Source organism: Bidens hawaiensis, unplaced genomic scaffold (assembly GCF_021521415.1).
Source record: "Bidens hawaiensis isolate Kalapana, Puna unplaced genomic scaffold, B.hawaiensis_p1.1 tig00010538_1, whole genome shotgun sequence".
In the NCBI taxonomy this organism is placed as follows: domain Eukaryota; kingdom Viridiplantae; phylum Streptophyta; class Magnoliopsida; order Asterales; family Asteraceae; genus Bidens; species Bidens hawaiensis.
The window spans coordinates 714,887-784,341 of NW_027491803.1; the positions used below are offsets into that span (position 1 = coordinate 714,887).

The following is a 69,455-nucleotide window of genomic DNA, read 5'->3' on the forward strand; positions in this document are numbered from 1 at the left end:
CCAAAGCTACTCCTGCTCCTCCTTCATCTCCATCAACATTACCATCTTCATCATCAGAATTTCCATCATCATCACTATCATCATTATCAGCACTTTCCTCCTCTGAGCTTAACTCAGGTACTGGAATTATCTACAAGTCATGGTTTAACAACCATGGCAAGATCTCAAATGGAGCTTCAACATTGAATCTATTTGCAACACCTGGATTCTTAATTCTCTTGTAAGTGTCAGGGTTCTGCAGTAGGTGTGTAATTCCCATAGTGGGTAGATCCTGTAATTCTCTGTTAAAGATTATCTGAAGGAACCTTGGATATTGTAAGAATCTGTCCTTATCTGCCTTCTTCAAGTTTGAAACCAGTCCATCAAAGATCATTTTTGAAAAATTAAAGGGTAGATCATACATAATCCCAACAGTAGCATTTGCTAAATCATGACTCGTCAAAGTCCATGATCCTTTTCTTGGAGCAAACCCATGTACCACATGGTGAATGAGAAATCTGTACATTATTGGAAACATCCCCTTCTGAAATTGTCCATCATGGACTGTTCCCTGATAACCCATAGTCTCTTCAAATATTTTCATCAGGTGTGCTGTATTGAAATCTATATGGTTATGATCATCATCATTCAACTTTAGACATCTTCTTATCATCCTTTCAGTCACATGTATCTCATGGCCAACAACAGAGGCTTTAATTCTTCGGCCATTGATGTCATCTGCCAGTGTTGCAGAATTCCAGAAATCAAGTGAGTGATTTCTGTAGATGACTGGATTTTCAGTTAAGGCAAAACTGACATTTGAACGAGCCATCCATCTAATCATTGGTGCCACCGGCTCATTGTCAGGTGTGACTTGCAGAAGTGCACACATATTATGTTTCTTTTCAAAGAAGTACTTCGGCTGTTCTTCTTCTGCCATATCTGAACATCACAATCAAAACATATTCAAAGTGAAATTAGTCATAAAGTTCAGTACTTTAGATAATTTCAAGGTATAAAATGAAGAAGAAAGAAAAGAGAGAAAATCATCAAGAACCTGTTCTTCGACAAATTTATAACCTAAACACATAAAGAGAGTATTAGTAATCAGATACATAATCAAAGCCCATTATAGTCTAATCGTGGTCGAAAAACACATTAATGTTGCTTACTGAGTCGGAATTAGAGGGCTAATTCAAGTTAGGGTTTGGATTGAAGTAAAATGCGATTAATCGGTTAGGTTTCTTTGAGAGTAAGCAGTTTGCAGTGGAAGGAGAGAGAGGGAAAAATACTGTTGAAAATTTTGCCTAATTCCCTCTTTTATACCTTTTGAAAGTGGGTTTTAAATGCACTTTGTCCTTTTGTGAATTATTAGCTGTCATACAGTAAAATTATCCACTTGATATATTAAAAACAATATTTATCTTTTGAGGTAGTAAAACCTTACTCGGAATTATTCTTTTCAAAGTCTACTCGGTATACATCTACTTACAAAGCTTACCCGGTCAAACTTTGCTTGGAAAATTTTCATTTTTGAATATACAAAGTTTGCCCGAATCATTCTATTTATAAACCTTGCTCGATCAAGCTAATTAATTTAAAGTTAAGACATAATGAAGAAAGCTTACCCGAAATACTAGATTTCTTGAGAAATTAATCACAAGGCAAATAATCAAGTATAAACATCAAATAAACATCCTTACTAGGAATCAATAAAGACACCCATATAGATTTCTCAATTTCAAATTAAAACTTATCTAACATAAACCCTAATAAGAATCATAATCAATTTTATCATACTAAATAACATATTCAATCAAGCATACTTGAAAACATAGTGTGCCCGAGCAACCATTCAAGAGAATAGTGTGCCCGAACACCTTTCTAATGCAAAGTATACCCGAATAACCTTCATATAGTACAAAGTGTGCCCGGAAAAGGATTTCTAGCAGACAGTGTACTCGGAAAGTTAAGTTTTGAAATTACCAAGTATATTGAGGGAACAAAAGTGTACCCGAAATATAAAGTGTGCCCGGAAAACAAAGTTTGCCCGAAAACACTTGTAATTTCAAAGAAATCATAAACACACATATCACAGAGCATGCTCGGAATGAAATTAAAACACATAAACATTAAAGTGTGCTATAGTCTAAAATTTCAAAGAGCTTGCCCGAAAATCCTATGTTAGCACTAAGCTTGCTAGGATAAACACATTCAATCATCAGGTATGCTCTTACCCGAGGGATTTCAACATGCCAAACCATACCTGAAAAATGACAAACTTAAATAGTAATATCTAAGCATGCCCGGAAAGATTAACAAACCTTTCCTAACAACATATTCACACAAATCACAAAGCTTACTTGATGTACTTGACTAAGTTCATAAAGTTTGCTTGGACTCACAATCAGCATATAACATGCACAGCTTGCCCGAAACAAGAATTTCTTGTTAAAAGCTAGCTATAACAACACATAATCATCTCAAGACTTCAAGCTTGCTCGGGAAATGAGTACACAGTGTACTCTACCCGGAAAGTGTAAACACTTCAAAGCATGCCCGAAAATCAAAAAGTTAGTCAAAAATGACTAAGCTTACCCGAAAATCATAAAGTAACATATTCAAACATATTCATTTGTTTTGTGCCCGGAAAGGTTATAAAACATCAAACATTACCCGAACTTACATATTCAGCTAATTAAAGGCAAAATGCAACACTTTTTGACTTAAACCACTTGTCAAAATATATTTTTCATTAAAGATCATAGTTTAAGAGCAAATGGTGCATTTAGAGGTCAAATTTCAGTTATATTTCTCTTCAAAACAGTTTCTTCCATTTTCTGAAAAGATCTCAAGAATGGGATCATATTGACTAAGTAGCTTTCTCAATACTTTATTCTCAGCATTATTATGACAACATAGATAGGTTAACAGCAGGTATAAACTTAACATGAATTTCATTTCTTTGGTGATATTATTAAGGTTCAATTTAAGAATAATGCATTAATGGTCAACACTGTGCTATGATGCCTCATATCTCTTCTCAAAGCTTATTTGGCTTTCCCCAGATCACCCCAATTTGACTCCAACCTCCTGTATTTGGTCAAAAATTGTTTTTGTATGACAGAACTTATTGTATTTTTGTATTTTTTTGAGATTCAAACATATATAGAGGTTGAACGTTGGACTTACAGTTAATAACATGCCTTTCATTCAAGATGAGACAGATTTTGTCAACATCTTTGTAGTTCTTGTTGTAACCCTATTGTTTGATAAATTATTTAAAATACTTATCAACTTTTGGTTGATTTATTCATTCTTCCCCTTGTTTTTGATATTTTCTCAAATTTTCTTAAAGCATGTTCTTTGTCATATTTAAAGATGTTTCATTTTTGGTTGACCAAATAACAACAGGCTCGTGTATGACTGGGTAATCACTTTTCTTCCTATCATTTGGAGAGATTTATCTTGAGACATGCAAATACAACTATGTATCTCCACATAAAGATCAGCATATTCAGTATGTTTATATCACCTAAGATTTTACATCATCATGGGAAAGCAACCATACATGTTAATGACTATACTAAGGTCTTTTTAGCCTATTAATTCCATATGATCAGATAAGTAGTCAATGTACTATCATTTCCCATTAAACACAGTTTAATATTCAATCACCCCAATATCTCTTAATTGTCAGGTTAATGGCTATCCTGTTTGACCAAAAGTGGTCAACAGGACCAAACATACATGTGAATATATGTTCTTTCAAAGTTAGAGCTATTGACATAGTTTTAAGTGAAGGAATAAGAAACAAGTTGTTATTGCCCCAAATGCATTCAGTTTTCAGGTCAATGGTTATCCTTTGAATCTGTAGAGATTTAAGGACCAAACATACACGGGTACATGTCCTTCTAACTGGGCAAATGACATAGTTTTCAGCAAAAACAACTACTTGAGACTTTTCTTTAAAAAAATCCTTCTTTTAAGCTTCTTTTAAAGCTTGAACTGAATAATCTTATCATATCTCAGCACCATTAACAACATGCTCATGTTTTGATCAAAATAAAGTATTTATGCAAAATTCATTAGAAATTTCATTAAATCACTTAATTTTGACATAAAACACATTTTGACATAAACAGTTGCAGTACATAATTAAATTTGAATGACACTCAATATAATCAGGACAAGCAAACATTTAACAACATTCATGTGTAAGCCTATCCTAACAACATCAGATGATCAGATAAAACACATAGTCAAGCATTAAAGCAGTGATGTCAAATAAGCTTACTCTCACAAGTAAATCATAACACAGACACTTATTCTAACATCACAAATGCACATCAACTGATAATCATGCAAACCTATCTATCAGATCAAACATGTCAAATTGTGCATACATACACAGTTAAAGCACATAACAGTTAACATATTCAGTAGCATACTCAAATATCATACTTAAGTAACATAATCAAGCATATTCACTAAACATTCAATATGTGTAATCTCTAACAAAATAATCAGTTATCACAGAGAGACACACAACCAGGCACACATCCTTAATCAGATTTCATCAGAGTTGATCATTCCCAGGGCTTTCAGAAGAAAGTTGAACCTGGTTCTTTCAAGTGGTTTGGTGAAAAGGTCAGCCAAATTGTCACTTGTATCAACTCTTTGCATTTCAATCAAACCTTTTTCACTGCAGTCTCTGATGAAATGATGTCTGATTTCAATGTGCTTAGTTTTGGAATGTTGAACTAGATTCTTAACAGTAAAATATGCAGCAGTATTGTCAATAAGAATAGGGGTGTTCAAGAAATTCAAACCATAGTCCAGCATCTGATTTTGAATCCATAGAACTTGTGCACAGCAGGCAGATGCAGCAACATATTCAGCTTCTGCAGTAGAGATTGAGACTGTAGTCTGCTTTTTGCATTGCCATGACACTAGCCTTCCACCCAAAAATTGACATCCTCCTGAGGTTGACTTTCTGCTCATGTTACAGCCATCATAATCACTGTTTGTATATGCAATCAGATCAAAAGATTGGTTCTTTGGATACCAAATCCCTAGGTCTGGTCTTCCCTTCAAATATCTGAATATTCTTTTAACAGCATTCATGTGGGAGACTTTTGGACTTGATTGGAATCTTGCACACACACATACAGCAAACATGATATCTGGTCTTGTTGCAGTCAGATACATCAGAGATCCAATTTTGGCTCTATATTCATGTTCATCTATAGGCTCCCCTTTTTCATCTGCTATCATCTTTTCTTTGGTGTCCATTGGAGTTGAAGCAGTCTTGTACTCTTGACAGTTGAACTTGTTCAAGATGTCCTGCACATATTTGTTTTGATGAATGAAAATCCCCTCAGCCTTCTGCTGAACTTGCAGTCCTAGAAAGAAGTTCATTTCTCCCATAGAACTCATGCTGTATTTGGACTTCATTACCCCTTCAAACTCCATACACATTTGTTCATTTGTAGAACCAAAGATGATGTCATCCACATACACTTGTAACAGAAGCAAGTCTGATCCCTTTTTTTTGTAGAAGAGTGTCTTGTCAATGGCTCCTCTTTTGAAACCATTTTCAAGAAGATGATTTTACAGCTCATTATACCATGCTCTAGGAGCCTGATGCAATCCATAAAGGGCTTTTTTTTAACTTATACACCCTGTTTGGATACACTGGATCCTCAAAACCTGGAGGTTGAGCAACATACACCTCTTCATCAATCTTTCCATTTAGAAATGCAGACTTAACATCAAGCTGGAACACTCTAATGTTCTTTGAGGCAGCATATGCAAGAAAAATCCTGATAGCTTCAAGTCTTGCAACAGGTGCAAAGACTTCCTCAAAGTCTATTCCTTCTTCTTGAAGACATCCCAGTGCTACAAGTCTAGCTTTATTCTTAATCACCAAACCCCTTTCATCCCTTTTGTTTCTAAAAACCCATTTGGTTCCAATTGCATATTTGTCAAATGGCTTATCAACAAGATCCCACACATTCAGGTCTCTAAATTGTGCCAATTCCTCTTGCATTGCTTCCACCCAACTATTGTCTTTTAATGCTTGTGCTATGTTCTTTGGTTCTATTTGGGACAGAAAACAAGAGTAAAGACAGATGTTTGTAATTTCGGAATGACTTCTTGTAACTCTTTCATGCAAATCACCAATGATGTTTTCAGAAGGATGATTCTTTTCCACATAAGGAGTTTGTACAATCATATCTGTAGAAATGTTTGTGTCAAGATTTGTTTCATTGAGTTCTGGATCTTCAATGATCAAATCAGCTTCTGCATCATGAAACTCTGGTGCTTCATCATTATTTTGTCCTGAAGTAGATGCACCATTGTTTTCTAAGTTCAGTCTTAGAAATAGATCTTGAGATCTTGCAGTGGATGCAGTTTCATTTTCACTTGCATGGTTGCTTGTGTCATCCTCAGGCTGAATTTTATCATTCTGTACATCTGGGTTGTCTTGATTGTGCTTAGCATGATCAAGTTCATCAGTGTTCCATGAGGAATTCTTCACAAAAGAATATTATTTCTCTTTTCTAGCAACCTTCTTCCATAATTCTTCCAAGTCCAATGTTTTCTTCTTCTTTTCTTCAATTACACTGGTCTTGTAGAATGAGTTATCAAAGTCTTCAGGATAAATCTTGAAAGACCTTATTAACTTCTCATGATCAAACAGCCATGCTGTACCATCACTGTATTGAATTGATTCTCATTAAAGATGATGTCAAATGATTCTATAACACTCAAGTGATCTTTCACATAAACTCTGTAGGCTTTTGAGTGTGTAGAATATCCAACAAAGAAGCAATCCAGGGATTTTGTTTGAAACTTGTTCAAATAGTCCCTTGTATTCAAAAGAAAACATTTGCATCCAAAGGGCTTGAAAAACTTGATGTAAGGCTTTCTGTTGTGAAATATTTCATAAGGAGTTTTGTTATGCCTTTTGTTCACAAGTACCATGTTCTGAACATAGCAGGCTGTATTTATGGGTTCAGCCCAAAAAGTGACAGGCAGATTAGCATCTGCTAACATGGTTTTTGCAGCTTCAATTAAAGTTCTGTTTCTTCTTTCTGCTACACCATTTTGCTCAGGAGTTCTAGGAGCTGAAAATTGTTGTTGTATTCCTTTTGCTTCACAGATGTCTTGCATAACTCCATTCTTGAACTCAGTGCCATTGTCACTTCTCATCATCTTGACTGTCTTATTCAAATTGTTCTCAATCATTGTTACACAACCTTTAATCAACTCTTCAGTCTCATCCTTGGTACTTAGGAAATAAACCCAAGTGTATCTTGAATAGTAATCAATGATTACCAGACAATATCTTTTCTTTCCAATACTTGGTACACTCACAGGACCAAAGAGATCCATGTGAAGTAATTCAAGTACTTGATCAATTGAATTGATGAGTTTTGACTTATAAGTAAATTTGTGTTGTTTTCCCTTTTGACATGAATCACAATGATCTTCCAACTTGAATTCTCTTGTAGGTAAGCCTATGACATGCTCACCTTTGACAAGTCTATTCATGTTCTTCAAGTTCACATGACACATTTTCCTATGCCACAATTTTGACTCATTTTCAGTGGCTTTGGAAACAAAACATGCACCTCCTCTTGAAATAGATTCTTTCATATTCAATTCATACAAGTTACCATTTCTTGGTGCCATCATCATAATCATTTCAAGTGGAATTACAAACTCAGGTTTTAAAATGAAACAGTGTGAATCATCAAAACTGACTTTGTAACCCTTATCACACATTTGTGATATACTCAGCAGATTGTACTGAAGACCTTCAACATGAAATACATTATCAAATGAGACTTTCCCATTTGTTAAGATTCTTTTTCCAACAATCTTTCCACCATTCTCATCACTCCCAAAAGCTACTGGACATTCATACTTTTCTTCATAATAGACAAGAGATCTCTTGTCACAAGTCATGTGCCTAGAACAACCACTATCCATATACCATATGTCATTTAGAGGAGTGGACTGTTCCTGCACATACAAAGAAAGTTTGATTAGTTGAGTGATGAAGTGCAAGCCTTATCAACTTGTAGCTCATCAGATTCAGTTTCAGACACAGCTTGGGAAGTGAGTGTTGTTGGTTCAGGATCTTCATGAGTCAATTCTAAGTTGTCTGAATTATCAGTTTCATAACCACACTCTCTTGGAGTTTTAACAAGTGAGGTTGGACACTGGTATTCAGCTGATTCAGTGGCATACTCCTTTATCACATAGTCCTTCTTCTCAGAGTAGTCACTCACATCAGCAACTTGCTCAACCTTACTCTCAGTCTTAGGTTTCCAAAGGAAACCATGTGGTTCATATCCATGCTTTAGTAGAAACTTCTCATCACCAGTGAGTTCTGTTGGTTTCTTTCTAGAATGTGCATCTTTTCTTCTTGTTATCTCACTGTTTGATGATCTTTGAGAGCCATTAGATTTGACTGATTGACTGTCTTGTCTGATTTCCACAGGCTGATAATTCTTCTTCACCAATTTCTCATTTTTCTTAGAAGACACACTTCTTCTTACTGATTTAGTCATTTGTTTCTTTGTTTTAACATCAGTTTTCTTTTCACTCCTTGTCTCCTTTGCAAATTTCTTTTCTTCTTTGTTCAAAGTTTCATTTCCACACACCTTTCCTTTTCCATATATATCATACTTCTGTTTGTATAGAACAAAGTCTTGGCCATACTTTGTTCCATCTGGTACATGGAAAGGTTGGAATTTCAATTTTTCATTACATGAGTCTGTGTGATGACCATATTCATCACATTTCTTGCACCAAACCTTTCCTTTGAATATTTCATGTTCTTTTGGCTTCTTGAACCTTTCACTTGGTCTTGGTGGATCAACTCCAATTGTCCTTTTAGACTTTAAACTGTCAAAGTCAATTGAGAAGGGAACAAACTCAGCTATTCTTATGTCACTTCTTTCCACTTTCCCTTTCACAAAAACATATTCTCTTGTACTCAAGGATTCTTCCTTAATGTTTTCCCTTTGTCTCAATTTCCTCTTTTCATATTCTTCCTTTGTTTCTACTTCACCAATGTCAAAATCTTGAATGCTTGAGAAAATAGGGTAAACTGGAATAAAGTTTTTAACATTCACATCTTCTTTTATCTTTTTCTTGCTGTCTTGCTTTATCTTATCCAATACATCCTTGCTAGGAGGCCTTACAGCATTGTAATTCACCTTCTTTCTTTCACATAAGTCAAAAGACACATGTTCTCTTTTCATTCTTTCATTCTGTTTCTTCATTTTTGGTGTGACTGGTGGGTACTTTGGAAGTTTATCAATTGATTCTGGCTTCTTGTATCTTCTTCCTCTTTTAGCAGCTTTAAGTTCCTCTTCAGTAATTTGATCACTCAAATCACTCAAGTCATCTTGATTCAAATCAATTGATTCAAGATCATCTTCAGAGACTTGAACACCAATTGACTTTTCTTCTTTCAGTTCTTTCTTCACAACAAACTCTCCTTCTTCACTGACTTCAACATTCTTGTACAAATCTACAAGTTCTTCTTTGTCTTGAAAGACATCTTTGAATTGTTGTAGATATGCATTTCTTTTCTCTTTATCAACTTTTGGCATAAAGTTGTTGTTGAATGGTGGAGGTACTGCTTTGTATTTGTCTTCTTCCTTAACTTGGTTCAGAATTCCACAGATGTTTCCAGTGGAGACCAAGTTCTTCAAGAATTCATTGTCAACTTGCAGTTTTGTGTTTAACAACTTCTCTTCTATAATCATTTTCTTCAACCCATCAATTTCAGTGGTGAATCTTTTCTGAGCTCTGTAACTTTTACACAGTCTTCCTCTAAACTTTTCATTCTTTCTTCACTCACTTGCCTCATATGTATTGATGATACTTTGTTTCTTAAAACACTCACTTTCCAGCTTGCCTACTTTTGTTTTCAATTCATTGATAAGTTCATTTAAATCAACAGTAGGAGCAGAGTGTACCAGAGATGATGATCCAGTTTCTTTCTCAATTATAGCCATGAATGCCACATTTGCCCTCTTGATATCATCTGCAATGTCTTCTTCATGATTACTCCAATCAAAATTTCCTTCATGTTGTGTAGTCACTGCCACATTTCCTTGATTTCTTGGTTGATTTTGGTTGGCTGGAACAGTGTTGTTTGGAACATTTTGAGCAGCTTGAAGTTTTTGATTGTTGTTCATTTGAAAACCTTGATTCTAATGCATACTTTGATTCAGATTATGAATTTGAGGCTGAAGGTTGTTGAAGTTGGGATTATAGTTGTTGTTGGGATTGAAGTTGTTATTGAAGTTTTGGTTGTTGTTTCTTTGCTGATTTTGCTGGTATTGTTGTTGACCTCTTGGCTGTTGATTCGGGAATTGATTCATCTGATAGTTCCTTGGCAAGTTGCATTCTCTTGCAAAATGTTCCGGCTGTTGGCAATTATAGCAGATTGCCTTTGACTTGTCAAATCCAATTCTTTCATTTGGACCAGAAACTAGAGATCTACTAGTTCTATTATACAACCTCTTACTTCTCAAAGCTAACATTGCAGCTTGCCACTTCAAATCCATGTCCTCCAAATCATCAGCATCTATCTGCTCTAGATCATCTTGCACTACACTTGTGTGAATCAAATTCTTTGCAACAAATGCATTATATGACTTAGTAAACATAGACAGCAAAGCCTGTGTATCATTGCTTTGACCATGTCCTGTACCAGTATGAGGAACATTTCCACTTGGCATAGAGGCAGAATCAGTGTCATCAATCAGTTGCACATTGAATCTTTGCTGGTTTCCTTGATTACTTGTGCTACCACCAATGAAAGCCTTTGTATTGTCAGCATTATGCTCAACAGGTTCTTCAATGATAGGAATCTGTTGCTGATTCTTGGTAGTCAGATTACCCATAGGTGCAATCAATGCATTTGAAACAGGGTCTTTCCTCCCTTTTCATTTCATTTTCTATCATTTCTATCTCTGTAGCTTGAAGAAAACACACCACATCATCTACCTTTAGCTCATTGAAGTTGTGCTTTGTGAGGATGAACTTGCAGGCATTATACCATTCCTTTGGCATAGAGTTTAGCAGCTTGGTGTTAAGATCAAAATCAGTCATGACATAATCTGTGGTTCTGAGCTCATTCACAATTCACATAAACCTTTCCAGAATTGATTTCAACCTTTCTCCTTCTTTATACTTGAATCTTTCTAGTTGTTGCTTCAATCTCTGCTTCTTGATGTTCTTGAGTTCAACATTTCCTTCAAACATCTCAAGAATTGCATCATACATTGTCTTGGCATTGGGATGATGTGCAACTTTGGTAAGTATTTCCCAAGACAGACCTAGCTTCAACATAGCTAAAGCCTTGTCATCAACCTTTCTCATCCTTTCTCTCACAGCAGCAGTTGCTTGCGGATTTGCACCTTCTTCAACAGTAGCTTGTGGACCATTCTTGATGGAATTCCACATATCAACATCATTGTAGCAAACGGCTGCTTCAAAGAGTACTTTCCATTTGGTAAAGTTTTCCTGTCCATACAACCTTGGTATCTTGTTAGTAGACACCTCTTGTTCCTCATATCCAGACATTTTGAGAAATCAAAAATCAGTTTCTTTGTAAAAAAAACAGAGTTTCAAAATAATCATATCTGAAAACAGAATGCTCAGATCTGATGTGTCTGATGTGATTAGAACAAGATTTAGATATAAAGATTAGAACTTTAATTGAAATAAGGAAGAGAAAACACCAGTAGATTGTAGATCTTGAAGAAAAATTAAAACAGGGCTGCTGACGTCACAAATCAATGGAATAGTGGTCTGCTTACGTCATTCTTCTTCAAATCTTCAATCAGCAACAATCTTTCCAAAATAGCAGTAACCAGCTCTGATACCACTTGTCAGGCCCCTCGATTTCAGCTGGATCTTACTTAATCATGTCATAACTCACACAGATTAATGTGCCGACAAGAGAGTTAATGACGGGTTGCTATATTTAGAAAGATTAATGTTTGTTAAATGCAGAATCAATAACAAACAGGGTAGTTGCAATGAATAATCAAAGGTAGAAAGCACACACAGGATTCACTCAAAAGATTTCCATCTATATAATTTTCATCATACAAAGTGGATAATCGATTTAGGGTTTCAGGAATCCTAGGACAGCCGTCACGCGATATTCTCTCTCAATAAATGTGTCTGTCTATCCTTATCCATGAATATCGTGTCTCGTGTGTATGTGTCTTTCTCTGTCTGTCTCTTTTTGGCGGCTTGCCCTAAACATTCTATTTATAGGCCTGCCAACCTAGGACAGCTGTCTTTCCTTCTAGAAACCCTAAATACAACGTACATATTCAAATTACATATTCAAAATAAACTAAGTGTTAAACAAGTCTTTCGGGTAGGCTTTTCATAAATCTTCATTTTCCGAGTACGCTGTGTACTCGGCCATCCTTCAGGACTTGGTAACATAGAAGTATGCCTGGGATTAGTTTCCGGGTAGACTTTTCTTGAAGAGTCCGGTAGACTTCAGTCTTCTTGACTTTGCCAGACTTTGCCCGACAAATCCTTACGAGCAACCTTGTTCTTTAATGATCCATTTCAACTTTTTGCTAAAATAACTTATTAGCAAAGTGTACTTGGGAGAATAATACATTGCTTGAGTTGAACCTTGCCCGATGTTACTTAGAAATATTCCATTTTCATCAAGCCTACTTGGACCATATTTATTAATGAATACCTTGCCCGGTCTTCCAATCACTTGGCTTCTTGGACTTGGTTAACCAAACCTTACTCGGAAGAGTAATATACTTGGCTCTGAAGAACAAACTTGCTTGATAAAGTGAACCTTGCCCGGATTTACATAAACTAGTGTACCTTGCCCGGCAATGCACTAATTTGCAAACCCTGCTCGGATATCCACTAAAGAAGACTTCTTGAAGTAAACCTTGCCCGATAGACAAAATATCATACCCAGCTAAGTAAAACCTTGCTCGGATGTCTAAGGTGTGCCCGGATCCATACTTAACGAATTTTGAGGAGGTTGAGAAGATTCCAATCTTCCATATACTTCATTCTGGTCAAATCTTTGACTCAACAATCTCCCCCTTAGGTCAATTGTTTGACTCAACACTAACCTAGTAATCTATATATAATATTAATTTGATCTTTATTTATGGAATATATTTCACTCCCTGAATTGCTATTTTCTTTGTGTAGGAGGAATATTTTGTAATTTACCTTAGACAATTGGACATCCTACGGAAAATGATAATGGATTCTTTAAAACGAAATTAGTTTTTAAGTTTAAATGGGCTACAACAAGTAACATAGGCTAGGATCTGACGAAAACATGATTATACGCTCCCTAAATAATGAGCTTAGCTCTAAAGGAAAACATTACTATACACACCCTAAATAATTATTGTTTAAAATAAAAAAAAATTACATAATAATAAATTGTTTTGTAACTTGCTGTTAATAACTAATGGTTACCATAAAAAAATTGCGTATGTGATTAGTATACCCTTTGAATTAATAATTTAGAAAATAAAAATGAAATTATGTGATTGGTTGGAATGACTTCTCACACTTCTCGCAATAAAATGCTTCTCAACTGAACATAATCATATATATATATATATATAAAACGAAACATCCATACATTCTCTCAAACTATCAGATTGATTTATTTGTAAATTGAGGCTTCTCATGAATTTGACCCGAATTCAAGGGTATGGGTCTCACCAAACCCAGATAGCCCTTAAACTGGTTATAAAATCTCATCAAATTAAAATTAATCTCACTAATGTTGGATATGAAAATCTTATAAAATAGGGATATACTACAAGAAAAACAACCAATAATGGCGACCTCAATAGCGACGACATCGAGATTGTCGCCGCTAAAGGTCATGGTCCGCATGCTTCATGTGAGGTTGGTTACTAGCTATTGATTAAAACTTGACCTAACTATTTCAATTTGCTCTGCTATTCTTTTCTATCCACACACCACAACCTTACCCTCAAAACACACCAAACCAATCTCAAACACCCCTGCACCCATCTTCCTCGTTGATTGAGCTACCCTCAAACATCAAACGGCCACCATCTCATCACCGTAAATTAGTCCATCACTGTAATCGTAAAAGCTCTAACACACCATCAAACACCTTCTTGTCTTGACGCTCCACATCGTATGCCACCGTCAACCATCTCCTTGAAGCTATGATACCGTAACCAGGCACAACTTCAGATCCGCTACCGTATTTTCAAGATTCGGCACTGTCAATCTCCGCCATCATATTTTCAAGATCTGCTCCCGTCAAGCTCCACCACTATCAAGCTCTGTCGTTGTCAGACTACCATCGTGTTTTCAAGTTCCGTCCACCCGTTTTATTTCTTGTAATTTTATGCAGTAGTCGTTTAAAGTTCATGTAATTTTAAGTGATTTTAATGATAATCTAAGTGTTTTTCGTTTTGGTTTGTTTATAAATTAAGTTTATTGCTACTCAAACGTTGTTGTGTTTAAAATGTGGAACTCTACCTCTGGCAAAATTTCCGGTAATGTCTCCGGCAACTCATTAGCGGCGAAACGCTAAAGATTTAGCGGCGACAAACATTGCATCAGCGTCGGAGAACTAGCGCCGACTATTTAGCATCGACATGTCACCGCTATTTCTTTTAGCGGCGACTTTTGGGGTCTTTATCGAAGATTTGTCGCTGCTAAAACCAAATTTCTTGTAGTGATATACTAAAAATTAGTATCCGATTTTTTTTAAAAAAAATATTATTTATAATTAAGAAACAATTTTATAGTAAAAAAATTAGCGGGTAATAGGTCTCATCAAACTAGGGTTGTCACTATCACCTGAAACCCAACCTGACAAAACACGTACTCGAACCTGCACTAACCCGACCCGAAAAATCCGAACCCGAGAAAAGACTAACCCGAACCTAAACTGAATTAATTCAGGTTGGTTCTCAGGTTTGATTTATAAGTTTCGGGTCAACCCGAATAAAATTTAAATTTTGAAATTAAATATATTTTTAGGTATAATAGATTTAGTCTTAGCCACTAACGTAATCAGAATCTGGTCCTAATCGATTGTTGTCATTACAACTATTATTAATCGATTGTTTATTGTTAATTCATGTTTTCCGTTTATTACTAGTAGCAACCGTAATCGAACAACCAAATCACTTCCGATTGAAGATGATTATGGTTCGAGTTAGTTTTACTTTTATTTTTGGCTTGTTTTATCAAGTTATGTTGGATTATTATTTGATTATTTGCTTGCGAGCAAAGAATAATATGTTATTTTAATTTTAGCATTGTAGTTTTTTAAAATGTTTTTTTTTGTTTACTAAGATACTCGAAACCTAATTATCCCAATACAAAAACCCGAACTCGAAAAACTCGTGAGAGATTCATGTTGGGTTTCAGGTCAAGATTTAAAACTTTAAAACCCCAAAAACCCGACCCGAAAACTCAAAAACAGACCCAAAGAACACACCTACATCAAACCCAAATAGTTTTTAAACAGGGTTATAACATCTCATTTTTTTTTGAAACTTTTTCATCATCAATTTCTTAGTATATTACCAACTACCTTACAATAAATAAAATTAAAATTCAAAAAGATATATAAATATTATAAATAAATAATATAAAACAACCATGTAATATGAAAGATAGAACCTAGTGTTAATATAAAGTTGATGGATTAATACATGACACCGCAATGAATTAATTGGAAAGTTGGAAAGTTGAAATGAATTAATTGGAAAGTTGAAATGGTACCTAACCCTTTATTAAATGATGGGGCCCTTGTACGTAATCATTCAAAACCTTATCAACAACCGGACGGATGGTGGTAAATATGTAATAATATGCATGTTCGGTTGGGTGAATTGAATCCCAGAACAGATACTTGGATGCATCGTCGCATATAGCTGAATTCATGTTGCACAGTTCCGCTGCTTCAATATATCCCGATCCGCAACATCCAACACTCACCTCCTCGAAACCTATCATGCATGCATCCAACACTCACATATTCAATATATGGACTAATAATTTATTAACTGACACAAATTTCCACCTGTTTGGCCGTCTTTGATAAGAGGAATTAGTGGTTGACAGCCCAAACACCCCACTAATCCTGAATTTAATATATATAGGGTGAGGAATCTAAGAGAACTTTATTAAATTTAAAACTTTAAGAATCATTTTAGTCACATCAAAACCTCTTAAAAAAATACTTAAAAAAGTATATAATGAAAAAAAAAGGAAAATTTTTTAAAAGTAAAAAAACCAAAATTTTATATTTTTCATCCTGGTTTAATAAAAAAATCTTAATTATACAAATATGTATATTTGTATTTAATCTCGATTTACATAATGTACAATATGTACATTATCATTTATCTTAATAGTGCATATGTGTATAAAGAATAACATGCATAAAATAAAAAAAAAATAAGTATTATACATATGTATATAGTTTTGCTAAATCGTTTTTTTTGTGTGTTTTTTATTAAACTGGGATGAAAAATAAATTTTTTTGGTTTTTTTACTTTTTTTATGTTTGAGTTTTTTTTTTGTATTATAAATTTTTTATTCTTATAAAAAGAGATTTTTTTTAATCTAAAATGGTTTTCAAAGTTCTTAATTTCAAAAAGTTTCTCACATGATCCTAATATTATATATATATATATGGAAGGTTAACGTACAAATGACATTAACGTGCTAAATGTGAGAATCAAGTAGAGTAATTATGCAATTACATAATTACTCTACTTGTATATATAATTACTTTACTTGATACTCACGTTTAACACGTTAATTTCATTTGTATTTGATTCAAATCCTATATATATATAAGATCGTGTGAGAACCATTTTAGATAAAAAAAACTATTTTTAAGAAAAATAAAAAAATTATAAAACAAAAAAACGTTAAAATAAAGAAAGTAAAGAAACCAAAAAATTTTAAATTTCATCCCGGTTTCATAATAGAAAAGTTTTAAAAAATATCGATTTAGCAAAATTATACATATATGTATAATACTTATTGTCTAATTATATACATGTTATTCTATATACACATATCTTAAATATATGTAAACGAAACCTTTAAAAGATCTCTGGTTGCTTCATACATTCTCTTAAGCCATGAAATTGCATTATTTGTAAATGGAAGTTTCTCATGCATTTGACCCGAATTCATGGGTGTGTGTGTTACCAAACCAACATAACCCTTAAACGGGTTATACATCTCATTAAACTAAAAATTAATCTCACCAAATATTTGATATGAAAATGCTATAAAATAGGGATATACTAAAATTAATATTCGATTAAAAAAAGATATCATTTATAATTAAAAACAATTTTATAGTAAAAAAAATAAGCAGGTCATGGTTTCATCAAACCTAGATAGCTTTTAAACCGGTCATAACCCTTAAACAAGTTATAACATCTCATTAAATGAAAATTTAATCTCACTAAATATTTGATATGAAAATGCTATAAAATAGAAATATACTAAAAATTAATATCTTATTTTTAAAATAATAAATATTATTTATAATTAATAAACAATTTTATGGTAAAAAAAATAAGCGGGTCGTTGTCTCACTAAACTTAGATAGCTTTTAAACCGGTTATAACATTTCATTTATTTGTGAACTCCTTTCATCATCAAATTTTAAGTACATTGTTAGCTTTTTTAAAATTAATAAGATAAAAATCCAAAAATATATATAAATATTAGAAACGAAGAATGTAAAACAATCCCGTAATAGGGGGGATAAAAACTAGTTAACAATGAAAATAATGATAATGTACATATGTGTACATTATGTAAATGGAGATTAAATAAATATATACATATGTGTATAATTAGGGATTTTTTTTATCAAACCGGAATGAAAAATAAAATTTTTGGTTTTTCACTTTTTTCAAATTTTTGTTTTTTTTTTGTTTTATAAATTTTTTTAAAGGGTTTTTATGGTATAAAATAGCATAAGTTTACAAATATTTATAACAAAAATAAGTAAATATCAATATAAATAAGATAAATACATTTTTAATACTAAATTATTCTAAATTTTGCTAATTAATAATTAAAAAAAGTGATTCTTTTTTTAATCTTACAGAAATATGAATTATGTTTTATTTTGTAAGTCAAAATCGACCCAAGTTAACCGACTAGATATGATTCTGGCTGAGGTTGACTACCTTTGATCGATTCTTATTAACTAGACGTAATCCCAGGTTAATATTGTTGTAAACTTACCAAGATTTTTTGTTAATCCAGACTGCATCATGTCAATGATTGGGTTGTATATGTCCGCATAATAGAATTTAGCTTCCGAAGTTGGCATCTCTTTCAATTTGTTTTCTAGATATACATTGTAGTCTGTTGCAACAGATGACATTGACTCAACACATATCCGACCATGAGTTGCAGCATATCTGTTCATAGTGATGACTCCAGGTAAGCACCCCATCGGAGGTAAACCTACCATTGCTATCCTTCTAGCACCTTCGTTCATCAGTCCCTTCAATTGATTCCCACATACGTGTATTACCATGCATGTGAGTTGAAATTCAGTTGGTATTTTTCTAATGTTCAAAATTTTCTTTTAGTCATGCTAATAAATATAATTACTGCTTAGGGGTGTTTGGGATTTCTTATTAAAAACTCCTTATAACTTTTCAATAAGTTAGGGGATATTTATTTGAGTCAGCTTTTAAAATTGCTCTTTTGCTTGTTTGCTTTTTAGAAAAGCAAAAGCAACTTCTGAAAAGTTTTGTCAAACACATTTTGCTTTTCAACAAGCAAGTTTTAAAAGCTCACCCAAATACCCCCTTAATAAGTTAAAAAATTTTAACTTATTAGTTTTTCCATCTCATATCAAAAGCAATCCAAAACATCGTATTACTTTTCAAAAAGTTAATAAGTTATAAGCTGGTGAAAATAAGCAATTCCAAACACCCCCTTAATAAAAATATATGGTAAAAAATTACAAGATATATTGAACTTGTTTTCCTCATATACTAGCTAAAACGTTATGCATGTCTAATGAATATCACATTCATTCCGGTACCTTAGTAGAAACTTGAAGGGGAAAGAAAAAAAACACTTTCGCTATGTTGATTTACTACATGATGATTTTACTAAAGAAAATAAAAGTCATGGTATTTATTTCAACAACGATTGGGGACAATCTAACACGTGTGCCCCCTGTAGATTCAGCGTTGTGAGAGGGAAGAGATGGGGGGGGGGGGTGTTGAGGTGGGAGGTGTTATTCATGTTTGGCTTGAAAATGCTAGTGAAAGTTAAGATGTGAATATAAATGATACGAATATAATTTGGTTGTTTTTTTCAACAGGTAGTCATTACTTCATCTAAGTTCGAATTCTGGTTTGAGGATCATTTACCAAGAGGTATTAAAGAACTACACCCATACGCTGGAGGGAATACCTGGGTCGTATATTAACCTAATACGCATGTATACTAGGATGCATGCCTATATACTACTTCTAGATAAAAGCTAAATTATAAAGTGTCATAAAAATGAGAATGATGAGAAACAAGCTATTTCGTTAATCTTGAATTTGAAGGTTGAAATTAATTTGATAACGAAAAATTGATGGAACCTTAATAAAGCTAACAAGCTCACATTTTTTTGACTTTTTTATGTTATTTTTACAATAAAAAGGAAAAAGTTTCATCATATAGCAAGTGTTTTTTATCTTTAATATTATTATGACTTTGTAATTAAAAGATTAAAAAAATTACGTTTCTAGTCCGTGTTTTTATTCATTGTGATTTTCTACTAGTTATTGTTTCTTTATGCTTTCATTTTGTTTTTTTGTTGGTTATTGTGTCTTTTTATTTATGATTGTGTAGCATATATTCACAATTGTGTTTTACGTTTTAGGTCGTTGTGTAATATGTATTCACCATAGCGTTTTACGTTTTAGGTTACTGTGTAATATGTATTTGATGAATTTGTTGTTATTTATCATTATATTTACATGTTTGGATTATATAACGGTATTATTTAACTATTATAATTTTTATATTTCATCATTTTTGAAAAAAAAATACATAATGATGAGTAGGATGATACAATAATGAACAAAAGACACGATGATGTATGAGTTGAAAGACACAACAACAAACAAAAGATACAATGACGAGGAGAAAATCTGAGTAGTTGGAAAACACAAATTTTATTGCACAAGTGTACTTATAATAAAAATAAAAACGCATTTTTATGAGGATTTTGTTTTAAAAAAATATCATATGAAAAATTTAGGTATAATTTAAAAATATGAATGAATTATCATGTGTTTTAAATGTGAAGAAAGAAAATGTAAGTTATTTCATTTGTCTTTTCTTCATTTTCTTCTTTGATCCATACTTGATACATAACAACTAATAATTACTTACACTTATCACTTTTATGACCCTTTACATAATACCTAAACTCCTAATATCTTTACATGCATATACCAATTTTCGATCATCTTACAATACTATTAAAACAATATAATGCTTTACATGGCATTCAACTAGGGTGTCCACATCAATGCCACATCATTGCCAAGTCACCTATTTTCTACCCTATTATTGCTAAATCATCTCATACACCATATTTAAACCTTAAGATTTTCCAACCCTAATCATTTTAATCTTTCTCTCTCTCTCTCTCTCTCTCGGCATATTAACTCCACCAACTTCTATATTCCGGTCATGTAGATCAGGATTAATCATTTTCCGATAAGGTTATATATTATACTCTAATGACCAACAATGTTATATGATTTTCCGGCAAGGTTATATCTTTTTCCGGTAAGATTTTATATTTATTTTAATTTTTATATGATTTTGTAATAATCTCTTTAAGTTGTATATCAAAATCCAAGATTGAATTGATATTTTAAAGTTATTACGGTTTTCCGGTAAAGTTTTATTTGCTACTCTAATGTCCGATTATCTTATTATTCCTTATTTCATTTACAATTGTTTTTGTTTTCCGTTTTTGTTTGTATTTATATTAATTATTATATGATTTTCTTATAATCTCTTTAGGTTCTGTATCAAAATCGAAGATACAATGGAGACTTTCCCTATTTCGTTTTTCCGGTAACGCGATTCAAATATTCCGGTTATCAATTTGAACATCAATTTTACATAATTCAAATATTTCATAATTGGTAATTTGTTTATTATGTGATATTAATATTAATATTTAATTTTTTCATTTCAGGTTATGTTCCCAACTTGATATAGCTAATTTCGTGGGTTGAAGATTTGTTGATAAGATTTCTTATTTTTTGTTTAATAATGATGTATATTTTTGTTATTATTATTTATGTATTTATGTATTTTTCACAATTTATGTAATTTATTTAATTTTTATATAATCAATCATATATTGTTGTTGGTCAAAGTCCATTTAATATATTTTAATCAGAACCAGTGTATTAAAGAAAAAAATATTTTCATCTTATACTTATCTATTTATTATTGATAATCTCTATAATTTATAATAATTATTATAAGTTTAGTACTTTTGTTATTATTAAATTATTACTTTTGTAATTAGTTGTTACATCTTATTTATGATAGAAATAATAACATTTACAGTTTACCATTTTTATATTTCAATATTTTTGACTAAAACATTATTCAGTTATTATATTGTAAGATACATTATATTTTCTATATATAACCAATTACGTTATATTTGGAAAACCCAATAAATAAGTTATAAAAATATTATAGATAATATTTATGTATCCAATCATTACAGATCATATTAGTATGTTACAAGTGATACTGTTAATATATTTAAAATATAATGATTTTAAATTTTTTACTAAAAATAACACCTATTGACTTATAACTTTCCGGTTACATCCATTGGTAATTCATTTATTCCGATTATTGGTAATTATTCTGGTTATACACTATGACATCAATGGTATATTTGTTCACGTAATTCAAATCTACCATAATTGGCAATTCTATTATTATGTGATATCAATTGTTATCGGTTTTATTTGTAATTGTTATTGGTTTTATTTGTAATTATTTCATTTACTAACCAAAATATAATTTCTGATTATACCAATCATTTGTTCCGGTTACTAATAAATTTGTAACATCTCGTTTCCATTTCGGTTAATAAAATAATAATACTAGTGATTATTAGATGGGCTTGTGTTGGGTTAAATAAATATGGGTAATGGACTTGGGTTAATAAGAAAGGAAGAAAAGACCATGGGCCCCATGATATATAAACCTTAATTAACCCATAATCTATTCATTCCACTCATTCTATACACCATCAAAAACACACACTTAAGCTCTCTTTCATCTTTCTCTTCTCTCTAGTCAAAATAACCAAGAAAACCCGAGCATCGATCCGAGTTAGTCGCGCACAACTAATTAAAGGAATAACCATTAACGGTGAACGTAACCGAGTTCAGGTGAGTTTCTAGCCCCATTTCCTTATTATATTTTCGGGGTTGTGTGCATACTCAATGTGATTAGTTAATACACTTACCTTGAGTGTTAAGTGTATGCATGGATGATATATGTGATAGATATTATATTGTGAATATGAATGAATTCTTGTCGGTACGTGAACGATATTCGGATATTGCACGTATCGCCAAGGAAGGTAAGTGTTAGAACATATAAGTGTGTATGTATGAATGATAAAGCAGGGTATGCACGAAATTGTATGAATGTTAGTATGAAAGTATGGTAGAGTGAAGGTAGGGAACATACCCTAATAATATATGCGAATGTAGGAAACAGACCCGAATAAAATCTGCGAATGAAGGGAACATACCCTAATAATATATGTGAATGTAGGAAACAGACCCTAATAATATCTACGAATGTAGGGAACATACCCTAATAATATCTGCGAAGGTTATAGGACGAAATGTATGTATATATGTATGCATGAAAGAAAGTATGAAAGTATGAAAGTACGAAGAAAGGTAAAAAGCTAAGTATGTTATATGTATCTTCGGATACGTATATAAGTAAGTATATGGATGAATTGTATGTTACCTGTATTAAATAGAACTCACTTAGTGTAGCTAACTTTTAGTATGCACGCATGTGAATAGATTGAAGAAGTTGGCTTAAGGGAAGGACACATGGCAGGGTTGAAGGGGCTGGCATCCAAATAAGTTTTGTCATGATGTTTTAAATAAATCATTTATATTTTGTTTTAAAGACAAGTATCGAATGTTTGAAATGAATGAGGAGCGGGGCCTTACACAATTGTTATATATTGATATCAATTTCTATTTAATATATTTCCATGATTTTAATTACATAAATACAATATTAAATTTTCCATGATTTTTACTTATTTTCACATTTCCATGATTTTCATTATTCTTCAAGTTCTATTAAAAAGTTTCTTGTATTAAGTGAAGTTTCTTTGGTGTTTTACAATTTTATATTATCTATATACTATTTCCGATTAATATTAAATGTATTTTATTAATATAATCGTCTATTAGTATTAGTTTTTATTTGGTTAGTTTCTTGATATGGTAACCATTATTAAATTAAAAATGTAATGACTAACATTTTAGTTCACATAAATTATTGCAAAATAATTACCTTTAATTCACATTATGACATATGATTTTTGTTTAAAGATATTTAAGGTAATTAATTAATTTATAATTTGATTTGCATTTACTTAATTGTGGAAGTCAAATTAAATTATTAATGCTTTTCAAAAGACCCGAGTAATTATGGAAGTCAAACTAAATTATTTAAACTCAAATTTATTTTAATTATACTAATAATATTGTTACAAAGATTTATGTATTTTAAGAATGATTTCAAATATTGTGATAACTAATTATCATTTGACCAAAACGATATAATCATAATTAATGATATTATATTTTGCCAACTTCAAAATAATTTATACTTTATATATATGTAAGTCGTTTGAATTTAAGTTTTTGCAATATATGTTGACCACTAATTAATTTATTAGTTATGACGTCTTTGACCATAACACTTTCTTTGTTTTAGAAATACAATTATTTGATAAATATATATGAACATTAGCTCCATGTGATAGCAAAAAATTAATCAAACAGAAAATAGTTTAATATCAAGTTTATAACCAATAATGTCTATATAAACGTAGGAATTAAAGAATATATACCAATTACGTTGTTCTGTTAGATAAATTTATAAATGTTACTTTTATGTTTTACTCGCATATTATATTTGTGGATTATGAAAAGTGATAAGGTTTTGTTGTTCAACTCATAGTATAAGTAAATATGTATGTTTATTTAAACTTTTATAATTGTTTATAACATATATATCCATTTTGTTTATAACATATTAATTGTATTAGAGTTGTACTTTAAATTTCAAATGATGCAATTACCATTTAATTAATATTTGAATAATCTTTAATTACGCATAAATATCAAGATTAATGTATACAATTCAAAAAAGAATTAATTGATTTTAAATAAAGTAATGATTTCATGAGTTTGGAACATAATTTACTACAGATTGTCGTCACTTTAATAAAATTTTAATTAGGGAATGACTTCTATGTAATAAAATTAAAATTAATCAGTTTAATTTTGATTATCTCTATATTATTTTAATTATAATTAATTAGTGAAATTAGTATAATAAAACTTTGTTGCTTCGATTTAACCTAATACATTCAACTAAAAGGTCTTTGAATTGAAATAAAACAAAAGTTTAATTAAAAAATAATTTATAATAAAATATACATTTATTTATTTATTAATATTGAAATGAAACTCATGTTATATCAATCAATAATTAACAAAGAGATTTATTTGGCTTGGATGTAAGCCGTGTGTTTATCAATTACTACTTATTTGAAATTGAAGAATACAAAAACAGTTATACAACAATTACTGTATATTTTTTTTCCTATACATTTTTATTAATATTTTTGAATATGTTACTTTTATTTAATAGCAATAGTTGTCATTTGTAGTTTGTTTGGATTGCTTATTGGCAATGATTTGAACATTCGCAGACCAATTCCATTGAAGTTGTTGTCATCTTTTGATGAAGAGTTTTTGAAAGCAACATCTTTCTATAATATTTGCGAGATTTGCACAATAATATTGATAACTTGCTGGCTATATTTTTTAAAGTTTCTTATTGATCTCTTATACCCTATTGTATACAGATTAATAATTAGTTTATTACTTTTCCCAGCCGAAAAGAATCATGTTGCTCGGAACATGTTTGTGTTAATTGAATATGTTGTCTATTTGTTGACATGTTTTTCACCTGTATGTAACACGGGCTATATCCTAATTGTATACTATACCATATCTATGCACACATGTGACAAATGAAAGTAGTGGTATTGAAGAAACACTAACCGGACCCCGGGCAGATTACTGGTAACCTGGGGGTTAGATAGATGTTTCCCACGAGGGGTTAGACCCTTGGAAGATGGTTCTTCTGATAACCTGCAAAACAGACACCTTGAGCTCGTCACTGAGAAGGGGGGGTTCCTCCTTGTGACCACCCTCCGGCGTGAGAATCAGACTAGATTGCTCTTTAAATATAAAAGTATATTAAGAGATTGCTAGAGCAGATATCAGGTATAATATGATGATAATGTGATAAGATATGATAAGATCAGATGGTCATACCATTTGTGGTATTTATAGCCGAAGGTAGATTTCCAAGGAGGTATGGCCAGCTGCAACAGTGTTCCTGTTCCACCAACAGTAGCCTACGCACGTGCCCTGCTGGTAGTTGGTGGGTAGGCAGCGGCTGATAATGACCAGGCCTGCTGTATACCATTCCTTTTCCACCAACTGCCGGCTACGCACGTGGTATGGCAGTAGTTGGTGAGTAGGCAGCGGCTAATAGTGACATAGTACAGGAGCATGCTGCTCGCCATACTGTGTCAGTAAGCTGTCGTATCTTTAGTCAGATCTTTTTCCCATACCTCGTCTGGTACAGTACAGAAGATCTTCCTATATCGTACGGACTGGCTTATTTGGGCGGGAGTATTCCCCCTCCCGCCCTTGTGCGGGATTGTTCCCGGCTTCGCTCATTCCTTCAGGTGACACTGAGTGATTGAGAGCTAAGTGCCTTGTGCGTGTAGCCTTGCTGCGCGGGTGGCCTTCCCTGATGGCTTGTATCCGAGGCTGCGGGAACAGGCGGAGTCCTTCACCATCGGGAGGCATTTCCTGCGGGACCAGCTTGCGTACTGCGCGTAAAGGACGTCACGTCTCTGAGCATGGTTGGTCCTGCGGATCCAGTTGGTTTTCTGCGCAGACGTCCCTCTTCTAGGGAGTCTTGCGGGTCCAACTGGGCTTTGCTGGGACCTACCTCTTCAAGTCCCCCCTGTGACATCTGCCTCGATCCGACCCGACCCAGGTACCCGTTTCTCTTATCCGATCTCTTTCTTTTATGATTTAATATTTATACTTATATTTTACTTTTAATAATAATATATAATTTCCTTCCCGCCTCTTTCTCTCTCTTTCTTTCCGCCGTCCCGTCCCTCTCCTTCTCTCTTTCCGCCTTCTTTTCCCTCTTGTCGCCGTCCCGCCCTTACGCCTTGTTTCCCTCTTTTTCTTCTAACTCTTTGCTTGTCCTTTGGTTCTTCCCGCCTAAGGTTGTCTGCGCAGCTCCACGCGCCAGACCCCTTACAAGGAATCCTGCGTGAAGACCACCTGTTTCAGCGATACGCGAGACGAACTCTTCTCGCAGCGCGCTAAGAATTGTAATTCTTCTCGCAGCGCGCTAAGAACGGTAGTTCTTCCCGCGACGCGCTAAGGATTGTAGTTCTTCTCGCAGCGCGCTAAGAATCGTAGTTCATCCCTCGACGCGCGAAGAATTATAGTTCTTCCCGCGGCGCGCTAGGAATTTTAGTTCCTCCCGCGGCGCGCTAAGAAATGTGATTCTTCCCGCGGCGCGCTTAGAAATGTAGTTCTTTCCGCGACGCGTTAAGGATAGTTCTGTCTGCCTTCGCGCTCGCGCTCTCTTGACCTTCTGTGTCTGCCTTCGCGCCTTAGCCTTCTCGCGTTAAACCCTTTGAGTTTTCTTCTGTTTAAGCTAGCCGTTGCTTTTGAGTTGTCTTATCTTTTGAGCTGTTGACCTAATCTGCTTTATGTCTGAAAAGTTACTTTCGGCGCAGCATGCGCACCAACCCCATTGGTTGACAGATAAAGTGACTGACATTATCTTTGGAGAATCTGCTTTTTCCATGCTTGACCAGTACCTTTATCTGAACCGCCCATGCCTTTTTACTGTTCCCTGTCAGCTTTATCTTGCCCCCTGCAGCTGCCATATCTTTTGATATCTTTTGCTTTTGGAATCTTTTGCTTTTTGAGATCTTTTCCCCTTTTTCTAGGGATTGTGTTCCCTAGGGTTTCTCTATAAATAATAATAATATTTTCATAACACATCACACACAAACACTTAATCTCTCCTGTTCTCTTGCTCCTTGCTCTCTCTGCCGTCTTCCTCTCTGCCTCCGTCTTCCTCCCTGTTCTGCCCTGCTTTTCCGGTAATATATATTATATATAATAATTTACTTATTAATTATGCTAACTTATAATCAAGACTTGAAACAAATCATTAAAACAATAATCTTATTTATAGGTTAACTTGTGCTTGTTTAAAGTTGGTTCTTGCTTTATCTTACACCGCATCGTTTATCATGTGAGTAATCTCGTACCTAATCCCTTTTTGCTTTTAATGTTTTGGGATGTTCATGTGTTCATACAAACTTAGAGTCTTAAACTTGTTTATGAACTTTAGTCGCGCAGTATCCCATGTGTTGAGGACGTAGACTTGGCTGTTTATTTGTATGTGTGGATCATTAACCGTCTTGTCGGTCTATTCCGCAGTTTTCATGGTACCATTAGATGAACACGGGAGAACTATCGTTTATGATTTTCTCTTTTGTTTACACATGCACAGTTAGTCTTGTTTGTGAGCTCAATTGTGAGCACTGGCAGTCTTATGAATCTTAGAGTTGGTCCCGATCAGATTACACCCTTGTTGAAAACCAGACATACACATGTTGCGCGCAGATTTTATTGTTATCTATGTATTGTATTAAACTTGATTTCTCACCAACACGCAAGTGTTTGACGTTTATTTTAACACATGTTCAGGGTTGCAGTAGCTGTTTTGGAGCTTGTGGACACATAGGAAGTTTTCTTTATTTTGGACCTAGATTAAAATGTATCAAGACAAGTTATTGCTGTTTTATTATTATGATTTATAATATATTGATTTATGATGATTTATGTTATCTTACTTTTACCCTGCGCGTGCGCGAATGAATGTATTTATTAAATATTGACACCCAATAGTGTCACGAGTAATGAAACAATATGTGGCGCCCCGATGTATAATCCGCCTTTGGTCGGGGTGTTACACCCCCAGTCCAATGTTCTTCTCATGAGTGTTTAATAAATTGAGGTGAACTTTTGGACTTAAGCAGAGGGTTTTGAAAAGGGTTTTTTTAAGGTTTTCCATGGGAATTCCTCCCGCGGAAGTCCTTGTCACTTGCAGAAATGCCCGAGTTTCCTGCTTGGTCTTTGGGTATGATGCGGGTAGGCTGTAACCTCCTCGCAAGTCAGGAGCGTTGAGTCCCACTTGTGCGGATTCTCCATGAGGTTTTGGTAGTTTTGAACATAGTGATCAATTATGTTAAGACTACCAATTCCATCCTGGAGCTTCAAACAACGTAGTTCTCGACGTTCCCGCTATGTGGGGATGTTATATCCGTTTCCGCAAGCATTGCCCAGAAGATCCTTCTTGGTTTCAATTCCCAGCGGAGCGCTAGGTATGTGAAGGGTTTTGCCTTAACACTGTACCTGCGCTCGTCTTACGGTTACTTTACTTCCAAGGTATTCCTGGCGTCAATTCCCTGCGGGTGCTAGGTATGTGAAGGGTTTTGCCTTAACACTGTACCCGCACCTGTCTTATAGTTACTTGGTTGCCGAGGTACTTGGCTTCAATTCCCTGCGGGTGCTAGGTATGTGAAGGGTTTTGCCTTAACACTGTACCCGCATCCGTCTTACGGTTACTTGTTCGCCAAGGTTTTCTTGGCTTCAATTCCCTGCGGGTGCTAGGTATGTGAAGGGTTTTGCCTTAACACTGTACCCGCATCCGTCTTACGGTTACTTGTTCGCCAAGGTTTTCTTGGCTTCAATTCCCTGCGGGTGCTAGGTATGTGAAGGGTTTTGCCTTAACACTGTACCCGCAGCCGTCTTATGGTTACTTGTTTGCCAAGGTAAGGGGTATTTTCCCGCCTACTTTTTGATTTTGAATTTTGAATTTTTGAAATTTGAAAGGTTGGTGGAAAGATAGGAACAGTCCAAACCTCTGAAATGTCGTGCGTCGGTTTCTTCTGACTGTGTCAGGACGTGCAGGAAGTTATGGTGACGTGACATTATATGGTCATTCCAGACGCTTTTTCAGGCGCGTGGGCGCGATTTTTCGGGCGCGTGGCCGCGAAATTAATGGTACGCGTCCTGTCAACAGCTGTTGCCAGCCTGCTTTTTGCCACGTGTCATAGTTTCATTGCACCTTCGATTTCTCTCTCCTCCGCATTAAATTCATCGCATTAATTGCGATTAGTATATAAAGGGGAAGAGGGTCCTTTGTAATTCACATCTTCACTTCTTCTCTTTCATCTGTAAGGCGATTTCTGGTGAATACTCTTATTCAGTTGAGCATTCCTCCGAAATCGTTTCTTCTTCCTTTGCAATATCTCTTCACATGATGCTGAAGCTGTAGTCGATGATAAGAGTACTGCTGGCGAATGCCAGTGTGCTCTGCCCGGCGATCAGTACAGGTATGTTGTTAGGAAGTTCATGCTCGATCCTCTCGAGCCTGAGTTTCCTGAACCCCATCAGACCGTGTACGATGCCCCCAGTGGCAAGATCGGGGTATATGCATCATTCTTTGTCTATGGGAATCTTAGGTTCCCATTGACAAAGTTTGTTTACCGTGTCCTGGAGAGGCACGGTGTGCATTTGACCGAGTTGCACCCCATGGCGATCGCCAAGATTCGCCACTTCGAGTGGGTGTGCCGGATTTTGGGCATTGAGCCCTATGTGGACCGCCTGATGACCTTCTATACTTGGAGGTGCATCCAGGGGTGGTACACCCTGACAACCCGGATCAAGGGTTTGAAGATTTGCGCCACCGAGCGCAGTCTCCGATCGTGGAAGCGGGAGTTCTTCTACATTTCTGCCCGCGCCGTCCCCATTGCCATGAAGTTTAAAAATGGCCAAGCCATTCCGAGCCACCACGCCACCAACTACCATGAGGCGGAATGGTTTGCGAAGATATCCCGGGTCCAATCTCTGGTTTACCGGTTTGCGGAGTCCGGGATGGTGATGCTGGGGATGAGCCGGGTATGGAAGGAGGCGTCTCAGGTTCCCATCCTTCTCGAATACGGTTTGAACTCTACTCCTTATGGTATGTCTTAGTCTTTCTTGCTGATATGAGTTTGTCTTCTAACTGTTTCTTTTCTTTCAGAGGGGAACAATTTGGAGTCGCTCCTGTACCCGCGGGAAGCTGACGGTCCCGTGCGGGTGGGTATTCGTGCTCTTGACGAGAACGAGTTGCCCATCCTGGAGCAAACAGCGGATCGGTTTGTGGAGGTCTATCCGCTGGGCCACGAGATCCTGAGCCACCGGCGGCCAGGTAAGGCGTTATTCTCTCCTCCACCCCTCAGTGCTGTACCCGCTGCTGGAATACCTTACATCCTGTCTTCTTCTGAGGAATCCGCAGATGGTCCTCCGTTAGTGCGGAAGAAAAAGGCTGCCGGCGGGAAAGGGAAGGAGAAGGTGGTCTCCACAGCTGATCCGGTGCTTCTATCTGACACCGAGTCAGATAGTGAAGAGGTGGCGGGGCACCCCGGTGGTGAGAAGACCACTGCTCTGGAGGCTACGACTGTTACCTCCGGAGAACCAACGACGACGACGGTGACCGGCATCAAGAGACCGGCTCCATCGGGTTCATCCCCGCCCGTCCGTACGTTCAGGCTCAAGAAAACCCGTAAGTACAAACATTCTTCTTATCTTTGTAGATTTATCACTAAATTTATTGACACTTATCTTCTTGTGCAGGCGTGGATGTTGACGCATTCCAGGGTGGAGTGCCGAGTAGTACCTCTCCGCCGATGACGGTAGGCTTGGTCAGCCTACCTGAGGCGTCGACCCAGGCGCCTGCGCCTGCTCCCGCTGGTTCAGTTGCTCACTCTGAGCCGACTGTTCCAGCCGAGTTTACGCCACCGCCGGCCGTGAGTGCGATTTTTACGGCATCCTTCACCGAGCCGGCGGTTACGATTGCTGCGGATTCTGCGGCAGCGACTGCGGCGGCTGCCACCATGCCCCCGCCACCGGCACCGACAGCCGGCTCATCAGGTACGCATGGGAGTACTCGCCAATCCTTGCCACCTTCCCATCTGCCTGACCTTTTGGATGGGTTTCCTTTGGGTTCAGGTGATGGGTTCGGCGGCTATCGGCCTGTTATAGACCCTACAGGTGCGTAGGGTTCCTTTGGCCCTTTTTCACTTATTTTTTATCATCTTTTTCCTAACTGCTTTTTTGTTTTTTACAGTGTCGGATTCCAATGAAGTGTATGTTCCGCGATGGAACATACGCCGAGGAACAACCCTTCGTACCCCTGTGGAGTGCGTGGACTGGGCTCGCCACGCTGCTCCTCATGGTGCGTTGGGGGAAGCCATGGCTAGCTACCAGGAGGGTAGGCTAACCAATGAGCTTCGGGTTCTCCAGGCCCGGATGCAGCCGCGCGTCGAGCTGCTTTGTCGTGAAAACGACAAGTTGAAAGCAGCTCGCGCCAAGGACGTATCTCAGGCGCGGGCTCTTCGGGAGGAGAACCAACGGTTGGCCGCAGCTGCTGCGGAGAAGGAGAAGGCCTTCAAGGCCCTCGAGGTTGAAGTTCAAGCGCGACTCGAGGCCCGCTCCAAGGCTGCCCAAGCTGTTAACGAACAGCTTCGGCTGGCTAAGGAGACTGCGAGGAACGCGACTGAGAGGGCCACCAAGGCTGAAGCCGTTGCTGAGCCTTTACGCGTGGAGAACGAGGAGCTCAAGGCCAAATTAGAGGCTCTCCAACGTGCTCATGATGCCTTGGCGATGGAAGATGCCAAGAAGCTCCAAGAGATCCTGGACCAGAGGGGCGTGCTTGACCACACCGAGCGGAAGCTTAAGGGCGTTGAAGAGGCTGCTGCAAAGGAAGTGCTACTTGCCAACCTCAATAAAAGCGAAGCCGAACGCGCCCGCACCCAAGCTCAAGCCGCCCTCCAAGAAGCTCTGGTTGCCAAGGAATGGCTTCTTCGAGAAGCGTTGTCTCAGGTAAGCTTTCATGTCTTTACGCTTTCCTTCGTACATAGAAAAGGTGTTTTGACACTTGTATATTTTCTTTTGTAGGTTGTGCATCGGGTCTTCTCAGAGACATCCTACGACGATGCTATGAGCGCAGCCCTCAACGCTTCTCACGAGGATGGGGAACGGGCCGGCTTCCTGCTTGGTCTAGGGTTCGTTGAGAAAGGCTTCCCGCCTTCCAACTTCCCTTTATACAATGTTGATACTGAAGCCATATATGACCAAGCAGTAAATCAATACGCCGCCTTCCCGCATCCAGTGGTGGAGAAGGTGAACCAAGTAGCTGCTGCTGATGATGGGTTAGCTATCCTTAAAGCTTTCCTTGAACCGCCCCGTTCCTCTGATGGAGCGGGTCCAAGTGGAAGCGGCCCTGAAGCTTGATCCCGAAGACCCCTTCCCATTGCTAGGATAGTCTTGTACGGATGTATTTATTTTTCTTTTCGTAGGCGGGTAGTTACCCGACCATTGTAATAATTCATTTGTGAAATATAAATCTTTTTGCGTATAAGATTGTTATTTCTTTCTTTGGGTTCCTTGCTTTATAAACTTATTACTTGCATAGTTTAAATTAGCAATTTTCCAAGTGTTTAGAATAAGTTAACCTGTTGAACGTGGTTGATAATGGGTTAAAGTTTTGCTTCCTCTTTCGTGATTGTGCGGGTAGAACCGTCACTTGCACTTAGTAGGATGGCTAAACTTTAACCTTCATCTGACCTGCGTGTAGGTTTTCCTCATCTTTTGAGGATAAGTTAACCTTTGAACGTGGTTGATAATAGGTGTGAAGTTTTGCTTCCTCTTTCGTGATTGTGCGGGTAGAACCGTCACTTGCACTTACTAGGATGGCCAAACTTTACCCTTATCTGACCTGCGTGTAGGTTTTCCTCATCCTTTGAGGATAAGTTAACCTTTGAACGTGGTTGATAATAGGTGTGAAGTTTTGCTTCCTCTTTCGTGATTGTGCGGGTAGAACCGTCACTTGCACTTACTAGGATGGCCAAACTTTACCCTTATCTGACCTGCGTGTAGGTTTTCCTCATCCTTTGAGGATAAGTTAACCTTTGAACGTGGTTGATAATAGGTGTGAAGTTTTGCTTCCTCTTTCGTGATTGTGCGGGTAGAACCGTCACTTGCACTTAGTAGGATGGCTAAACTTTACCCTTCATCTGACCTGCGTGTAGGTTTTCCTCATCCTTTTAAGAATTTTGTTTTGAACCGTTCGACGCGCGGTTGTCAATAGGTTATTGTTCAGTTTCCTTTCATGATTCATGCGGATAGACCGGCACTTTCATTTAATGGGATAATTGAACTCTTTCCCTTCAACTGACCTGCGTGAAGGTTTGTCACGTTATTGGGTTCGTGCGGGTAGGACCGCCTTCCCACGCAACGACTTCACGTAATCGTGCGGATAGACCGGCACTTTCATTTTTGGGTGCTGAACTTTTCCCCTTCAACTGACCTGCGTGAAGGTTTTGTCCTTTTTGGGTTTATGCGGTCTTTTGCCGTCTTCCCCATGTCACGATTCTTCACGTAATTATGCGGTGAAAGCCGGCATATTAGTGTTCAGAAAAGTATAAATGTAAAATCATCAGCTTCGATGTTCTAAAGAGAATCATTTCCATTAGAAGTGGCTCTTGGCCTTTTCTTTACAAGTTGGAATTGATCTACATGCAAACTGTGTAAATGAGCTCCCTTCCATGTTGTTGGGATGGGAGTGCCATCGAGCCGATACGCACCTGGTTCGGGATCTCGTTTTTTACGCAGCATGTAGTCTCGACATTGAAGCTGGAATTTTTATTCGTGTTTTCCCCGGCTGGGGTTCTACACGCACCCGCCTGCTCCGCTTTTATTGCGCCACGAGGTGCGCGAGCGTCCCATCTCTGACAAATGCTTCGACCATGTCTTTTACGTCTGTGCATTCTTCAGTGTTGTGGCCTTTTGTCTTGTGAAAGTCACAGTATTTGCTCCGATCAGCATCGTGACGATGTCGGATTATTGGAGGCTTTGGCCATGGGAGCTCTTCAGTGGCGAATATCTCAGTGACGCTTTTGCTGAGTGGCGTCCATCTGGAGTTCCGGTGCGGCTGTGCATTATCCCTTCCGCCCAATCGATGTTGCAAGCCGGATAAGGTGTCAAAGTTTACCCTTGACTGCCAAATGCCTTGCTTCCGCTTTTTATTTAGTCGGGCGGTGAGGACGTTGTCTTCTCTCGTCTTCTGAGTGTAGAGGTTTGTGCTCTGTGGGAGATCTCTACCCAGTTGCTTCTCCGTTTCCGCATAGCGTTTTGCTGCTGTCATGATGGCATCCCATGTAGATGGCATGCCATCTTTACCCGTTAGGGTGCGGATGAGCTCTGGGTCATGCGCGCCCTGGATGAAGGCAGCGCGAACAAGATCTTCGCTGATATTGCCCAAACTTAGCTTCTTTGAGTTGAAGCGAGTGATGAAGTTTGGTAGAGATTCATCTTCTTCTCGTATGCATTTGAGGATTGTCCATTGCTCCTCGGTATACTTCCGTTGCTGGCTGAAGTGTTGGCTAAACTTCTGCTGGAAGTCTGCCCAGTCGTAGATGTGGTTGACCGGTAGACGATCAAACCAAGCTCTAGCAGCCCCAACAAGCGTCATTTGGAACATGTAACACCACGTGGGTTCCGTCCAATTGCTGACGGTTGCCCCCGCTATGAACCTGTTTAAATGATCGTCTGGATCAGATATACCGTCATATGTGCCTATGTTAGGCATTTGTTTGGCACTTTTTGGGGCGATTGCTTCCGCAATGTCCCTTGCAAATTTGGACGTTCCCGCATTTGCTACGTTTGGTCTGAACGTTTTGGAGAAGTCTCGTGGACTTCCACCTGTGCTTTTTGGTTTGAAAGCTTGTCCAAAATGCCTTTTCGGTTGAGATTCCATTTCCTTACGCTTCCCTTTTGCCCTATGGCGAGGGTTCGCGTCGGAGTCGGATTCCTCCGAGTCATCCTCCCAGTATTCGAATTCGTCGGCCTGTTGTACGGAACGCAAGCGTTCGTCCAACTCAGCCTGGAATTCCTTTTGTCGTGCCTCCGCCCATGCCTTAACTTCATCGAGAGTTTGGCGGGGGAGTCTTCGTTTCTCAAACTGGGTATCAGTGGATCCCAGTAGGCGATCATTTACTGCACTTGCCCCAGCTTGAGTAACTGGGGTAGTGTTCGTAAAATTTACTTCACTTGCCCCGGCTTGGGTAACCGGGGTAGTGTTTGTAAAAACTGTGTTACCGGTATTCACCCCAGTAGCTGGGGTTGTGGTTACCGGAATTTCTCTAACCATCTTTGTAGAAGTTTGAAAAAACTGGAGAAAAATAAAGTTCTAGCTTTATGCACGGATGGCGCCAATGAAGAAACACTAACCGGACCCCGAAAAGAATTAGTTTATTACTTTTCCCAGCCGAAAAGAATCATGTTGCTCGGAACATGTTTGTGTTAATTGAATATGTTGTCTATTTGTTGACATGTTTTTCACCTGTATGTAACACGGGCTATATCCTAATTGTATACTATACCATATCTATGCACACATGTGACAAATGAAAGTAGTGGTATATATTTAATAACACCGTGAAAGGAGACGCATTAATAACATCTCATAAAAACTTAATGGCTATTGACGTCTTAATTGATCTGACTAGCGATTGGATTATGAGGACATGTCTGCGTACTGGAGGCTTTATGGTGGATAAAGCCCCTCTCCCCCTAGCTTTATGGAGGTGTTTTGGTTATTTTTTTTTGTGGCGTTTTATAGATAATGCAGGTGGAAGACATGAGAATTAAAAAAATAATAAAATTATGAAAAGTTATTGAGACTTTATGAGTACACCATGTTTTTTTTTTAAAACCATAACTCGACGACACGTGACACATAACGTCCAGAAGTGAGACTTTTATGACTATACATGTTCTTACCGATTCAATTCAATTCAATTTCTCACCCGTATTTCAGCATCAACTTGACTAGGTAGTCAATAATTCACCATTATATTATTATTTTAACATCAACTTGACTAGGCAGTCAATAACTAATAGGCAACTTATAAAGTTTAATTATTCGTTTAGTAATTTAACCATCAAAAATCTTTGTTTGTACTTCGACATAAGTGTGATCTTTTATGTTATGTTTGATTGTAAGTATTGAAATGAAGATGGAATAGAATGGAATGAGAGAAAGAATAGAATGAACAAGAGAATGAAATAGATTATTACCATTTCTTTGTCTTGTTTGGTTAACTATGAGGATGAAATGAATAATTATTTTATGTTGTTTGGTATAAAAAAACTGTATGAATAAAATATAAATAATAAAAAATTCCTATCCCAAAATATTTTTTTTTACCGAAAAAAAAACTAAAATGGTGACGGTGGTGGTGTAGCTCCGGCAACGAAAATGATGGGTGTGGTGGTTATGCGTGGCGGCGATGGTGGTGGTGGTCAGGCAACGACAATGGTGGTGGCGGTTATGGTCAGATGGCGATGGTAGCACTGGTGGTGAGGTGGTGGTGGCGGAGGTGGTGGCGACGGTGACGGTCAGGTGGTGGTGGTGTTGGTTGTTAGGTGGTGGTGGTGTTTAGAAAGTAGGGTGAGGGAGGAATGAAATGAAAGAAAAGAATGAAAGTGAGAATGAATGGTTTTGATGAAATAGAATTCCATATGTAATGAATGATTTCATTCCATTGAGTAACCAAACATCACTTTCTTTATTCTCACGTAATGAATCATTTCATTCCTCATATTATTTCTGTATACCAGACGCTACCTTATACTTTTAACAGTTAACTATCAAAAGTCTGGTCTTTTATACTTTGATAGTCACAAATTTATTATTTATTTTTTAGCCACCTAATATTTTTATTAATAGTAAACTTACAAGGTTTAATTCTTGGTAATTGCCACAAATTTTTTTGTTTATAGTCCGGTCAATGTTTGGTTTTTATACTTTGATCATCAAAAGTTTTTTTCTCTGTACTTTTGTCAAAGATGGGTTTTTATACTTTGATCATCACAAATTTGACATCTATACTTTGGCAACCACAAATTCATTCTTCAAACTTTTACACTAAAATTTCACACTTTCACATATTTTGATACATGACTTTCAAACTTTTTCAAACTTAAGTTTTGTTGTTTGAACTTTTACCACCAGAAATTTGTCCTTCAAACTTTTGTTACCAGAGTTTTACGCATTACATCTTTGGCTCAATACTTTTAGGTTTTCAAAATTTTTCATGTGACTTTTACACTTTTACGAATTGCATAAAACTTTTAATCTTTCAACTTTATCATAAAAATTTTGAAATATTTCAAATTGGTCACAATTTTTTTTCTTTCACTTCTAGCCCTCCCACCTTTTCATTTATAACTTTGGTTACAAAATACTTTTTATTAATGGTACGATAATAAACCGATATTGACCAAGTTACATCAATATCCTTGCCGCAACATGGCGATTTTGAAGCAACTACATATATTGGGTTTGGATCCTTTCAAGTTTCTAACAAAATAAACAATGAAGGAGTTAGAGTTCCTTAGCGAATCAAGTTCAAGAAGCCTCAATGCACCATAGAAGTCTTAAATTTAAGGCAAGAGGAAACATATATTACTTTTGTCTAGGGACCATGGTTATCCGGACTCACCCCCACCCACCAACATTAATTACTTGGAAGTAAACATATACCATTTTTGTTTTTATTGACATGTTTTTAATAAATATGCATGAGTTGGAACGAGGAAAAGTGGTTACCTGGACAAACTGGTGGATGTTTTGAAGCAAAAAGTTACGATAACTTGTGACGTTTGGATAAATAACCTGAGTTACTGGCTCACCAAGGCCATAATAATTGACCACAAAATCATTTGTGCCCGCACTAATCATAAAGGTAGCCTTGTTTATTAGTTCCACTGTGCTTTCCTTCCCTATCCACATCTCTATCTTTGATTTGTACTCTTTGAAGTATTCCATTTGCTTTTCCATGCTAATCGCACTCTTATCGATCAAAACATGACAAAAGTCGTCAAAGTTTACCTCATACATCATACATGCATGTTGTTCCAGTTTATAAAAATCAGTTGAAAAGGACAATGGTGAAAGCTAGTTTCTTTCTTTCTTTTTTTTCCATCACAATCGAAGTTTTATAAAAAATTAAATGAGAAAAGAAAAACTTATTTATAAATAATAGAGTTAAAGGGTTGTTTGATAGTCTTTTACTGATTCTCATTTTATTAATTTATTTTTAATATTCAAGTATATATTTGATTTTACAAATGAAGTTTTGATACAGAGTAAAATGTTTTATATAAAGATAAAATGACAAAGACGTCCTTTATGTTTGATCTGATTTTCAGTAGAAGTCCTAGCTTTATCGAAACAAATAGCATAAGACATACTTCATGTTTGAAATCCCTTTCACATTAAGTCCTTTGGCACTAACCCAGTTAAATTTTTTCGTAAACTTTGGTCATGTGCTTTGCACATGAGGGCAGTGTGGTCATTTTACCCCCTTAAGGACTATTTATGTAATTAGATTAAAGATTGTTCTTTTAATAATAAATCTTCTTCATCACCATCCAACTAGGGCTGTCCAAACTGCTCGTCGCTCGTTCGTCTTTCGCTCGAAAAATGCTCGTTCGATTTAGGCTCGGTTTGGAAGTGAGCCGTTTGGCTCGGTTCGGTTTAAAAACAATCCAAGCACGAGCAAATCCTCGCTCGGTTTGGTTCGGTTCGTTTTGCTCGAATTATCTTTTATTTATTAGTTTTATATATAAACTTTATGTATATATATAAAAGTATTCTATTTTTTTAAAGTTTTTAAAATTTCCCTCTTTTGTGTTGAATTCAAAGTTCAATTTTAAACCATAGCCGCTCGTTTTATATATGTTATGTTGTTAACTTTGAGTTTGATACATTTTAAATGTGAAAGTTTAGATAATTTAGAGTTAAAAGTCTTAAATTAATGATATTTTGAAGTTTTAGAAATTTAAAATTGAAAACTTTGTACGAAATCAAGCAAAACCAAACCGAACCAAGCCGCTCGGTTTCAAAACCAAACCAAGTTCAAGCATAAAGACATCGCTCGTTTCTTTAAATTCAATCCGCTCGGTTCGGCTCATTTTCAAACCAAACCAAGTATGAGCATGCCTGCGTTCGGTTCGTGAATAGCCCTACATCCAACCCATCACCCACCATTCAACACCATCAACTCCGGCCACCACCAACTCCCGCCGCCACCATCATCTCTCTCTAAACCATCTAACGCCACCATTGTCGGATCTGTAAACCATCTCATGCCACCACCATTGTCGGATCTGTAAACCATCATTGCCAAAACAACAGCAGGTTGATAAACCACCAACCAAATGCCATAATTATAGCTCAGCATATGAATTCGTGAGTAGGGGATGACAATCAAAACAAATATTAGTGAAAGATCAGAATTTCCAAGACGAATACGATTGAGTGAGACTAACTTGTAACAGGCTTGACGTTTCCACCGATCGTAGCTGCCGGAATCGCGCCGTTTTCCATGCCGGGTGTGAAATCAATTGAGTTTTTGGAGTGATGCTTCGAGTAAAAAGATTGATGGACCTGGATTTTGGTGAAGGGGCTGGGTTACGACGACCAAGGGTTAGGGTTTTCTTCTGCTGATTGAGGATGGTGACCGATAATGGTGGTGGGGTGCAACGGCTGCGGTGGTGTTGTTAGTGGCGGGATTAGGGATGTAGTTTGTGAGGTTGTGGGTTGGATGAAGATGATGATATGCAGAGAAAGAGAGAGAAAGAAGAGAGAGGGAGAGATGAAAGAGAGAGATATATTTATAGTTCTTTTAGTTTTATTTATTAGTAGGAGTAAAATAACTAAAATACCCTCATGTACTTTGTATATGATAAGATTTAATGAAAAAATATAACTGTGTTAACGTGAAATGGATTTTAAACATGAATTATGTCTTTCGCTATTTGTTTCTATAAAGGACATCTACTGAAAATTAAATTAAACATAAATGATGTCTTTTGACGTTTTGTCTTATATAAATATAAATATAGTTATGAACTTGTAAATTCGGTTGAAATTTCTTTTTCCTTGGCTCTTGCACTGATTTTTAGTACAAACCTTTTTTTTAACATCTATAGTACAAACTTTTACAAGCGCATTCAGTATTTTTTTTTCTTTAAACATTTAATTAATTTCTTTTAACAAAACTAATATTGATTCCAATGAATTGATATAGTTAATGCAATAAATCGCTGCACCAATGTCAGAAGCCAGCTAACTTATGACTCGTCCATGTTGAATATTAAGACTCCATACTAGTATTTGGTAACAAATAAATGAATATATGCAAATAATTTTATATGAAATAATTATTTACAATGAAATAATTTTTATATGCAAATGTAACTAAACCAATAAATTTCGAAACTTCTTAAAATCAAAACAGTGAAATAAAACTATTAAGCCGTGTAAATAGTGTGGAGGCCTTGATTTGAAAAATATAAACCAAAAATAGTCAATCTGAATGCTTTTAGAAACATGGACAGAAAACATATAGATACTTAAACAAAACAAGAGAGAGAGAGAGAGAGACCGAGAGCATGGCGGTCAATGGATCAAATCCGGAACCAGCAGAAGCAAAGGTAACTCCAGTCATTAGGTCCTGTATTGTAAGAGTTGGATCCAAATAAGCTGGGACAGTGTCTTTAACACCAGTGTATGAAGCTACAAAAAAAAATAAAAAAAAAAAAGAACATGTGTAATTTGTCAAATGATATTAAATAACCTTAGTTATCAGATAACCTTAATTTTTACCAATGAAATCAGACACGAGGCGGCCGTTAGTGAACCTTCCAGTGGGAATGTGGTTGATGAAATCTCTCCCATAAGGTGGGAAGTTGCTTTTCATGGGAGTTTGTATGAAGTTATTATTTCCAGCATCCACCGTCGAGTCCCCGAACACGAAAACTGCTGAAGGCTTCGTCCGAGCTTGAGACTTAGTGCAAGTCAATAAGACGTACAAGAGATAGATAATATGGTAAAGAGCAAGCGAATAATCCATTTTTGTTGAAAGCCAAACCATAAATCATTGGTTTTTATACTGTAGTACAGATGTCTAGGATGCTTTTGGTTGCTCACCTAATTAATTGGGAAAATTCCTAGAATGGCACATTTATAGAATTTAATTCTAAATTTGTTTCCTCTAATTCAAGTTTCCAATTTTGTCCTTTTGGCATCTCGTCTCCGGCGGCATGATAGCGAACACCGACGATTTGTAGTAAACACATGGTTTACGATGCCTTTCTAGTGCTAACGTAGGGTTGACGATGAGTTTCTTGTGCAAACGCAGGGTAGACGATGCGTTAGGTATTATTAATTGGGTTCAATCCATGCTTTTAGTGTTATCAAGATATGAAAGGTCGGTTAGAGGATAGTGTTGTTAAGCAGACTAAATATTACACCGGTAATCTTTGAATGTTTTATGTTGTCGTTTATGGCTTCATGTTGGTTTCTTGTTTAATGTTAGTGAAGATGCATTCTCGTTTTTGTATATTTTATGTATTCTCAGTGTTATTCAATGAGAAATTGTGAACGTAAGACCCATGTTCTTGAGATTTGCAAGGCTTTCAATGTAAGATTTCATATTTGTAATTGCAAATCATCTTCAAATTGTTTAATTGTATTGTCTTACGTTTAAAGATTACATAAAACATTCAAAGATTACTAGTGTAATATTTAGTCTGCTTAACAACACTATCCTCTAACCGGCCTTTCAAATCTTGATAATACTAAACACATGGTTTGAACCCAATTTTAATACCTAACGCATCGTCTACCATGCGTTTGCACAAGAAACGCATCGTCAACCCTACGTTAGCACCAGAAATGCATCGTCAACCCTACGTTAGCACCATAAATGCATCGTCAACCATGTGTTTACTAACACATCGTCGGTGTTCGCTATCATGCCGTCGGAGACAAGATACCAAATGAACAAAGTTGAAAACTTGAATTAGAGAGGACAAATTTGAAATTAAATTTTATAAATAGACCATTTTAGAAATTTTCCCTAATTAATTTCGTTGAAATACTTTCGTCACAATGAGGTAAAGAATAACTTTTAGTCAAAAAAAAAAAAAAAAAGCTTACGCCATTCAAACATTTGAATTGAGTTTATAAACATTAGAGCAAGTCTATGTGTACAGGAGTATAAAAGGGTGTTTGAATTCCTTATTTTTGCCTCTTTATAATTTATAACTTACTAAAAAGTTAAAAAGGTGTTTGCGTTTGTTTAATATGTGAAAGGAAAAGTTCTATAAGTCACAAGGTTGTAACTTATGTCTTTTTTATAAGTCATAAGAAGGTAAAAAAAAGGAATCTCAAACACCCACAAATCAGCGATATGGGCGAGGAACACCAACCCCCTGGGCTACAAGTGTGCGACAAGTGGGGGAGGGGTGATAGAAACAACATGTTGCCCGATTATGTAATGAACATGCTGACTTGGCGATCAAGTATTGGTAAAGAAATGAATAGAACTAGACTCAACCAATCACATGTTAATTGGAATATTAAGATTATCATACTTAAATATCACTAATATACTACCTATTTTATCCAGATTTTCTTTTGAATTATGGATAGTCTTGTTGCTTATGCTTGGTTTAGTGGTACATTATGTAGCGAGACTCCTCATTGGAAAACTTAAAGCTGAATGTAATACTTGTATTTTGTCTATAAACCTTATAAATATTCTCTCTTTGGTTTTAGTGGTAGTGAGATGAATAACATCTTATTTTCTAGTGCCAGATTCTACTTTTATTTTGTCTATGGACTTTAGAATTATTCTCTTTTTGGTTTTAGTGGTAGTGAGATGAATAATATCTTTTTTTCCAGTGCCAGATTCTTTTCTTGTATATATGTTGCTGATCAACACACTCATTTTCTTTTGGTACTTCAGAGTGTTATAGTTGATTATTAAGGCATAAAATTGTATCAGTGAAAAATTTAGTATGTAATGCATTGAAAAAGTGTACTCGTTTCCATTTTTAAGCCATTAATTTTATGTGTCACGGTATTGTACGTTATGATGTATTCAGAGACACCATTTAACCCTATACTTAGAAACTTAGAATTTAGAAGACATACATCTTAGGAGTTATTTTGATTAGTTTTAGAAAAAACTAAATCTAGAATAACTCTAGTGAAAACATTTATTTAGATAAGTTTATATCAAAAGAGACGTTATGCTTGACATATCCCATTTGTTATGCTCTAGTTGTCAATAGAATGATTGCTATTAGAAAGAAGAGAGAGGATTTTTGTAACATCACGAAAATAACGGGTCAAAAATACCAAATTCAAAAAGATAAAGGACAAAAAATGACAAAATTTTAAACTTAAAAATCAAAAATGAAAAATTTGTCACCAGGCCCGATTGCGATACGCGACGGACGTAGACCAAACGTCATTGCGTATCGTGATGACGAGGTCTGACACGGTGACACGTGTCCTGCCATGTGTCACCACGTGGCATAAAGTCACAACAAGGTGACACGTGTCCTGCCACGTGTCACCATGTGGCATAAAGTCCGCCACGTGTCACCACGTGGCTAGCCTACGGCGTGACTCATTATAGCTACGTCGCGATACGCGACAGCTATGTCTAGGCCCATCACGTATCGCGACTGGTCTTCAGAAATTGTCTATAAATAGTAAGTTATGGCTTTTCATTTTTCACACACTCTTTCTCTCTCTAACATCTCTTTAAAAATACCTCGATAAACGTGTACCGACCACCTTGTTTTTCGTGACTGTAACGATTCCGACGAAACCAGGGATACCCTAACCGGTAGACGATAGTTACGTCATATTTAATGTCGGGTACATGAGTTACATGGTAATTATACGAGAATACATGGTTCATTGTATTGATTGTACGTGAATATATAATTCACCGCATTGAATATGCGATTAATCGATCGATAATTATTGAAACCCGAACGAATCGAGGGTTCAATTATAGACGATATCTATAATATTTAGTGATGTTACGAAGCATTAATGCTTCGGGATAAGTAAAGTACGGCACAAAAAAAGAATTTCGATTTAATGGTACGTCGGTACATTAAACGAAACCTTTAATACCAAACCAAACAAGAGACGATCGATCAAGCCGAAAAAGATGCGCAATTATTAATAATATGATGTTTCAAGCTAATAAATGTCATGGTTTAAGTTTATAAAATTTTTAAATCGGTTTTATATAAATTTCATTTTTTAGCCGAAAAACGACCGTTTTAGCCTCGTTTTAAGCCGAATTAAACATTTAACCGAAAAACGAACTGAACCAGATTATCCAAAACATTATCCGGATTACGAGAATCCAAATGTGTGGATAGGAATGGAGAGGTGGGTCCCACCCCACCCCCCACATAGACCGATCGGAATGGGGTGTTACCCCCTTGGCTTTCATTTCTTTTTTTTACATCAAAACACTCAAGATCATCAATTCTCTCCACTTCATCATCTAAAAACCCGAGTTTTTAGCAAGAAAACCGAGGTAAAAACCGAATTATTTACGTGTTCATCTTCGTTTCTTGAGTTTATTTGCAAGAAAATGAGGTTTCAAAGATGAAAACCGATTCTTGCATGATCAAGTGATGTATACGAGTTATACAAGGGATCTTGGTTCAAGAAAGGAGTTAAACGGACCAAAAACGGATTTTTACGGTTAAATCTTTGTTTTTAAAGCAATAACCGAAACTATAGTGTAAGAGGCTTGATCGTGAGTGTAACTTGCTTGGTATTGTGGTATGTTGGTTGTAGGTTCTGTATTTAGTGGTAGATAAGGCGGAAAGACGAGTTTGTAGCTTGTAGTGGCGGAAAACGAAAGGTATATTCGGTTTATGTTCGGTTTTGGAGATTTGGACAGATTGTGAAGTGTTTAGAGTTAGGTCATGAAATTTTACAGGGATGTTCTACACATGAAAATAAGAGTTCTGTGAAATTTTGGTAATTTTTGGATAAAGGATGAATATTTGGTGAATTTAATGCTCGATTTTGGCTAAAAATGGTGAAAAATAGTTAAATATCATGAAAAATTCTGGAAAATTGCAGATAAGCTTTTTATATCATGTATAAGTTACACACAAAATTTGAGGTCAGTTGAAGAAGTCTAAGTAGGCTTTTTGGTTAAACGAGTTCTAGGGTTTTCTAGCTCGGTTTTAGTGAAAATGGCATGTAAAAGAAGATTTTGGTTCTGGAAAAATTACAGGGGACTATGTGGATGGCAGGGGACATCCAGGAGAAATTTGGGATTTTTCTAAGATCGTTTGGTATTTACGACATATTTAGTGTTTAAATGGTGTTTAAAAATAGATAAATAAATTTTAAATATAAAAATTAATTCTGGAAATATTTTTATTAAATTCCCCACTGTCAAAAAGTGGTTTGTGCAAAATTTCAAGATCCGAGATTAAACGGATAATTATTTGTGCTAATTATCAAACTTTTAAAGTTAAAACGCGTAAACCGGTAAAGCTCGCTTAAACGAGCTGACTGGTGTATAAAAACCCTAAAAATGGACTATTTTCATATAAATGAGTTAAACAAGTAAAAATAAATCATCCGAAAATAATTCGGATGGTTTGAGTAATTTTTGTCCGATTTAACAGTTTCCAGTACGCTAAAGACGGAAACGGGTCCCGCGGCCAATCGGGGCGTCTAAACCGAGCTATAATTTCACATCTCTAATTAAATTATCAGTCAACAACTACTTTCGGGTCGTGTGTGACAAAACTCATTTTTGAAACGTAAAAACGGATAACCGTGCTAGGCACGCAAAACGAGAAAAACGACTAATAGTAATTGTGACCATGGAACTCTAAACTATATCACAATCTGAGTCCGGAGAAGTGTTTCTGGGTTAACCTTGCCCCCAGAACGGGTACAGTGCTGGGTTAACAGTGTCCCCAGATGTACCGGTTAACTTGGTTAAAGTTATAATAATAATGAGTGTATAGTAACGATCGTAGAGATCATATTACAGATTGGACGTGTTAACTGATAATGATTGTTGTTTCCTGCTTGCATGTGCTAAGGTGAGTTTCACGAGCCCCTTTTTCTGAATTGTTTTTAAATAGTTTCTCGGGGCGGAAGCATGTTATTACTGAAATGTTTAAATACATACTGAACGCATGGACTTGCGTGGATTTATATATATTTTATTGTACGGGAATCGTACGGAAATGTACTAAGATGGTAATTGTCTGAGTTGCTAACATTCTAAGGCCCCGGAACACGAGTGATTAACTGAAAGCCGGTAGAGTGTTGATAGTACTATTGGTTTGACAAACCCAACTGGTCCGGCATGGATTTGCTGATGTTTCCCAGCCAGTTGCACATGTCTATTTTGTTGTTATTTATTTTGCTATGTAATGTTAGACATAGTGGTTTGGGGCAGTTCCGTGGGCGGGGGATATGCCACGGGCCCGTGGGCGGGGGATATGCCACGGGGGTTGTGTGTGATAGTCAGAGGTTTCACTTGTGGGCTCAGCATAATTACATCGTAATTCTGGGTTAACATTGCCCCTGGAATGAGTACAGTACTGGGTTAACAGTGTCCCCAGATAATATTATATTTTGATATGGATTTATCATGGTTTACTCAAATTGTGAAACTCACCAACTATTCGTAGTTGACCCGTTTTCTCATATGTTTTTCAGGTACAACTAAGATGAAGTGATTGCTTATGTGCTAAGTGCTTGATGTGTGTAAGATTTGCGTGCGGGATGTTAGGATACATTATAATAAATAGAATTATGTTTCGTATTGTATGATGTGTGTATCACCTAGACGGTAATGGAATACAAGATAATGTAATTTGAAGTATATTAATGCATTCAGTTTTCTTTATAAGCAATGTGGTTGATATCAGAGGTGTCTGTTGTATCCCGTTTACGTTTCCGCTGCGGTTGCGGGGTGTTACAGAACTTGGTATCAGAGCCATTGGTTATAAAGAATTAGGATGTCTTTAAAAGATACCTAAAATATAACCAGTAGCTCAAGTATTATAGGATCTGAATATCAACTAATAAATTATAGTGACGAGATCTGGATGAACTTGGATGAACAAGTGAGTTATTATGGTCCGGAACATAATAACAAACTTGTCCGCACGAGGGAATTCAGGGGAAGTCACGGGGTACATTAATAGGTAAAAATGGCAACATATGTGTAAAGTATATAATATTATTTATGCGTGCTAATGTGTATATATATATGTATGTACATATCTTGTGGGTACATGTATTGAGAAATAGGACCCGGATAAGGAACCGGGGGATAAAATAATAAAGTACCGAGGATGCTGAAATTTCTAGAGCATCGGTTAATGATAAGTCTGACTTATCGGGCCATAGTTATGATAGCACCAAGTTAGATCTCCCGTTTGACATTAACCGGAATTATCTAGTAACCGTCACTCCCAACCAAAATTGATAAATCCCTTACCCTACCAACACTGGTACCGTATATCCTAATAACCCTCTATGTTCACCCGAACCGTCGACCCTCACGTACGGACGGACCTATACCTGAACCCATTCTTATTCCATTAAGGAAAATAAATAAATAAATAATAATAATAATAAATTTGATAATAAATGAGCAGATAAAAATAATATATAGAAATATATATATGTATTTCTCACTCTCGAACATATGAGTCATACCACCTCCAGGTCGAGAATTACCAATTTTAGCGAACCTAGAAAGCCGGAGGACATTAACTGAGCAAGCGATAGAGTTTCCCATCATAATAATTGATAATATTTGAAGGCAACCCATGTTGCGCGATTACCTTGAATCTTGCAACTCCCTATGTTATCCTTACATCTGTTAGAGGCTTATACCCATGTATACTCGAATAAAATGATTACCCATACACAAAGAGGTGTTGGAATCATTATAGCATAGTTGGTTGTTCGTTCGTAGGTGGTATACCGTGTATGCCGAATATACGAATGGACACGGATATTATAACTCCGTGGTACGTAATCGTTTGGTGCTCACGGTGAGCATGTGTCGGTTATGCTGACATGCAGAAGGATATTGAAATCAAGTATATTAAACATTAATCTTTGTTGAGAAAGATCTATATGTCGGTTGGTGACAAGGGTTATGAAACATATTTAAACGTTAACCGACGTCAGGTTAAGTCCATATGTTATTATACTTGTGGGACATATATACTAGATACTGGTGTGTGTAATATGTATGATAATATTCGGTGTGTATGTATACCTGCTGTTATGATTGAACTGGTAACGAGTTATACGGTGAGATTAGTATTGATTACTGCGTACGGGATGAGTACGGCAGAATGACATAAAAAGAGTAACTCCAATGATGGAGATTGATATGATTCAGTTGATTGCTCAAAGATAGCAGATGATGATACCGAATGTCGTATCACAGATCACTGCTAGTGTTGATGCGAATGTGATCGCAGAATTATAGATCGAGCAATCACATGAATATGAATATTTCAATTCTTAGTGGTATTACTAAGAGTGATAATGTCCCACCGGATACTATTATGACTACAAGTATTAGTTATAAACTAAACATGAATAGTAGTCGTAATGAATTAGATCCGGAATGAAGGATATGTTTGTTGGTTGTGTTAAGGAAATTATTAATAGTTTACTGATGGTAAAGAGAGGAATAGATTAGCGAGGGGATAGAAAAGATCGAAATGGTTAAGGATATTGGTAAGAGGATAGAACATTGTGTAGTGAATTATGCTACAGATATGTTGGTAGATTATGTTGTATCGTGATGGAACACGATGGTACAAAATTATAGTTAGAAAATTATTGCTCAGATGATATGGTCAGGATTTAAAAATTCTTGTGCTAGAGCACTTTATTTCGAGTAATTAAACTCAGAGATTGGAAACTGAGCTATGAAAGATAGAAATGTTGTGTGCTGATCACTTAGAACACGCTAACCGTTTGAAGGAATTGTCATGTCTGGTAACATGGCTAATTACTCCAGAAACTAAGCGAAGTGAGCACTATATTGGGGACTAACTCCATCGATAAGGAGTATAGTCAATCCTGTAAGATATACAACCTTTGGAAGGGTTGTGTCACAAGCCAGCATTGATATATTTGACTCTATGGGAAGCGGACTGGAAGGACGTTAGGTGAGACGTCGAGTGTTAAAGAAGAGAAATGATAACGGTATAGTGCAAGATAGGCTTTTGAATAAGTAGGTATGTCCTACAACCCAGAATTATACTAAGACTAGTTCTGGTGTGAAAACATGAACCGCATAAAGGGTCCTTCCCTAAATGTGGAAAATATGGTTATCGGCAGGAAGAAGAATGTCGAGTGATAGTAGACCACAGGTGTGGTAAAGATGGACGTAATGCCCCAATTGTGGAACCAATTGAAGCCACGTGAACCGGCAACCCCAACCCATTCTTGTACAACCACTCCGAACCCAACAACTTCAATAACAATCCATCCAAAGAAATCAGATTATGCCAAACAGTTGTACTTGATATGAATGCGGCAGTACAAAACGTTTCAAGAGAAATTGCCCAAGTTGAACCAAGGTGTCGTTGGAAGACGAACCTCATGACAAGCATCAACCTCTGATCAAGCAAGGAGCCGTACTTATGGGAGTAATTCGAATGAAGCACGTCATAATCCAAAGGTGGTGTTAAGTATGTTGTAGTTTCAAATCAATAGGCACCAGTGATATTTTTACGGTCGTCGATAGTAGTTAATTCCTGTTAATCTCCTACCCTTTGGAAGGATACCGATTAGTGAAACTATTGAACCCTATACTGTAGAATCCCTAACGGTAAATCCCTAATGGTTAACTAAATTGTTCGGAATTGTCCTATTATTCTGAACGATTAACCTTTCCTTATTGACCTACGACCAGTAAAGTAAAGAAGTTTTGACGTAATAGTTAGCATGGATTGGCTAACTCAACATGAAGCTGAAATCAAATATGAAAAGAAGATGATTAGAAGATCTCATTCGGACGATGAAGCGATTTGATACAGAGAAAAGTGTACGGTATTATGTTACCACTCTAATCTCATCTTGAGATGTATAATATTTACGACAAGAAGACGTGGTGTATTTAACAAACGCGATTGCCAAAGTATTTAAAAGAAAACATATAGAAGATATCCCGGTGGTACACAAATATCCAGAAGTTTTCCCAGAAGAACTTCCTGGATTACCGCCAACCCGACAGGTCGAATTCAGAATCGATTTAATACCTCAAGCTGGCCCTGTTGCTAAAGCATCTTACCGACTTGCACCAACTGAAATGCAAGAATTATTGGATAAAGGTTTTATACGACCTAGTTAATCACCATGGGGTGCACCAGTGTTATTTGCAAAATGAAGGACGGAAGTGTTAGGATATGTATTGATTAGGGAGAATTGAATAAAGTGACGATCAAGAATAGGTATTCACTTCCTCGAAGTGAATGATCTGTTTAACCAACTGCAAGGGGCGATTTATTTTAGAAAATTGATCTAGATATAGTTATCACCAAATGAAAAAAAAAATCCAAGAGGAGGACGTTGCAACAACAACGTTTCGGACTCGTTACGGCCATTATGAATTCTTAGTTATGCCTCTCGGGCTAACAAATGCGCCGGCAGTGTTCATGGACCTCATGAACCGAGTCTATAAACTTTATTTTGACAAATTTGTCATAGCATTCATTGATGATATTTTGATATATTTGCAACGTAAAGAAGAGCACGAACGACGGTTAAGAAAATTGTGGAAGTGTTAAAGCAAGAGGAGCTATACGCGAAGTTTTCGAAATGTGATTTTGAATAAAGAAGGCATAATCCCTTGGTCATGTTGTAAAGCAACAAGGATTTCACAAAGATCCAAATAAGATAGAAACCATTAAAATTGTGCCAAGCGCCGATTTTAAGTCTCCCCGACGGAGACGATGGTTTTGTCGCGTGTTGTGACGCATCGCGTAAAGGGTTAGGATGCGTGTTGATGCAGAATAATAAGGTTATAGCCTATGCTTCCCTTACAGTTAAAAGTACACGAGAAAAATTACACTACTCACGACTTAGAACTGGGAGCGGTTATCTTCGCACTTAAAATCTGGAGACATTATCTCTACGGTACGAAGTGCACCATCTTCACCGATCATAAAAGTTTGCAGCACATATTCGATCAGAAAGAACTGAATATGAGGCAACGAAGATGGGTCGAGTTGTTAAGCGATTATGACTGTGACATCCGTTATCACCCCGGCAAGGCTAACGTTGTAGCCGATGCCTTGAGTAGGAAACATCGGGTTAAGCCATTGCGAGTGCGAGCACTGGGGATGATAATCCAGTCTAATCTTTCGGACCTGATTCGAGTCGCTCAACGTGAGGCGTTGAAAGGCGTTGATATCAGAGGTGTCTGTTGCATCCCGTTTACGTTTCCGCTGCGGTTGCGGGGTGTTACAGTGACCATAAAACTCCGACATTCTACCTCGAAGTACATGCCGACCCAGTACGACCCGGCGTTCCGCCTCGAAGTACGTACCGACCCGAGATGACCCGACAACATTCCTCGAAATGCGTGCCGACGAGACTTGAAGACAGGTGTGCCTCGACTGAAGACAGGTGTGCCTCGATATACGTGCCAATGTCGAAGTGTTGCCCGTGAGTTTAGAAATTAATAAGCCAAACAAGGGCCCGAATAAAATATTAATAAAATAATAAAGGGTTAGACCCTAGTCAAGGGTATAGTCAATAGCTCGAAAATAAACAAAAAGAAAATAAAGCAAAGAGAGTATAAAAATAAAGATAATATATGATTGTTATAATAAAGAGAGAAACAATGAAGAAATAAATAAAATAATATAATCTTTATTAAATAAAGATAAATATATTATTTAAAGATATATTAAGTAAATGAAAATACATATATTGTATATATTGTTTATATAAATGATATATACATATATATATACGTTTTGGAAACGTTTATTTTAGAAAGGAAAACATATCGAGCTAAAGAATAAGAGATATATGATTTGGACTATAGGTTCAAACATATTTATAGTTGATAATATTATTTAAGTTTATTATTCTTAAATAATAAGTAAAAGAAAAATATATGTTTCTTAATGAAGAAGAAACGTAGAGTTTAAGAAAAAGAAAACAAGTTAAACTAGAGGTTTATCTTGTGAAAGAAATAAGTTAAAAAGAAAGAGTTTTAACTTGAAAAAGGAAGGAAAGAAATAATATTTTAAACTAAAAGTTTAAAAATAAAGAAAAGATGCTTTGAACTAAAGGTTCATAAAGAAATTAAAATCGAGGTAAAGATTTTACAAAAGAGACTAGAGGTCTTAAGCCGGATTGTATATCCGACTAACAAAACGTTATACTCGTACTATAGGTGCGAGATAACAAAGAAGAGGGAAAAACCCTCGGACATTGTATTGAAGCTGATCCAAAAGAAAAGGCTATACTCGTACTATAGGTGCGAGATAGTAACGGGAAAGACCCTCGGATGGTGTATTGAAGCCGATCCAAATCGAAAAGGTGAATACGCCCCAAACTTTACAGCTGATTTTAAAATAAGTCAAACATGTTATGTGAAAAAGGTTTACATGGTACTACGTGTCTCTAAAATATTTATAAACAAAAGTAAAAGCCTATCCCTCAGGCTGTCGTGTACGTTTTTCTGGATCCTTACATATGTGGTAGTACGCGGTGTGCGCATCGCACCACACCTGGTCGTAGTACGCTTTCCTGCGGGGAGCACGGCCATGTGTATACGAACGGTACTTAACTAAGTCGAACGCTGCGGTGTTTGCTGGGGTACTTAGGTAGAGACTTGAGTTTGTAAATTGTATTATAACTTTATAATTCCTAAGCCAAGATGGGCCGAGGCTTGCATAACTCTTGAGGGGTAATAAAGTAAAAGAAAATATTTTTAGTGTTAGCGTATTCATCAGCATATCGCTTACGTATTTTCTAACATTTCAGGAAAAATAAAGTATCAAGAATTGGAGCCATTCATGAAGTGGATGTTCGCAAGGTAGAGATGACTCTTTTTTTAATTATTAAAAAGATTATAAACTATATATATGATTTGTAAAATCAAACGAAGTTTATAAATAAAACACTCGGATATTTATTATCCGAAAAGCTTTTTGAATAAAATAAATATTATTACAACATAAAGATTTATTAATAAAATGTTTCAAAAGATATATTAATATTTTATTATAAATAAAGCTTTATAAATAAATTAAAATCTCAAAATATTAATACTTTTTAAAGACTTCCGCTAAACTCTGATATATTTACAAAACAGGTTCCAACTGTTGGTCACACGCCTAGGCCGTAAGCCGGGGTGTGACAGGTTGGTATCAGAGCCATCGATCTTAACGAATTAGGTATTCAGTTATACCTAGGCTTTGATCAAGTGATAGATAAAAATTTTTATTATAAAATTTTATAGGTTTAGTAAAATGTTTAAATACTTAAATTAATAATATAAAATTTTTAATGATATAATATATATATACATATATATATATATATAAGAATTAGGGATAAGAAAATGAGTACGGATAAGATAAGAAATCTTTACACCTAATTTATAATGTAGAAATAGTTGACTATGGTTCGAATAAAAGAACAAGGAAACTTCCGACAGAAATGGAAGAAGAATACGAAGTTATCTTAGCCCTAAAAGTTTACTATATGAATAGTAAAAGGGTTAAAGCAAGCAAAAAGAAGGGGAAAATGTTTGAGAACAGCAAACAGAAGCAAAAGAAAATTTTTAAAAAAAAAACAAACCTAAACAAATGAGAAATACTTGAAACATGATCAAGTAAAATAAATCAATGATTAGATATAAAGAAACAAAAATCGTCATACGTGATGAATAAGTAAAGATGGATTATAAATATGAAATAAGACGATACATTCGTCCAATTGGTAGCAATAAACAATTTCATAGTAGAAAATCTTGTGTATTCCAAAATAAGTTTTGATTTTCACATCTATGAATTATTGTAGAAAGAAGTTAGAAGTAAGAGAAATGAAGAAATGAATGACCAATATAGAGACAAGGTTCGGGAGATGATTAATGAAGCTATAGCTCCAATAACAAAGATTCTCAATGACCCTAGAAAATTTGAATCAAAGAAAAAGGACTCAAAGCGAGCCTAATTCTTCAAAAGAAAGTTGTAACCAATTTAGTAATGAGAACGAATTAAGGAATAAGAATAACAAGAAACCTAAACCTCAGCCAGAAAATGTTTTTAAGAGTTACAAAACCTTTAAGCTTAAGAATTCCGTGGAAATGAAAATATCATATCCACCTTGAATTGGCTTAAGGAACAAGAATCAATCTTGAATAATACTACCTGTGAACAAGCCATTCGGTGATCTTCAAAAATAAAGCTCTTGAGTGGTAGAGTATATTAATTCAAGTTAAAGGAAATAAAGTGATATACAATTTAAGAATTTAAAGATCTTATTTTACAGAAATTTTGCCCACTTAATAAAAATCAAACAAGATCAAATCCTGCCATGGGATCAGAAGGTCGTTAATAACAATCTCAAAGAATACAATGTTAAATATCGTCAATTAACTCCGGGATTAGATGATTTAGAGTTTGACAAAATGATGAAATACATATCTGAGTTATCAAAAGAGACAAAAAGGGTAGAAAAATTTCATGCACCACAAACAACCTCCGAAACTATGATGATAGCCAAAAGTAATAAAATTTCAAGAATGAATATTCGGAAAAATAAAACAAGAAAGAGCAAAGATGAAAAGAAGAACGTTGGAACGCTCACAACGAAGGCATGAAGTAATATCAAAACAATCAAACAAAGATAAGAGTAGGTCAAAGGAACGTTAACTCTTGTAAATAACTAATAGTTAGCTAACTCTTTTAAACTGTTGGTAATCTTTTTATAAAACGATAAATTTTGTAATCAAAAGAGGGTATTTAAATCCATAATGTATATAAAGAAAAATATTAGCAACTCTACATAAGAATGCTTATATGCAAAAGAAAAGAGATAGTAAAATTTTCAAAATACCAGAAAGTATGTTAATAAATCATCGTCTATAGAAAGATGAACTAAAACGAATGATGAATTAAACAAAGCATGTCTATTCAAATAAAATCACTTATCCAAACTTTAAAAGTTCAAAGGAAATAAACGGAAAGAATCCGTCAAAATCATGAAGCAAGGGATTACGTAAAATAAGTATGAAAATCTTGAAAGCTATCAAGAATGAGTAAGTTAAAAATGATAGAATGTCATGAAGATTTATGCAAAAGAGATTTGATAGAATACGAGAAATATCTAGTTAATATTTAGAATACTGAAGGTAAGGTAAATAATTAAACACAATTGGCCACTGTGTTTAGCGATTTCCAATTACTTGCGACATTCTAAATTATAAACTTACTATATCATCCCAAGGCATAAATTAACAAAAGAGATATACTACAACACTCAGAAGTATTAGTAAAAAGTCAAACAAGATAACTATAGAAGGAGTTTATCTATTCCTTATCAAATTACGGAAATGTATTTACAAAGAATATTGCATAAATGTAAAACAAGATGGTATAGCATTAGAACATCTAAGATAGTAGATTCAAATAGATGCTAATGATAAAACCATTGAGCCGGAAGATTTGTAAAATTAGAGCATTTGAGTTTTAGAGATTCAAAACTCTAAATGAACTTAAACAAAGCGAAACCAAGAAACCTCAAAGAGTAAAAATCAAATTTCCAAAGCGAAAGATTATGGCACAATCAAATTGTAAGTTAAGAGAAATGACGAAATCCTTATACTCAAAAACCAAAATTTGATACCGATAATGGAAAAGCTATACGAAACGATAATGAACAAAGCTCACAAGTACAAAATGCACTCAAAAGGATATAAAACATACCACAAGCCGTAGATCGAATTATTAATAGAAGAACATGAACAATTTATCACTTCGTATATAATGAAAGATCAAATTCATTTACAAGTCAAAATCAAGCACAAGAAACCTTTGGATTACTTTAAAACAACCCAAACTCCCCATGAAGAAATGAGTAAAGATAACTATGAACTGTATTACGAAAATTTCCAAGAATCCATGACAAGAAAGGTTATTGTTGATAGACTAACAAAGTTTACCCATCTTTCTTTCAATAAACTATTCGTACTCAATGGATAGATTAGCATGAAATTATGTGAACAACATCGCGTCTCTACACGATGTGCCACTATTCATAATCTCCAATCAAGACAGTTTAATTACATCCCATTTAAGGAATACTTTCCAACAAACGTTAAGAACTCGATTGAACTTTAACATTATCTATCGTCCCCAAATAGATGGGCAAAGTGAAAAGAATAATCCAAACGTACGAGGTTATGCACCGCGCAAGTATAAAAGATTTAAGTGGAAGTTGGATAATTATTTTCCCCTAATAGAATTCTCAAATAATAATTACAAACATTCGAGCCGCACCTTATGAGACGTTATACGAATATAAGCCAAACATCCGTGTATTGGTCTGAAATGAGAGATAACCGAATGTCTAGACCTGAAGTAGTCCACGAAAACGACGAATAAAGTATTACAAATCTATGAACGATTCAAGTGGCGTAAGATTTCCAAAAGAGCTATACGTCCATCATAAAACCATTAGAAAAAATAATATATGCAATAAGATGTTAATTAAAATTTTGCCTTAGAAAGACATTATTCGCTTCGGTAAGAAAAGAAAACTTACTCGAGCGAATCGGTACTATAGTATACCGTCTGCAATTAATCGAAGAAACGAAAAGAATACAAAATGTATTCCACATCTCTAATCTGTATAAATGTCTAGCCAATGAATCTTTATCGATACATTTTAAAAGATATAAAAATAAATAAAAAAATTTAATATTTAGAACAACCAATTCGAAATCAAAGATTCAAAAACAAAGAAAGTAAAAAGAAGAACATTGAAGATTGTGAAAGTAAAGTGGGACTCATGAAGAGGCCCCGAGTATACTTGGAAACTCGAATCCGAAGTGAAAAAGAAATACCCCCACTCGTTCTAGAAAGAAGCAATCTCGAGGACGAGATTTATTTTAAGGTGGGGAGGATGTAACATCACGAAAATAACGGGTCAAAATTACCAAGTTCAAAAAGATAAAGGACCAAAAATGACAAAATTTTAAACTTAAAAATCAAAAATGAAAAATTTGTCCCTAGGCCCGATCGCGATACGCGATGGCCGTAGACCAAACATCATCGCGTATCGCGATGACGAGGTCTGACACGATCACGTGGCATAAAGTCACGACAAGGTGACACGTGTCCTGCCACGTGTCACCATGTGGCATAAAGACCGCCACGTGTCACCACGTGGCACCGCTTTCACCACGTGGCTAGCCTACGGTGTGACTCATCATAGCTACGTCGCGAAACGCGACGGCTATGTCTAGGCACATCGCGTATCGCGACGGGTTTCCAGAAATTGTTTATAAATAGCAAGTTATGGCTTCTCATTTTTCTCACCAATTTTCACACACTCTTTCTCTCTATAACATCTCTCTAAAAATAACTCGATAAACGTGTACCGACCACCTCGTTTTTCGTGACCATAAAACTCCGACATTTTACCTCGAAGTACGTGCCGACCCGGTACGACCCGACGTTCCGGCTCGAAGTATGTACCGACCCAAGATGACCCGAAAACCTGCCTCGAAATGCGTGCCGACGAGACTTGAATACCGGTGTGCCTTGATTTGCGTGCAAAGGAGGTGCTGATCAAGATTCTCGATATGCGTGCCAATGTCGAAGGGCTGCCCGTGAGTTTAGAAATTAATAAGCAAACAAGGTAGGCATAATGCCCGATTAAAATATTAATAAAATAATAAATGCTTAGACCATAGTCAAGGGTATAGTCAATACCTTGAAAAAAAAAAGAAAATAAAACAAAGAAAGTATAAAGATAAAAATGATATATGATTGTTATAATAAAGAGAGAAATAATGAAGAAACAAATAAAATAATATAATATTTATTAAATAAAGATAAAGATATTATTTAAAGATATATTAAGTAAATGAAAATACATATATTGTTTATATTATTTATATAAATGATATACATATATATATATATATATATATATATATATATATATAAGTATACGTTTTGGAAACGTATATTTTAGAAAGGAAAACATATCGAGCTAAAGAATAAGAGATATATGATTTGGACTATAGTTCAAACATATTTATAGTTGATAATATTATTTAAGTTTATTATTCTTAAATAATAAGTAAAAGAAAAATATATGTTTCTTAATGAAGAAGAAACGTAGAGTTTAAGAAAAAGAAAAGAAGTTAAACTAGAGGTTTATCTTGTGAAAGAAATAAGTTAAAAAGAAAGAGTTTTAACTTGAAAAGGGAAGGAAATAAATAATATTTTAAACTAAAAGTTTAAAAATAAAGAAAAGATGTTTTGAACTAAAGGTTCATAAAGAAATTAAAATCGAGGTAAAGATTTTATAAAAGAGACTAGAGGTCTTAAGCCGGATTGTATATCCGACTAACAAAAAGTTATACTCGTACTATAGGTGCGAGATAACAAAGAAGAGGGAAAGACCCTCGGACAGTGTATTGAAGCTGATCCAAAAAAAAGGCTATACTCGTACTATAGGTGCGAGATAGTAACGGGAAGGAACCTCGGGCGGTGTATTGAAGCCGATCCAAATCGTAAAGGTGAATACGCCCTAAACTTTACAACTGATTTTAAAATAAGTCTAACATGGTATGTGAAAAAGTTTTACATGGGACTACGTGTCTCTAAAACAGTTATAAACAAAAGTAAAAGCCTATCCCTCAGGCTGTCGTGTACGTTTGTCTGGATTCTTACATATGTGTTATTACGTGGTGTGCGCATCGCACCACACCTGGTCGTAGTATACTTTCCTGCGGGGAGCACGACCATGTGTATACGAACAGTACTTAACTAAGTCGAACGCTGCGGTGTTTGCTGGGGTACTTAGGTAGAGACTTGAGTTTGTAAATTGTATTATAACTTTATTATTCCTAAGCCAAGATGGGCTGAAGCTTGCGTAACCCTCGAGGGGTAGTAAAGTAAAAGAAAATATTTTTAGCGTCAGCGTATTCACCAGCATATCGCTGACGTATTTTTTAACATTTCAGGAAAAGTAAAGTATCAAGAATTGGAGCCATTCTTGAAGTGGATGTTCGCAAGGTAGAGATGACTCTTGTTTTAATTATTAAAAAGATTATAAACTATATATATGATTTGTAAAATCAAACGATGTTTATAAATAAAACACTCGGATATTTATTATCCGAAAAGCTTTTTGAATAAATTAAATATTATTACAACATAAAGATTTATTAACAAAATGTTTCAAAAGATATATTAATATTTTATTATAAATAAAGCTTATAAATAAATTAATATCTCAAAATATTAATACTTTTTAAACACTTCCGCTAAACTCTGATATATTTACAAAATAGGTACCAACTGTTGGTCACATGTCTAGGCCGTACGCCGGGGTGTGACAATTTTTATATCATGTCTGAAGGGAAAATAAAAACTGAGAAGAGCTAAATGTTATAAAAACTGTTTATGATGCAAAACTTATTTGATATTTTAATATTAGAGTGGATGAGATAGTTTTTTATAGACAAAAAGTTATAGTGATTAATGTTATCTATATTACATTATAATAGAGATAGGCACATTTTCACATTCTACATGAGACGCAGTAAAATTAAATGAGCATAATCCTCCGGCAAGTTTCTTGACAACTATCACGGCTACGCACTCAAGACAATCATTCAACACATCCGTTACCAGCCTTAACAATCATTCAAGACATCATAACATCGTTTATGATTTATCATAGGTCTAACTGAAACCGTCGACGTTTAAAGTGAGGTGAGGCAGTTATCCAAATAAATAAACTGTTATTTCATCTTAAATTTGATATCAATTTCATTCATAATTGAATTGTCGATTCTTTGTTCTTCTGCAAATGCACATAATCCCCAAGTTTTTCTCCATTACATCACTTCTGACCCTGTTTACTGTATGAAACTTGAATTATGGTTTTTTTTTTTGGAAATTGAATAATGTATTGGGGGAATTGAGGATCTGGGTTTGCTAATTGCTACCGTTTGAAGATCTAGGTACATTGTGTGCAATTCAAGGGTCCGTGCAGTTCTCCTACCATGCTTATTACGGTACACTTACTCAAATCAAAGATTATTATTTGTGATTTTGTGTTTTCGAGTGTTAAATTATGTGGAGCAAAGTCATTTAAGTTTGTTATGATTTAGGATAATTTAATTATGTTTTTGGTGGGTAGCTTTTGGGCGACATTATTGCACCAACGAGTCTAGATGGATGGAATAGCTGTGAAACTGAAGGCCGTTTGATTAGTTTTGTATCAGTTAATGGACTCATCATCGATGACCCTTGCCATATAGATGGCCAGGGTGCAATCTGGTGGGGAGGAGGAGACATTAAGGTAATTAAAATTAACCATCAAGTTATTTTTATCTTTACTACAATCAATATTTTGGTTACTAATTAATATATTCGTTTCAATTACTTCTGCAGCCTGCAGGTCCAACCTCAGAGTTCCCATCAGTACGATCATCATTTTCTTTAAACCACATGTTAGCTAAAAAACAAATAAAGATACTTTCATTTAATCGTTTTTTAATGGATTTAATCAGGTTTTCAGTTGGTACTCTTTCATAATTGTAACGGTCTAAACCTGAGACGGCGTACAAGATATATAAATAGTCCAAACAGCTATATCAGTATTAGATATTGTCAAGGTGCAGACATTGGAAATGGAAATATTAATGTTCGAATTACATCTAAGTTCGAGTATACCCATTGTGGGTACACTTAGTGAAAATTTAATGTCGCTTTCATTTATTTATTATAGTAGTATTGATGTTTACTTCAGAAAACATGCCCGGGTTAAATTACTTAAAAATTAGAATTGAAAATAAATTAATTACTTAAATTTAAAACTAAAATATAGTAGGCTCATTCAGTCTCTCTAGCCTACTTGAGTTTGATAAGTGAAGCTCGGGCCAGACTCGGCTATTACATGAGCTTACTTTTTGGCCTGGGCTCAAGCTCCTTGGCTTGATTCGAGCTTTGAGTGATCCAATTTTAAGTACTTATAATTAGGGGGTCAATTATCATTTATTGTTTTCTTACTGGTACCATATTTGTACAGTTCATATTATATAATTACTTGTGAAACAAGTTATTTACTTTTTGCTATTATTTTTGCAGATGGGATCCATCTGAGAACTAGGAGAAAACTGCATTTTCTTTGAGACCATTCAACTTAAAGATATAGATCAATCGCACACAAGATATTTTTGTCGACGAGAAATATTCCGGTGAATCATCGGTATGTAAAATATTAAATGTCATGGGTAAATTCTATATTTTTTTGACTGAAATGGTCAATAGCTCAAATGGGTAACTTCTTTAGTTTTGGCTAAAATGTGTCAAATGGGTAATTTCTTTACTTTTGGCAGAAATGGGTTAAAGTGTCAAATGGGTAAATTTCCTAATTTTGATTGAAACAGTCAACGGGTCAAATGGGTAATTTCTTTAATTTTGTCGGAAACTGATCAAAATGGGGGTGGGGGTGGGGGTGGGGGGTAAAATATATAGGATGCTAATTTGATATATGTTTGCCCATCTAAATGGGTCAAAGTGTCAAATGGGTAAATTCCTTAATTTTGACTAAAACAGCCAACAAGTCAAATGGGTAATTTCTTTAATTTTGTCGGAAACTGGTCAAAGTGGGGGGTTAAATATTAGATGCTAATTTGATATATGTTTGCCCATCTAACTATGGTAATTAAACATGCTAAAAGGCCGTCTTTTCAATAAGAATGTATTTGTGTATGTTATAACTTAACTGAAAATAATTCACATTGTTTGTTTAGTTTCCACTAGCGCTGAGCACGGTTCGGTTCGGTTTGGTTCGGTTTTTAGATGAAACCGAAACCGAAAATTCGGTTTTTTCCTATATAAAAACCGATCGGTTTCGGTTTTTCAGTTTTGGTTCGGTTATATTCGGTTTTTTTTATTTTTTCTTGTTTTGTTTTTTTTTGTTATATTAATTGTTTTATGCAACTAGTTCCTATGTACAAAAATAAATATTAACATTTACAATCCCTTTCACAAACTCTAATTTCTCTTACAAATTTATTGAACCAACGAACTCCTAATTTGTTTCGGTGGTTGTCGCATATGGCTTAGTATAAATATATTTAACAGTCATTTAAATTATTTATTTTAATATACTAAGTTAATCGGTTCGGTTCGGTTTTTTTCGGTATTTTTGAGATGGGTAATCGAATCCAAAAAAACAAAAAAAAAAACGTCGGTTAATGTTTCGGTTTGGTTTTTTCGGTTCGGTTTTTCGGTTAATTCGGTTTCGGTTCGGTATTTTTGGTTTTTTGCTCACCCCTAGTTTCCACACCTGTATAATCTTTTTCTTGAATATAATAACGATAATAAAATACTAATAATAGCCGAGTTCGATCTTTGTTCAAGGGTTGTGAACAAACCAAACCAAACCAAACCAACTGAGACCTTGCTTATGTTTGTTCGTTAAGCATTTATCTGTCAAACAAACAGTTCATGTGAGAAACTTTAGGACTTGATTAGAATCTTGCAAAGACACACACAATAAACATGATATCAGGCCTTGAAGCAGTCAGATACATCAGAGATCCAATTTTTGCTCTGTATTCATGTTTATCCACTTGCTCCCCCTTTTCATCTGCTATCATCTTTTCTTTTGAATCCATAGGAGTTGAAGCAGTCTTAAGATCATTACACTTGAATTTGTCTAGTATGTCCTGCACATACTTAGACTGGTATATGAAAATCCCACCAGTTGTCTGTTGAACTTGCAATCCAAGGAAGAAGTTCATTTCTCCTATTGAGCTCATATTGTACTTGGATTTCATTACCTCTTCAAACTCCATGCACATCTGTTCATTGATTGACCCAAAAATAATGTCATCCACATAAACTTGCAACAAGATAAAATCTCTTCATTTCTTCTTGTAAAAGAGGGTTTTGTCAATAGCTCCCCTTTGGAAACCATTTTTAAGTAGATGATTTGATAACTCATTTGGATAAACGGGGTCTATACAAGGCTTTGTTTAGCTTATACACCTCGTTTGGATAAACGGGGTCCTCAAAACCTGGTGGTTCAGATACATACACCTCCTTTTATATTTTTCCATTAAGCAATGCAGATTTGACATCAAGTTGGAATACCCTTATATTTTTTAAGGCAACATAAAAGAATATTCTTATTGTTTCAAGTCTTGCAACTGGTGCAAAGACTTTCTCAAAGTCAATCCCTTCTTCTTGTAGGCATCCCAATGCAACAAGTCTAGCTTTGTTCTTATTCACAATACCTCTTTCATCCCTTTTATTCCTAAAAACTCATTTGGTTCCAATTGCATATATGTTTCTTGGCCTGTCTACAAGTTCCCATACATGTAGATCTCTGAATTGAGCCAACTCCTCTTGCATGACCTCTACCTAACTGTTGTCCTTCAATGCTTGAACAATGTTCTTTGGTTCTATTTGGGATAGAAAGCAGGAGTACAAACAAATTTTTGCATATTCAGAATGACTTCTTGTAACTCTTTCATTTATGTCTCCAATGATGTTCTCAGAAGGATGATTCTTTTCAGCATAAGAGGTTTGAACTATCATATCTGTAGACACAGTAGTGTCAAGATTTGATTCATTGAGATCTGGTTCATCAATGACCATATCAGTTGTTGTAATATCGACTTCAGCTGCTTCCTCATTGTACTGTCTTGAGGTAGACGCATCATTGTTTCCCAAATTTAATCTGTCAAATAAATCTTGAAACCTTGCCCGTGTGGCAGTTTCCTCTTCACCATTTTGGTTGCTTGGATCTTCCCCATATTGAACTTGATCATCATGTACTACTTGATTGTCTTGATCACTATTTTCATGATCTTGTTCTGGACTCTGATTGTGTTCATGTTCATTGTCTTGCACTTGGACAACATTTGCACTTGAGGGATCCTTTATGAATGTATATTCACTCTCTTTGCTTGCAACCTTCTTCCACAGCTTTTCCAAATCCAGCGTTTTCTGATTTTTCTCTTCAATCACACTGGTCTTGAAAAACGATTCATCAAAGTCTTCAGGATACATCTTGAAAGACTTGATCAATTTCTCAAGATCAAACAGCCATGCTGCACCATCAACTGTGTTGAACGGATTTTCATTAAAGATTACATCAGAGGATTCAATCACACTCAAATGATCTTTCACATATACTCTGTAGGCCTTTGAGTGTATAGAGTAGCCAACAAAGAAGCAATCCAAGGATTTTGCTTGAAATTTGTTTAAATAATCCTTGGTGTTCAAAAGTGAACATTTGCATCCAAATGGCTTGAGAAACTTGATGTAGGGCTTTCTTTTAAACAAGATTTCATAAGGAGTCTTGTCTTGAATTTTGTTGAGAAGTACCTTGTTCTGAACATAGCAGGTTGTATTAATGTCTTCTGCCCAAAAAGTAATAGGCAGATAAGCATCTGCTAGCATGGTTCTTGCAGCTTCAATGAGTGTTCTATTTCTTCATTCTGCAACACTATTTTGTTCAGGAGTTCTAGGAGCTGAGAATTGTTGAAGTACTCCTTTTGTATTGCAGAATTCTTCCATAACTCCATTCTTGAACTCAGTACCATTGTCACTTCTCATTATTTTAACCCTTGCATCCAGTTGATTCTCAATCCTGGTTACACAATTCATAATCAACTCAACAGTCTCATCTTTTGTATTTAGGAAATAAACCTAAGTGTATCTTGAGAAATCATCAATTATCACAAGACAATATCTTTTCTTCCCAATTCTTGGTACACTCACATGACCAAAGAGATTCATGTGAAGCATCTCAAGCACTTGATCAATTGTGTTGATGAGTTTAGTCTTGTGTGAAGACTTATGCTGACATGAGATACATTTTTCATCCGACTTGAACTCCCTAGTGTGTAAACCAATGACATGCTCACCCTTGACTATTTGTTCATATTCTTGAGATTGACATGACACAGCTTTCTATGCCACAATTTTGACTCATTTTCAGTGGCTTTTGAAACGAAACATGTACCACCCCTTGAAACAACATCTTTCATGTTCAATTCATATAAATTGCCATTTCTTGGAGCCATCACCATAATCATATTTGGTGGGATTACAACTTCAGGTCTTAAGATGAAACAGTGTGAGTCATCAAATCCAAACTTATAACCTTTATAACACATTTGTGATATGCTCAAAAGGTTATACTGTAGTCCCTCCACATAGAAGACATTGTCAAATGTGACCTTTCCATTGGTCAAGATCCCTTTTCCAACTATTTTTTCCACCATTTTCATCACTACCAAATGCTACTGGACCTTCAAACTTCTCTTCATAGTTGACAAGTGACCTCTTGTCACAAGTTATGTGCCTAGAACATACACTATCCATATACCATACTTCATTCAGTGGAGTGGACTGTTCCTTCACATATCAAATATAGTAATTAGTTAGATGATGAAATGCAAGCTAAATCAACTTGCAAATCATCAGATTCAGTAACAATAGATGCATTGGTTGTGAGAGGAATGGGCTTAGGATCTTCATGTACAACTTCACAATCTTCAGATTTGTCTATTTTATAACCACTTTCTATTGGGCCTTGCACACAAGGAATGATGCTTTGGGAATCTTGAACTACATAATCCTTTGTGCTTGAGTAATCTCTCACATCAAATTTATTTTCTCTCTGAACTTCACCCCTTGGTTTCCAAAGAAATCCATGAGGCTCAAATCCATGCTTCAGAAGAAATTTTTCATCACCAGTCAATTCAGTTGGTTTCTTTCTTGAATAGACACCTTTGTTTCCTTTCTTTTAATTGTTTGGTGAATTTTGAGAATCATCAGACTTAACTAATTTTGAATCTTGATTAGGGACAATTCTCAATGGTTGAAAGTTCTTTTTGACAAACTGTTTCTGATTTCTTGTGAGATATGCTTCTTTTGACTTGTTCAGCCACATTTTTCTTTGGTTTCTCTTCAACTTTCTCATCCTTCTTAACACTGTTGTCATCTTTCTGATCAGTTTTGCTCACATTCTCCTTTTCACACACTTTTCCTTTTCCCAAGTATTCATCATACTTCTGTTTCTCATTGGGAACATGAAAGAGTTTGTAGTTGAACCTTACATTGCAAGAATCAGTATGGTGACCATATTCATCACAGTTTCTTAAAACCACACCTTTCCCTTAAATTTTCATGAGAATTTCCCTTTTTGAATCTCTCACTTGGTCTAGGTGGTTTGATATCAAGTGTTTTTATGAGTTTTTAAGCCATCAAAATTAATAGAAAAAGGTACAAACTCTTCAATTTTGATATCTTATCTCTCAGTCTTTCTCTTCACAAAAACAATTTTCTGCATATTCAGTGGCTCTTCATCCCAAGTTTCCTTTGTGTCTTGACTGCCTTTTCTCATACTCTTCCATAGTCTCAACCTCTCCAATGTCAAACACTTCATGACTAGAGAAAACTGGGTAAACTGGAATGCAGTTATCACCAACAACTGTTTCAGTGACCTTTTTCTTGTTGTTGTCACTTATCCTTTTCAAAAACAGCCTTGCTTGGTGGCCTCACTGCATTATAGCTCACCTTTGTCCTTTCACATATGTCAAAGGACACATGTTCTTTCTTCAATATTTCATTTTGTTTCTTCATTTTTGGTGTCATTGGTGGCAACAAAGGAAGTTTGTCAATTGATTCAGGTTTCTTATGCCTTCTATTTCTTTCTGCATCTTTGATTTCTTCATCTGAGATTTGATCACTTGAGTCACTCAAATCATCCATATTCAAATCATCATCATTGAAGTCTTTCTCAGAGACTTGCACACCAATTGATTTATCATCTCTTACTTTTTCTTTACTACAAACTCTCCATCTTTACTCACTTCAACCATCTTGTAAATGTCAATGAATTCTTCTTTGTCTTGAAAGACATCTCTAAACTGTTGAAGATATCCCTCTCTCTTTTCTTTGTCAACCTTTGACAAATAATTGTTGTTGAATGGTGGTGGAACAACTTTGTATTTATCTTCCTCTTTTACTTGGTTCAAAATACCACAAATGTTTCCAGTAGATACTAAGTTCTTTAGAAATTCATTCTCAACTTGTAACTTAGTATTCTTCACATTTTCTTCAACAATCATTTTCTTTAGTCCATCAATTTCAGTCACATATCTTGACTGAGTTCTATAACTGCTCACACAATCATCTTCAAGACTTCTTATATTTTCTTCATTGATTAAATCACTTGCTTGATACCCATTAATTATACTCTGTTTTTTAAAGCATTTACTCTCCAACTTTCCAACCTTCACATTCAATGCATCAATTGTTTCAAGTAAATCAGTTGTAGAGATTGAAGGTACCTGTGAAGAAGAAGATTTAGCGTTATTTCCAACCATTGCCATTAATGCAACATTTGCCTTGGTGATATCATCCGCATGATCACTCCAATTAAAATTCCCTTCTTGTTATGCATCAAGAGCTACATTCCCTTGGTTTCTGGGTTGGTTTTGATTGTTTCTATTGGGGTTATTAGGAGCAGTTTGAGGGTTTTGGTTTCTTTGGTAATTTTGGTTATATGGTACAACCTGCTGATTATTCATTTGTGGCTGTTGATAGTTGTTGAAGTTGTTGGCGTTGTTGTTGTAATTGTTCTTTCTTGGCTGGTTCTGCTGATATTGCAACTGATTTCTTGGCTGTTGGTTCTGGTACTGATTCACTTGGAAGTTTTTAGGCTGGTTGCATTCTCTTGCAAAGTGTCCTGGTTGTTGGCCAATTGTAACAGATTGCCTTGGACATATCAAAGCCAATCCTCTCATTTGGACCAGATACCAGTGATCTTCCAGTCCTATTAAACAACTTTTTGCTTCTGAGTGCTAGCATTGCAGCCTGCCACTTCAAGTCCATGTCTTTAAGATCATCAGCATCTATTTGTTCCAAATCAAATTGAATGACACTTGTGTGTTTTTTTGCTACAAATGCATTGTAAGTGTCACACCCCCAAATTTCCACTAACGGAGTTTTACCGTAAGGCGGGTGACAAACCAGGATCCGAACACATTAATCAAACCAAACGACATCTACATGGTCTTAAAAATTTTAACAAATCAAAATAAAATGTTCAGAGTACTTAAGTGCTAGTGCGGAAGCTAAACAAAGTGCGGGAGCCATCTCCCAAACAAGTTTAAATAATTCATGGCGCTACAAGCGCAAAACCAATATCAAATAATTGTTTTCAAACCTAAACCAATGCGAGTCCATGCATGCAATGTTATCCTAATCCAAGTGCTTGCTAGTGACCTGAGGAAAACATGCTAAAAAGAGTCAACACATATCGTCGGTGGGATCACAGGTTTTCAAAGTAAGTTATGCTCTATCAGTTCATAAACATTTATAAATAAAAGTGGCCCATGGTTAACTAAACTTAGTTAACTCGTTGCCGCATAGTGTTATGTTTCCATCACGACCGAAGCTGACTAGTTATTGCCTCAAGTCAAGTATTGCCAAAACTTAACAATGTTTGGTCAAAGTTACACCCCGTTCGACCTCCAGTCGAGAATAATGCAGGGTGGGGTTTGTCAAACCCAATAGTACTATTTAAATTTACCACGCCAGTTAACCTTAGTTAACGGTCCGATGTTCGTGAGGACTTTCCATGGCAAAGAAACACTACGTTATAAGCAACCAAACGGTTGTGTAAAGTTT

General features: G+C 35.6%; 1 protein-coding gene across 1 annotated transcript; it reads right to left on the reverse strand.

Moving 5' to 3' along the window:
• Positions 1–15,746: 15,746 nt before the first annotated feature.
• On the reverse strand, positions 15,747–41,604 carry LOC143535498 (GDSL esterase/lipase At5g45960-like). The gene is made up of 5 exons (XM_077029727.1): positions 41,296–41,604; positions 41,075–41,205; positions 38,233–38,475; positions 18,307–18,571; positions 15,747–16,034 (listed from the first exon to the last, which is right to left on the reverse strand). The coding sequence occupies exons 1-5, from the start codon at positions 41,561–41,563 to the stop codon at positions 15,808–15,810; spliced, it is 1,134 nt and encodes a 377-aa protein (XP_076885842.1). The 5' UTR covers positions 41,564–41,604; the 3' UTR covers positions 15,747–15,807.
• Positions 41,605–69,455: the final 27,851 nt, after the last annotated feature.

Excerpts from the sequence above, each read along its gene's own strand:
- LOC143535498 (XM_077029727.1), bottom strand. The coding sequence starts at position 41,563 with ATGGTTTGGCTTTCAACAAAAATGGATTATTCGCTTGCTCTTTACCAT. Across the intron at positions 18,572-38,232 it reads ACATCCACCAGTTTGTCCAG|GGACTGATGAACGAAGGTGC; the intron begins GTAACCACTTTT and ends AATCAATTGAAG. Across the intron at positions 16,035-18,306 it reads TGGATTAACAAAAAATCTTG|GTTTCGAGGAGGTGAGTGTT; the intron begins GTAAGTTTACAA and ends CATGCATGATAG.